This window comes from Cupressus sempervirens, chromosome 5 (assembly GCF_028749045.1).
Source record: "Cupressus sempervirens isolate cs-2001-9-10 chromosome 5, ASM2874904v1, whole genome shotgun sequence".
NCBI lineage: Eukaryota > Viridiplantae > Streptophyta > Pinopsida > Cupressales > Cupressaceae > Cupressus > Cupressus sempervirens.
Window position 1 is genome coordinate 868,812,845 of NC_143122.1, and position 72,089 is coordinate 868,884,933.

Sequence of the window (72,089 nt, forward strand, 5' to 3'; positions counted from 1 at the left end):
AGGATTCAACTTCACCCATTTAAAAAGGAAAGGGGAAAGCACTTATAGCAAATACAAGTTCTTCATCAAAATGGATTCTTGACTCAAGTGCCTCCTATCATTTGGGTTCTTCAAAGGGAGACTTTTCTTCATTGAAACAGTCACAGGTACCACACATCTTTGTGGGAGATGATGCTAAAATGGAAGTTGAAGGGAAAGGGCATGTGGAAATGGAAGATGGGGAGTTCAAAGATGTTTTCTATGTTCCTAACCTAAGCTCTAATCTCCTCTCAATTTACCAAATCACTCACCTTGGAGATGCAATAAGGTTGAGTTCCTTCCAGATTCAGTGATGGTGCAAAGTCTAAAAGATTATTCATTGGTTGCAGTGGGGAAAGTCAATCATGACAAGAGGCTTGTTTCCTTCTCCCACTTTTTTCCCAAGTCTCCTTCTCAAGCCTTGTTAACACAATCTAATTCAGAAATCAAACTATGGCATGAGCAATTTGGTGATCTTGCCTTTCGTTATCTTTAGCAACTTTTCTCCAAAAACATGGTCAAAGGTCTACCTAACATAAACTTTTCTAAGGGTGAGTTTTCATCATATTCCGTGGATATGCATCTCATGGAGAAGTATGATAAAGGGAAGTCTTCAAGAGCACTAGTTGTTCTTCAGTTGGTTCACATGGTTTTAGCAGGATTTTTTATAGTGACATCAGTAAGCCAGGGTCGCTACATCCTTATTTTTGTTGATGACTTTTCAAGCTTCACATGGATCTACTTTTTTCATCATAATAATGAAGTGGTTGATAAGCTTCAAGCCTTTAAGAGTCATGTTGAGCACAAATCTAGGAAAGCCATCAAGGTTCTTTGGATGGAGAATGAAAATAGACATGTGGATAGAAGAGTTAAAGACTTTTGCAAACTTGAGGGTATTAATCTTTAGAATCCACTAGCATTCAATCCACACAAGATAGATGTTGTATCATTGAGGATACAAACTCTTAAGTGCATAGCAAGTTGCATGATACAAGCCAAGTCTCTTGATCCAACACTTGAAGTCGAAGCTATTAGCAGTGCCACTCACATACTTAACAGGTCCCCTTATAATACCCTAGAGATGGGAAGACTCCTTTTGAGGCATGGTGTGGAAGAAAACTAATTGTGAGTCACTTCAAAGTCTTCGATTGTCCAGCATGGGTAAACCTATCTTCCAGGGGATGCAAGGCACCAACACCTAGACCTTGTACTTTCATCAGTTATGAAGACAGTATAAAGGCATATAGACTTATGGATCTAGAGACACTTGAGTTTTTTGTGGAGAAGGATGTTCACTTTGAGGAAATTTCACCCAGCTTATCCTCTAATATTCTCCACACTTCATACACAATGGAAACTAATGGTGACACTAGAAATAGTTCTTCAATAGATTCAGATACATGGGGTTCTATCGCAAGTTGCAGCGAGAGGTCACGACATCAGTATAGTCCACATGAATAAATTGCCACAATGATAGGTCCAACATAGTAGGGTACACATTTTCTTCCAGCTCTAGCAACAAGGGATGACTACATAGTAGACATTGTAGGTTTGTTTGTGGAGTAACACACCATAGATTTGGGAGACAACCTTGATAATTTATATCTTCTCTTTGATGAAGATGATCCTTCTATAGTTGTTATGAGGGCTCACTCTAACCCTCATGTCCATTCTCTACATGATCGATCTTCACAGGATGACGTGATGATGGATCTTTATGAACAGTAGTTGTCAGAGGTCTCTATATTAGTTTAGGAGGCTAACGGTTCATTGGGATAGGTTCAACAGACATCCTTGCCAAATCTGCATTTTTTCTTTTCAGGACTGTTGGAAGGGGCAAACATTAGCATTGACATAGGGACATTTGAGTAGGTTTTAGGGCCACCATACATCTTCAGGATTGTACCTTTTCCATTGTTTCTTCCAAAGGGGAGAAACATCATTTAGCATTCTTGGACTAGCTTCTTCCTTGAAGTAGCAATCACTGGTCGACATTCTTCATTTGGGGGGCCAGGGGGGGGGGGTGTCGACTGCCTTGTCTCTCTCCTTCCTCTTTCTTATGGGGGATATTTTTTGTGCTTATGAGGTCTTGTTCTTCTCATTCTTCAATATTGTATATACTTGATGTATGTCATAATGGGGGGGTCACGATTACTCCATCCATCCATGCATCTTGTCTTATTATCTCTCTTTTTGGGGGAGGGTTTTTCCCATGAGGTTTTCCCTCTCTCTCTACTTTATGAGATATTGCATTTCATTATGTACATGGGTACTTAACAGGGACTAGTAGCCGGGACCCATTATGCATTTCATCCTAGTTTTTGCAAGCTTAAGGGCATTCCCCTAAGTTGCACTTAAGGGGAGGTGTTGGCGTAAATATGTATTTACTATTTACACTTACTTAAGTTTACTTAGGTTAATGCATTATTTTATTATATTGAATTATTTTATTATTTATTTAGGTGAGATACTTAGGAGTTTGCATACTTTCATGAGTTGTTATGTTGACAACACTAGACAAAGCAACTCTAATTCAGCACATGGTGTCTACAACACTCAAGTTTGCATCATTCATAGAGTTGTCATGTACACAATATAGTTATTCACACTCCCTTTTTAGCACATGTTGTCTACAACATAAATTTGTGTGCTACACCATTGTAGGCTTATCCTCTCATCATCACACTTACTCCCATGCTTAATGAAGGATTAACCCATATCTGGTGAATATGTGCCTGGTTGTATGACTTATCATGGTGTTAATTCCTAGGCATTCTAGATGCATCTCAAAGGCCTTTATATATAGGCACTGCTAGTGTAATTTCATTCACATTGAATGAATATATCTATTAGAAATAATCAAGACTAACAAGGTTACTGAGAGGGGAGGGGTGAATCAGTAAGTCTAAAACTTCAAGTCAATAACATATTCACCATTCATCCATCTAATCTACTGTATGCATGAATAGATAAACATGAACACACTGATTTGATGGCCCAGAAACCTTCCAATTAGAAAGTAAAACTAGGGTGGGGATGATGCCCACAAAACTTCAATACTGCAGTATAAAGTTGGCCTGTTAAGGCTTACAATGATCACTTCTGGTGATCTGCCCTATTAGGAGCAAGTAGGATTGCTAGATCCACCTTGTTAGAGGATTTACAAACATACAATGAAGTATGCACTCTGTTAGGAGATTTACAAAAGACTGTTAAGTCTACCCTGTTAAAGGATTTACAAACTGATTCACCTGTTAGGATGAAGTAGTGGATCTAGTTACAACTGATTGCTGATAAGATCCTTTGTGCACTGATCACCTGATGTGATAGATATAACTTTTCTGCATCTATGTTGACCTTGCTATATTCCTCTGTTCTGCTGCTGATTCGCTTTTATTCTTCTCAAAATATTGCAATACAACACCATACAATGATACACAACATTTTATCCTCTTATTAAAAATGACATAATACATTACATATATACCATTCTAATATTTACACTGGCAAGGTCGGGCAAAAACAAGTGAACAAAACATTACTGAGTTAGCTAGATAGTAGAAAAATCGAGTTCCTCAAGCTAATTCGGTGACCTTCTGATACTCGACATCCACTACAATACACTGCATCATCATGCACTCAGTAAGAGTAGAGGCACAATACGTACTAATCACTCTAAGTAGTTTGGAACTTGGTAACCATTGGTGACTCGGTGAATATTGTGTTACTTGATAAAAACTAAATCCATTGATAACCTTCTTCACTTGGTAAAGACTGATTCCTTCGTTTACCTTGATCACTTGGTAAACACTAAGTCCTTCATTTACCTTGATCACTCGGTAAACACTAAGTCCTTCATTTACCTTGATCACTCGGTAAACACTAAGTCCTTCATTTACCTTGATCACTCGGTAAATGCTGATTTCAATTGATGACTCAATGAACACTGAGAACTTGGTAAACACTGCAAAGCTCGGTGACCACTAACTACTTGGAGAACATTGTTCTGCTTGGTAACCATTATGAACTTGGTAAACACTGTTGAACTGCCCATATGCTCAATTTCCAAAGGAATGCTTGGTATAAACTATAGACTGAGTGATGAGCTCGCTAAGCATTTAGAATCGAATAAGTGTTGTAACTAATGACAAATATATCATAATTCCAACAATCTCCCCCTTTGGCATTAGTGACAAAAACACTTATGAGCCAAAACTTATATACAACATCTGACATACTTACGTTTGATTCTGCTGAATATACATGGCTTCCTTACATATAACTCCCCCATAAAATATACACAAGGTGTTTACATGAGTTATATGAATTTTATTCATAGTATCTCTTTGTCCCTTTTGTACATTGATCTTGCCAATATCTCTTTCTGAGTATCTCTTTCTCCCCCTTTTTGACAATAATGCCAAAGAATAAAATAATGTATTTACATAGAGACACCAAAATGTGAGATAAACTCAGAATGTACCTTGAGAATGAGTTGTAGAATCTTATCCCAATTCTCTTGCAAGATTTTTTATGTGGATAGAGCTACTTGAACTTCTGCAGAAAGTTCAATCACATGGTCTGCAACAGAGAAATTGTTGTCATGGATCAATGTTTTGGAGTATGCAATATGTTTCTGCATTGTGTCCATAATAGGAAGAATCATGTTCTGGATATCTAACAGTGTAGACCGAATCCTTCCTTCTTCTCTAAGAAACTCTGCTTGCTTCTCTAACAAAATTTTTATTCTAAGGTGATGAGATGAGCTTGAACTGGGGTCAAGCTTCAGCTTTTGTGCACTTGCTTTCAGATCCTCATCTATCTTATTCAATTTCTCTCTTATCTCCTTAGTATACTTGGTAACATCACAAAGCTTAGCAAAAAGAGATGTTACATTATTAAAATAATTTTTAATGTTGGCCAAAACTGTGGTTAATTCAACCTATTTTATTGCTATATGCTGAGCAATGTGATCAAGCACCTTATTATCAAATTTCTTTTTTGCCTTCTCCATCAACTTTTCTTGACCAGAGATATCCTCATTGAATTTATTAACTGCCTCTTCTAATTGTAACAAAATGTGTTGAGAAGTATCAACATCAACACCTATAGCCTCAGTAATAATATTCTTTGCTCCTTCAATAATATTAAACTCTCTATCTCTCTCATTCCTTAGTTGTTTCTTCTTTGCCTTTAGTTCTATGCGTTGACTGAGAAGTCTTAGTTCATCAATTGAAGTAGTATCTGTATCTATCTTGGGAATGCCAATTTCTTTATCCAAGTCTACATCCTCATCCATTGTCTTGCCTGTAAGCAGAAATTTTAATGGAGCCTTTGGTTTTTCTATTGTGCTAACATCTTTTCCTTTGAAAATAGAGACAATGGTTAATGAGGCTAGACTGGCTGTCAAAATTGGAATAGGACCAACAAAAGGAAGATTGAGAGAAGTGCTAACTGTATCCAAAATTGATATACCTCCCAAAATTGATGTGCATACCAGAATGTTCACAATTCGAGAACTTACTGGTGCAAAAATTGGTGCTAATGTAGCTGATGTTGACATAATTGGAGAGAAAACTGGAAGACTTACTGTACATACTGCAAGAGGATTTGATATACCTTGTGTGCTTGCTACTGCAGTGGATGACTTGGTAACTGAAGAAGTTGCCTGCAGCTTGGTAGATGAAGTGCTTGGCACTTGCATTGGGAATACCTAGACCTGGGAGGAGACTGGTGAAGATTGAGCAATTGATGTGGCTGTAGTGGTCACAATCTCACTAGTGGAAGCTATCTCTATATTAACAGATTTTGGTGGAGTGTGAGGAAGAGATGCAATGACTGCTGCTGCAATTTTCACTGGGTCATCCTCCACCTCATCTGCTTCTTCCTCCTTTTCTTCTTCTTCCTTCTCCTTCAATAATTGTTGGAGATCTTCATCAGTTACATCCATGGAGATGGAATCATTACCTTGCTCATTATCCATATCATCACTATCATCATCCTTGATTTCAATAGGTTCATCACTTGGCTTATGCAGTTTATAAGTATCATTCCAAACATCAGTTGCATTCTTAACAACTGGTTCTACATTCTTTAACAATATGAGACATGTATTGAATCTAATATTCATTCTTCCTTCCTGATCCTTCATTGCCTTTTTGATTTCTACATCTATCAGGCTAGGTACCAATTCTCTCAATTTTTGTTCAAAAATGTCTCTAACAATTTGCTTGGTGATCTCCCATCTTACCTTTATTTTATCAAACAATATTGCAGGAATTTGGGAGACAAATTGGTCTGCGAAGAATTTCTAAGTTCCCAACTTCTCCATTACCAAATCTTCAATTTCCTTTTGCTCAGTAGGAGTCCTTGATTCATACTTTAAGGCTTTAAAGTTGCTGATTCTTGCACCAATCCTGAGTTGTTTTAGCCTATCTTCAAATGTGAGAGGAGACTTGTTAAACACAACTTCACTTTCCTTATTGCCTTTCCTTGTTCTCCTTGAAAATACTGCCTGAGGTTTGGTAATGATTACCCTACCTTTCTTCTTCACAGGCTCTGCCTCCTTTTCTAATTCCTCTCTTTCAGATTCTTCTTCTTCTACATCTTCATCTTTTCCTTCGGTAAGCATAAGAGGGCCAGTATCAGTTTTTAACTTAGCAATTTTCCTCTTTCCTTTGTTAATTGCCTGAGGCAGCTTGATTTCAAGTTCAATTCTTGCTTTTGCCTCATCATAGGTATCGAATGGTAGAATATTGGGAATAGCTGGCTCATTCTTTAGTGCCTCAATTATATCTCTTGCTTCATCAATACTCAGCTCATAAGGCAATGGTTTTACCCATGCCACTTGAGGTATGACTATCTGTATATACACTTTGTCACAGTCAACCATGAAGAATACATCATCTTTGTAGTCCTCAACAAGCTTAGGGGGAATTCTAAACCTGTTGTTCATTCTCTCTTTGAAATCTTCAAAATAGATATCCATTACTTTATCAAAAAATTTTCCCATTTCTACAATGAATTCATTAATCTGATACAAAATTGGAACATCCTTTCTCCATACTACTGTACCTTTAGAAGGGAAAAACTTTTGCACATAGAAAAATAAATAGGTTAATAAAGAACCAAATTTACAAGGGTTTCTCTTTGAAGTCCTTATGCTATCCATATTTTTGTTGAATTGTTTCAACAGTACATTTTCCAGGTCGAATTCCATATTTTTCTTCACAACCTTATATGCTAAGTCCACAGCTTCACAGGGCACACTATTCAATCTGCTAGAACTATACATCTTATATGCAATTAAATGAATTCCTAATCTTAGCTCTATATCTGATACATTGTTAAGTTTTAGTCCTCTACCGTCCCATTCAGCTAGGGTTAACTTCTGAAGTTCATCCCGACTTAGGGTTTTAGTGGTTTTGGATTTGCTTAACATAGGTAAACCTGTGATCTTATGAATCATCTTTTTCATTATCATGACGGGTTGCTCTAACCACAACTGACCATTATGCACACAGCTTAAAATGTATCTTATCCATTTCATTTGAAAGTTCCTTGGCAAGTGCGGGATATGGGTAAAACCTTTGGTTTTCAGATGCTTGTGCTCAAGTTTGAGAGTTCCATCCACACATAACTCGGCTAGGGCACTATCCATTTCTAATGTACCAATTTTTTGAATATTGCAATTAAAATAACTATGAATATCGTTAACAAGGAGTACCTTTGGTGGAATTCATGATTAAGCTCCATGCGAGTCGAGCGATTCAGCTATGGTGGGAATGATCTTCAAGCTAGGTGATTTCCATTCGACTCCGTTCACAAGCATTTTAGAGCCCCTCTTCGCCTTGCTGCTGTTGATGCTCATGGATGCCATTGCTGTTCGGTGAGTGAACGATTTCATAAAACAAATTCTTCACTAGAAAATCACTTCAAATTGCTTGAACTCACTTGCATACTCTTGGAAATCTCTTCGCTCTGTATATTCTAAATTTGCGATGAAAAAATGAGATCAAATTCTGCCCTTTTGATGAAAAATTTTCCATTAATGTTCAGGTACGAAGGTAGTTGAGATGACCTAGGGTTTATCAGATAGTCACCAATTTACTTGGTAAACCTTGAAACTTGGTGAACAAACAAAATCTTTCATATTCCCAACCTAGCTCGATTTAGTCTGAGACCAACCTCGCTAGGTAGATGTATCACAATGTACTATGTCTTGTATCTGAAATACTGATTTGTCATTTACACTCCTTCATTCTGGAACTGCTTAGGATATAGCTTGAAGATGCAGTCCCTGATCCTTCTTGATGGGTCTAATTAGAAATGGTGGAGTCACCCACTTCTTGAGTGACATTGCCATCATTTGAACTTTCTGGTTTGGTAGATTTAGGAATTCACTGTTGTCTCATCTATTTTCAAATGTTGTTAGCTTTGGCTTTCTTTTCATCTTCAACTCTTCCTATGTTCATGTAATTCTTGGATATATGACCAAGTTTGGTACATGTATAAAATCTTATGGTAGTATCTTTCTTCCTTAGGTGATGCCTTGTACAGTTTACTCCAATGTGTCCATATTCTCCACAATAGTGACATTTGCACCAAGTATTGTAGTCCCAACCAAATAATGCTTTGACAATTTTTTCTATTGGATTGAATGATTTAGATCTGTACTTAGATGCCTTGTGACCTTGTTTCTTGCATTTATGACATTTGCCTTCAAATTTTGGTTTCTCTTTGCATTCATTGGCTTTGTGACCATGCTAATTGCAATTGTAGCATTTACCATTGAATTTACCTTTACTATTGCTCCAACATCTGTTAGATGTATGACCTATCTTGCCACAGTGATTGCAAGTGGGTCTTTGATTCCTTTGGGCACCTTGTTTGGAAGATTCACCTTCTTCATTGTATCCAAGGCCTGCTTTACCTTTTTGTCTATGAAGATTCTGCTCATTTTGTTGATTCAATTTATCCACATCTGTTTGAGATTTTATCATCCTTTCATTGAATTTCTTTTCAATATTTAAGTCATTTTCCAAACTTTCATTGATTTGTCTTTAAGATCTTAGATCACTTTGTAAGCTTGCATTGATTTTTCTTTCCGTGATTAAATCATTTCTCAAAATTTCATTCTCAGATCTTAAATTCACAATTTCTTCATTTGCATTAGATAGTTGACCTATAAGGTTTTCATGCTGAAGGGATTGATTATTTCTTACCTCTAAGTCTTCATTTGCCTTGTTTCTCTGTTCTGGAACTTCACATAGCCTGATGGATTGGATTTCTTGTTCTCTTTTAAGCTTTCTTACTTCTTCATACAGAGAACCATTCTTTGCTAGGAGTTCCTTGATTGCTTTATTAGCTTCATTTGAGCTGCTTGATGGTAAAAGGTCTTCAATCTTTTCTTCAACATACTGATGATCATTCATTTGTCTTGCAAGTTCCTTTCTTCTTTTTAGATATTGAGAAAGATGCTCCTTTGCTTCTTTGAGTTGAGCCATGGCCATTTCCAAATCTAGCTTTTCATTCTCAATAGATTTGTCAAGTCTGAATATCTCCATTGTCCTTGATCTTTTCTCAAGTTGTCAAATTTTATCCTGAGAACCACAATGCTCTGATACCAATTGTTGGAAATAATCAAGACTAACAAGGTTACTGAGAGGGGAGGGGTGAATTAGTAACTCTAAAAATTCAAGTCGATAACGAATTCACCATTCATCCATCTAATCTACTATATGCATGAAAGATAAACACGAATACACTAATTTGATGACCCAGAAACCTTCCAATTAGAAAGTAAAATTGGGGTGGGGATGATGCCCAAAAAACTTCAATACTGCAATATAAAGTTGGCCTGTTAAGGCTTACAATGATCACTTCTAGTGATCTGCCCTGTTAGGAGCAAGTAGGATTGCTAGATCCACCTTGTTAGAGGATTTACAAAAATACAATGAAGTATGCACTTTGTTAGGAGATTTACAAAAGACTGTTAAGTCTACCCTGTTAAAGGATTTACAAACTGATTCACCTGTTAGGATGAAGCAGTGGATCTAGTTACAACTGATTGCTGATAAGATCATTTATGCATTGATCACCTTATATGATAGATATAACATTTCTGCATCTATGTTGACCTTGCTATATTCCTCTATTCTGCTGCTAATTCGCTTTTATTCTTCTCAAAATATTGCAGTACAACACCATACAACGATACACAACATTTTATCCTCTTTTAAAAATGACATAATACATTACATATATACCATTTTAATATTTACACTGGCAAGGTCGGCCAAACACAAGTGAACAAAACATTACTGAGTTAGCTAGATAGTAGAAAACTCAAGTTCCTCAAGCTGACTCGGTGACCTTTTGATACTTGGCATCCACTACAATACACTACATCGTCATGCACTCGGTAAGAGTAGAGACACGGTCCATACTAATCACTCTAAGTAGTTTGGAACTCGGTAACCATTGGTGACTTGGTGAATATTGTGTTACTTGGTAAAAACTGAATCCATTGATAACCTTCTTCACTTGGTAAACACTGATTCCTTTGTTTACCTTGATCACTTGGTAAACACTAAGTCCTTCATTTACCTTGATCACTCGGTAAACACGAAGTCCTTCGTTTACCTTGATCACTCAGTAAACACTGATTTCAATTGATGACTCGGTGAACACTGAGAACTTGGTAAACACTACGAAGCTCGGTGACCACTAACTACTTGGAGAACACTATTCTACTCTGTAACCATTATGAACTTGGTAAACACTGCTGAATTGCCCATATGCTTGATTTCCAAAGGAATGCTCGGTATAAACTGTAGACTAAGTGATGAGCTCGATAAGCATTTAGAATCGAATAAGCGTTGTAACTAATGATAAATATATCATAATTCCAACATAGATCATCATTCTGATCATACTCTCTCTAGTCTATAGTTGTGCTTGTGTTTGAGTTCTTAGTTTTCGGGTAAATTTTGCCCTAAGGAAAATCCTTACACTTATGATAACGATATGTTATTATACAATATATAAGTTTTTATTTTGTATATTTTCATATTATCTAATAGCATTATATTTATATTAATTTAGAATATTTTTAATATTAAAAAGACATGTACTTCTGAACTTTAGAACTTGTTTAATTAATTTTATATTTTTGTATATATTACTAGTTATAATGATTTAAATATATGAATTCATAAACATGTAAGTATATTTTTTTAGATCTTTGTATATGTGATAATTTATATTTTTATAATTATCACGTAATATTTAATAATAAATCATCAACTAAACGTGGAATCATATTTGAAATAAAATTCATGAACTTAGATTAATTTTTTGAATAATTTGGGATTTTTAAAAATATTTCAAATTTATGTTTAGATTTTAGCTTTAATTTCATTAAAATATCTAATATAAAATATTTATTAGATGTTCGTAAGATATTTCAATTTATTAAGACTATTTGCATAAAACTAAAGCTAAAATAAAATATTTTTCACCAAACATGAAATGAAAGATATTGAAATATTGAAACTTCCATAAAAACATTCATATGATAGGTAGGGGTGACCATCAAAGTATAGTCATGTTCAACACCATGATAGAATAATCCTTATAGATTGAACTTATAAATAATCTTGCAATCATCATCTAACTTGGTTTTTTCAACATTTTGAATTTCTTCTATCGAAATCCACATAAATACTAAGAAAATATATCTAATGTAGTATTTCAAACAACAATTCCATGACAAACCAAACCAATTATTCATCTAATAAGATTAACTATTAAATTTTATATCAGATTTTCTAATATCTTCTAGATAGAAGGTTGATATTAGGGACTAGGTAGAGAAGCATTAAATACTATATAATAGTGGATTAATCAATAATTTTTTTTTTGTTAATTTCTTATGATAAGGTAGTGAGGTGTCTCATATATATAGTTCATAGAAGAATGAAAGTTTTCAAATTAAACAATACCTACCATCTTTAATAAACCATGCATCTTTACCAATTAGTAGTGGCTAGGAGAAGATTGTTAGAAAACCTATAATTAAAAATATAAATTTTACATAAGTTTTATTTCTTATAGAATTTAAAGTCAACATCTTGTAACGAAAAATTGAAACGGTTATAAAGCAAAATATTATATATAACATGATACAAAAAATAGTTGAAATGGGAGGTTATACAGAAAATCTGTACAAGAAGATAGAAAGGGGAATTGTCTGGCTCTTAATGCTAGAATTTTTTTGGTGAATGTGCAAAATGCTACACCAAATGAAAAATAGGTAGTTGATGGTCTAGGAGGTTTGCATTGTTAATATAGGGATTCAATGGTTGGTGATATCCTCAATGTTCTAGGAGGTAATGCAAAGCAATATGACAAGCCTTGTGAGGGAGTTTTCTTACAAAGGGCCTCAAGTTTTGATTCTATTAATGTCATGCCCAAACTTATAGGGCAAAAACATAACTACAATTTTTTTTTTTTAAATTGTCAACATTTAAATTATACATTAGAGATTTTCCAATAATAATGATAATAAGTTAAGAAGTTCATTTTAGCATTAGGTTAAGGTTTTCTTATAAGTCTAATAGTTACGACTAAGAGTGCAAATGTCAAGTTTTGAAGTCTCATTGGCCATTGATTGACTGCCTTTCGAGATTCACAACCATCATATTTATATATATCAATCAAGATGGCAAGGAACTTGTCAATACATCATTGAATAATTTGATTCTTATATTGAATATGATCATGGCAATGGGGTAAGTCTCGTATGGTACCTTCAAATCTATTCCTAGAGAGGATAAGTTCATACATTGACAATCATTCTACTAACTTACTAATTTCACCAACTTCAGCTAGGTAACAGTCAGTTATCATCTCTTTTTTCATGCTTCACAAAATAAAGTTCTTAGCCCTAACTTGCTTAAGATCATACATTATAATTCTAGTTGTGGAACATTGTAGATGACTAAGGATCTCTGACTTAAGAAGGATTATATCTAGATACATATCTAAATCCTTAATCGAGTATCTTATCAACGTAATTTCTAAGTGAACATGTGCGAACATGACCCCCTAGACATATGCACAATTACCTTAGATGGTATCCAACACTATGCTTATACATAGCAATCTTCTTACATTTGTATATCAATACAAGGAATTTAAGTAAGATTTTTGGATAGTAACGACTAGGGTTCACTAAAGTATAGACTTTATGCACATATCGTAATCATCTTTAATTTATCTATTTTTCATTGTTTATTTAATTATTAATATTTCTTATCTAATTATCTTCCTTGGCAATCCTAAAATTTAACACCCTAAGATAAGTCAACACTAGATACCCATTGAAGCTAATTAATAACTAATTTAATTACAACATTCCTAATTAAGTAATTAATTAATTAGCTAAATAATCTATTAATTAATGTTGCATGCTAATTAAAATAATTTAAAAATTAATTTTTATTCTAATTATTAACTATTTACGTGCTACTCACACAAGTATTACTAACTATCCTAGATTATCTAACTTAACATTACTTATCCAACCCATAAACAACTTCTCACTAAACACATTTCCTAACTTTAGTTACTAACTTATAGCAAAAAAAAGTTCAATACTTCTAACACCAAACCATATCTAAAATTATTAGTATTAACTAAACCAACTTTAACTAATATACCCAAACCCATTTCTATATCCTATTAACCAACACGTATTAAATTGACATTATACTATGCACATGAATTTTCTACTAACCAAATCTACCCTATACTACTCCCATCCCATCCTACATTCCTCTCTAACCCCAAGGCGCCCAAGTTATTAATGGCTTTTATTTAACTTTTTACGAAGTATGGGGTGTTTGTTGTAAAATTTGAAACTTTCATGGCCATAAACTAGGCGTTATTGCTTCTCTGAATGCATCTAAGCCAAATTGTAGTCTACACTTAAAGGAGAGGCTTAACTCATGTTTTAGTTTAACCCTTAATCATGTAAATTCAAATGCTGCTCAATTTTTGAAATTTCAGAGCATGGGGTCATGTGCCTACATAATTCTCCATCCATAACATTTTAATCAGATTATCTTTCTCCCTATTTAAGCCTTGAGGACAATGTCTAACTTTTAATATCCCAAGGGATGGGCTTTCTTTCCAAACAAACCATCCTTTCCTTCATCCATCACGTGGCTCCCTTTTCCTACACATGGGAAAATAAAGGAGGCCAGTAAAAAGTGCATTTTACAAGCTACCAAGCTTATGCACCCAAAAGGATGTCTATGTCAACTTAAATAAAGTTGTTGTCCAGCAAATCTACAAGTGTTAGTCAAGTACACCATGATGAGGAATTAAATCATAGCTCATCACAATTTTAATATGAAGAATTGTGGCACTGGCTAAACAATAGAATATTTGCACCTGTAAATAGATAGTACCGTAACCTTTTTGTTAGTTTATTTTTTCAACGCCAAGTACTAATTAGCCTATGACTTGACGTGCTATGCTACAATCTTGGAGCAACAGCTACCTAGGTAGGAGGATCGACTGCCCGAATGCCCAAGTTTGGCCAATCCCATATTCCTGCGATGCGCCTTGTCAGATGTTCCTACCTTGTCAAATAGTACCTATCAAATACTCGATTTGTCCACAATCAGGCGGACACTAGCAACTGTGCTTTTTAAAAACATTAAAATAAACGTCCAAACAAATATCTATTACTTGATTCATTTGCTATCCTTGTATGTTGGAATATTTATCTTGTATATTAATTTTTAAAAATATTAATATCTTAATTTAAAAAGATATTAATGTTGTGTAAAAGATGTTAATGTAGGCTATTAATGTTTGAATATTTATCTTGTAAATATTTTCTATCACACAAACTCATTATATTTATCCTATATGTTGCGTGTTAGCCTCTTCATATTGTTTTGGTTGATGCGATATTATTTTATGAAAAATAATTCAGATTATATGTAATTTATTCCCCTAGTTTGAAGGATTGAAGAAAAGACTAAAGATATTTGTATCTTTCGTTTGAGAGTTAAAACTGTGATTATGAAAATAAAAGTTAGATATGGTATTATATTAGCGGTTAGACTGCTGCATGAATTTATTTTAATCATTTAAATATATTGTTTATATTAATTTTTTCTTTCAAGTACATTTATCTTTCTAGATAAATTAGATGATATAGATTTGATTCTTAATTAAAAATATTTTGTCTTTCAAACAAAATAAAATAAATTATATAAATATTGTATCTTTATTATTTATAAAAGAAAAGAATGTATATCTAAATATGAAATTTAAATGAAATATCTACTTCTTTTAAAAATAATTAAATTATGAATAGTCTCTTTCTATTAATATAATAATATATTAGACTGGGAGATACAAGATACACTTGTACTATTCAAATGGTAAGTGTAAGTGTAAGTGTCTTTATTTAATTTTAATTTTAATTTTGTAAGTGCTCTTTTTTACTTTAATTTTAATTTTATATATACATTCATAAAACGGTTTCTAAGTACTAATATTTTTATGTTTTTAACATTTAAAATATAAATATATTTTATTAAGAAGTAAACAAAATATCATTTTAAAAGTAAATTGATGATTTTGATATACATTGAAAATGTTGCCTTTTAATTTACTTCTTAACTTGAAATTGATGTAATGGAGAAAAAATGTTAATTTTTTAATAAAATTTTGACATAATTTTAAATGTTAATTATTTTGGGTAATATAAGAGTTATTTTTTATATTTTATATTATAAATATTTACAAGATTATTTTTTGAAAATATTTAAAATAAATTATGTTGAGATATGAAGATAAAAAACAAAGCTATAATTATAATGTAATATAGATAATTAATAAAATAATTCCCTAAGAACTAATAATTTTTTCTTTTAAATATTTAAAATACAAAATATCATTCTTAAGTAAATAATTGATTTTTTATACTAAATTGAAATGAAAATGTTGTCTTTAAATTTGTTTCTTAACTTGAAATTGATTTAATGAAGAAAAAATGTCTTTCAATGTTTGTCTTTTAATATCAACTTAAAAATTATAATTTTATAATATGCTTTCAATGTTAGTGGATAAAATTTTGACATAATTGATAATGTGGTAATATAGTAGTTATATTTTATATTTTATATTATAAATATTTACAAGATTTTTTTATGAAAATCTATTGAATTATTATTTTTGTTCATTTCTTGTTATATGTCCTTTCCTTACTCAACTCTTAATTGATAAGTACATCTTTTATAAAATCATTCAACTAAATACTTAATATTTAAAATAAGTTATATTTGGTTAATAAATATTAAAGAATTGTAATGTCTTTTTTAAAGAAAATGGGTGTTTTTAATATATATTTTTAAATTAATATTCAAATTTAGCATAATTATAATGAAACATTTTCAAAATTATTAATTTATTATTTTCATTTTTTAATTCTTACAGAAAAAAATATGTTTTTTTAGTTAAATAAATTTATTAATTGTCTATATTACATTATAATTATAGCTTTGTTTTCTTCTATTTTTATCTTCATATCTAAATATAATTTATTTTAAATATTTTCATAAAATAATTGTTAGAAATGGAAAAAAAAATATGTAAATAAGCAAAATCAGGAAAGAATCTAAGCGAGTTAATGCATGAAAAGATATTACCATAAGATAGGAGAGAGAAAGCTTCAAGATCCGACACCATGAGACAAGATATTTGGAAAGGGTAAAGCAAAGAAAACCCCTTGTGACATTATGAATGAGGCATGAAAAAACCTAAGAAGAGAGAGAGAGAGAGAGAGAGAGAGAGAGAGAGAGAGAGGAGTTAGAATGTAACTCCCATGTCTATGAATGCCACCATTCATAAGTGTGTGAGGCCAAGTGTGAGATTCCTCTTAAGGAGGAATAATCTAAATTACAAATTACAATAAATATTTATCCTCGCATATTCCACTAGAGGACAAAATAAGATGTAGTGGAAAAAGGACAAAAAAGAAATATATTAGGATACCTTGGCTTATATTCTAATATATTATAACAATAAAGAAAGGAGGTCTAACCCTAGTTTATAAACACACCAAGGAAAGATTACAACTTCTAACACCCCCCTTTAATCTTTACTTGGGTAATTATATGAAGGGTATTAAACCCATATTTTTACAATGAAATTCTAAATAGCAGCAACTTGATCTTTGAGAATGTCTTCAATTATGCAAAAGGTCTCTGTGAGTGTAGGTAGATCTTCGTAGATCCAAGAGAGAAGTGGATAGGTCATGAAATGTACACCAAATAATATTTTCTTGTATGTGCCTGGATGGATTACCTGAAAAACATAGAGACAAGAAACGAGACAACTATCCACAAGAAGTATTTCATCTTATATTCAAATTAGAAATCCTTTTGAATAAGGATAATAAAACTCTCATAGAGAAACAATGAGAAAATAAAAATATGTTACCACAAAACAATGGAGATAACCTAATATCAAGATGAAGTATATGCTCAAGATATTATCAAAAAGTTTGATCAGTATTCTCATGAAAGGTATATTATACTAATGTACTAATGACCACAGACAAGGCCAACTAATGATACTTGCATCAACATTGCATCAATCAGATGGATATAGACAGTCCACTTGATGAATCATCCCACTGCAAGTTAATGGGGGCGTCCCTCCATAACGTGCATGACTCATGATCTAAGCAATAAAGTATGCAAATCATTATCACATTAATATGTGAAAATAAAGTAAAAAGAGAGACATGTTGATCAAATTAGTATTATCATGATTTTTCTTAGGATACTCAAAGAAATGGATTATGAGGATTTAACAACATATTTCCTTCAAATTGGATCAAATCATCTGAATTTGGAGGGAAACTCCAATAATAAAATCCTCTTCATTGAGGAACGAGATGGAACAACATGGAGGGAAACTTCATAAAAAATGCCAATCTTTCAAAATAGAACAAATAGAATCAAATGGAGGGAAATTCCATATAAATATCAATCTTTTAAAATGGAACCAATAGAACCAAATGGAGGGAAACTCCATAAAGATATTATCCTATCAAAGTGGAATAGATACGATCAAATGGAGGGAAAATCCATATAAAATGAGTGCACACCAATATAGGATAGAGGGATACTCCATGGGCCAGATAAGGAAACTATGTATCAGTTATACTGAGGGGACCTACATAGTTAACCTTGGAAAAAATGGCTCCCTATGTAACTCAAGTAAATCATGTAGATCAATGGTATAAAACCATAAAGTGCCAACATGGGCATAGAAAAATGCTATAAAATCATGCAACCATGTGTATGTTAAAATATCACAATGAAGGGAAATGTGTAAGATAACTCATAATCCATATAAGGTATCCAAGGAAGATCAATGGAAAAAATAAACAAAGTATGGATATCAGGTATAAAACTCCATTGAGGGTAAACATGAGTATTGAATTCATTTTTTGAAAGTATATATCAATAGTTATAAAAAATTATATATTTCTTTGGGTATATATGTGTGCACCTATATATACTTAAATAAATATGTCTAAAATATACCATTAAACCAAAAATATCATGCTAACAAATCACACAATTAAAATCATAGAAAATAGGATCATATGAAAGCCAAATAGATCACATACTTTTCCTTGTTAGGAGATCAAGAACTTGGATGAAAGTCTTATATATTTAAGGAACAGGGGATGTTTGACAAGGAAAAAATATTTAACGAGAAAATAAAGCTTTAAAAAATAAGACATGAAATTTTTGTGAAATAATAAAGTTTTGAAGAACTTAAACTAATGTGTGTGTGTGTGTGTGTGTGTGTGTGTGTGTGTGTGTGTGTGTGTGTGTGTGTGTGATAATTATAAATTATGTAGCAAACATGTTAGATAGCACAAGAGAATATTGAATGTCAAGTGTAATATTTCATTTTTAGAGGGGATTATAAGATTAATCAATACTTACCTCTGAAAGATTAATACACTATTTGATGTAATAAAACTCAATAGTCCTAGTAAAAAGCCTCATATAAATTATAAATAAAAATTTAATATATAAAAAATTAAATTTATTTTCCAAAAAAAATTTAAAAACTTGTTTGAGAAAATTATAAATCTTGTAGAAATCTCATTGTCAAAAAAAAATCATATAAGGAATATTTTTTAAAAGAATGGTTTAGGCACAAAAGACAATACTATAAGAAAAAAACTAAATGAAATTTAATATTGAAACTTTTACTTAAAATATCATATTCTTTAAAAAAAATTGAAAAGGTGAATTAAAAAAGTGTTTTAAAACATTTTGTTAAAACTTTTACTAAAAAACTAAAGTTACTAAACTAAACCATGTGCTTCCAAAATTTGAAAGGATCCTCACGATATTTAAATGTCATAGTTTGGAAAGATATTGCAGTAGAGTCTTTTGCTTTTAAAAAATAAAGAGAACCATGATAGAGAAATATGAGATCTCAAAAAGAGGGCAGCAATAGAACCGAATATGATAATAAAATATGTTTGATGATTAAATGTTTAGAAAGATGAAACTGAGAGACCTTAGACAATGATAGTGCCTGCATAAAAGAAGAGAATAAAAATGGTTTAAAAGAAGATGTTTTAAATGTAAATACTGTAGAAATAGCACAGAATAAAATACTAATGATGAACACACACAGAGAGAATAAAATCTATTCTAAATTAAGGATTGAGGTCTAAACTCAGGCAAATTGGGGGAAATAAGCCTGGCTGCAAAATGGTGTTCTTCTCTCGACTCTTCCTACGATCTTTCCAATCTTCTTTGCAAGAACATTGCAAAAAGGGTTTTCTCATGCGAAGAGTACCCTGACATGGTAGACGAGTGGCATCATGCATACAGAGTCTACAACAGGCTGAGGAAACAAGTGCTAGTTCCGCTGCGAAAGGAATTACAGTTGCCCAAGTTGAAAGTGAGTGCTAATTTGTGGAGCCAACTGCCATATAGCAGAGTGGCCTCTGTGGCAATGAAGAACTACAAAAAGATCTTCCTGAAGCAAGATGAGGAAAGATTTAACCAAAAGATGGGAATTAGCAGGTTGACTCCTAATTAGTATAAATCAGTAAGTATGAGAACGTTGGATATTATATATTATTAGGATTCCAACAACAATAATAACTCTGTTGACAATAATATCATGCAAGACACCTACCAATCTATTTTTATGTATCAAGATTCTAAAAAGAATCTGGAGGAGGAGGATAACGGGCACCCTTTAAGCTCATGAGAGATGTAGATCACTGGACAATTCTCTCAAACAATGCAGTATGGGTGGTCGTTGATTAAATAGAAGTTAGTCTGTCATGAGAAAGGTGAGAAAAAGATGAACGATTACAGGTTCAATGAACAGGGGCAGAAGGAAGTGTGCACCACCACAACGCACATCCGCAAGGTGGCCAAAACACGCCTCAACAAGCGTGCTCTTGAGCAGTGGGAGTGGCACAAATTTAGGGAAGCCACCAGTGAGGATGCCTCCAATCGGCTCACGATAGAGGCACAATGAAAAGATGAAGAGATAAAAGAAACAAAGCAATGAGAAGCAGTGAGGCAGCAACAGTATGATAAGGGGCATGCAAAAGCCGAGCTTGCTCTTCTCTACTACCTTCATCAATGCACCACCAGCCCAAAAGCATGGATCCATGATGCAGAATGCCAAAACAATCAGGGAACATTGCAAACATTCTAAAAGCCAATGCTGTATTGTTCCCACTGTGTAGCAAAAGTACAATTATTTTCTACAAAGCTTGACAGAGAAAATAGGATAGCCACACCTTGGACAAGGAAAAGTGAAATGAAGATTACATGGACAGGAATATGCCGAGCAGTCTTGGGTGTACCCTCTAAACGCATGCAGAGAAGTATCTGAAAAAAAATGACCACAGAAATTTTCATAATATGTCCAGATAAGGATTTCCATTTCCATTTCTTTATGTTAGAAATGGAAAAAGAAATATGTCCTCCAATGTTCTGCAACCACAAATGCCATCCTCATAGTAAAATATATACAAAAAAAAAATTAGAGAAATAATAAATTTTAAGTTTTAAAAAAAATTGCACACTATATAATAAAAAATACTATTAAAATAAGAATTATAAATGCTACTTGTTAAAAGAAGAACAAATTATTGTTTTTTTATCAACAATATATCAAAATCTGCACAAATTAGAGCAAACAGAAGTTAATCGGGTTTGACGGTAAACCAACCAAACCCAAAAAGAAAAAAAATCAATTCCTTCCAACTTAAGAATATTAAAAAAGAAATTAGTGAAATCTCTCTCAAAAGTATCCTTCGAATCGAACCTTCATGAAAACACTCAAAACAAAGATTAAACTACTTTGATACCATGTTAGAAATGGAAAAACAAATATGTAAATAAGCAAAATCAGGAAAGAATCTAAGCCAGTTAATGCATGAAAAGATATTACCATAAGATAGGAGAGAGAAAGCTTCAAGATCCAACACCATGAGACAAGATATTTGGAAAGGGCAAAGCAAAGAAAACCCCTTGTGACATTATGAATGAGGCATGAAAAAACCTAAGAAGAGAGAGAGAGAGAGAGAGAGAGAGAGAGAGAGAGAGAGAGAGCAATTGCTCATATAATAATTGAGAAGAGGAAGAAACCTCATTAGAAATGAGAGAGGAGGGTCATCTCTTAAATAGAGATGAGAGAGGGGAGTTAGAATGTAACTCCCATGTCTATGAATGCCACCATTCATAAGTGTGTGAGGCCAAGTGTGAGATTCCTCTTAAGGAGGAATAATCTAAATTACAAATTACAATAAATATTTGTCCTCACATATTCCACTAGAGGACAAAATAAGATGTAGTGGAAAAAGGACAAAAAAGAAATATATTAGGATACCTTGGCTTATAACTTAATATATTATAACAATAAAGAAAGGAGGTCTAACTCTGGTTTATAAACACACCAAGGAAAGATTACAACTTCTTACAATAATCTTGTATATATTTATAATATAAAATATAAAAAACAACTCTTATATTACCCAAAAAAATTAACATTTAAAATTATGTAAAAATTTTATAAAAAAATTAACATTAAAAATTAACATTTTTTCTCCATTACATCAATTTCAAGTTAAGAAGCAAATTAAAAGGCAACATTTTCAATGTATATAAAAATCATCAATTTACTTTTTAAATGATATTTTATTTACTTCTTAATAAAATATATTTATATTTTAAATGTTAAAAACTTAAAAATATTAGTACTTAGAAACTGTTTTATGAATGTATATATAAAATTAAAATAAAAATAAAATAAAAACACTTACACTTACACTTACAAGATAAAAAATTGATTAAAAACACTTACACTTACCACTTGAATAGGACAAGTGTATCTTGTATCTCCTATTCTAACATATTATTATATTAATAGAAAGAAACTATTCATCAATTTAATTATTTTTAAAAGAAGTAGATATTTGATCTAAATGTCATATTTAGATATAGATTCTTTTCTTTAATAAATAATAAAGATACAATATTTATATAATTTATTTTATGTTGTTTAAAAGACAAAATATTTTTAATTAAGAATCAAATCTATATCATTTAATTTATCTAGAAAGATAAATGTACTTGAAAGAAAAATTTAATATAAACAATATATTTAAATGATTAAAATAAATTCATGCAGCAGTCTAACCACTAATATAATACCATATCTAACTTCGATTTTCATAATCACAGTTTTAACTCTCAAACCAAAGATACAAATATCTTTATAGCCTTTTTTTCAATCCTTCAAACTAGGGGAATAAATTACATATAATCTGAATTATTTTTCATAAAATAATATCGCATCAACCAAGACAATATGAAGAGGCTAACATGCAACATATAGGATAAATATAATGAGTTTGTGTGATAGAAAATATTTACAAGATAAATATTCAAACATTAATAGCCTACATTAATATCTTTTTAAATTAAGATATTAATATTTTTAAAAATTAATATACAAGATAAATATTCTAACATATAAGGATAGCAAACGAATCAAGTAAAAGATATTTTTTTGGACGTTTGTTTTAATGTTTTTAAAAAGCGTAGTGGCTGGTGTCTAGTCCACCTGATTGTGGAGAAATCGAGTATTTGATAGGTACTATCTGACAAGGCAGGATCATCTGACAAGGTGCACAGTAGGAATACGGGACTGGGCAAACTTAGGCATCTGGGCAGTCGATCCTCCTTCCTAGATAGTTGTTGCCCAATGTTGGTCGTTTTTAATTTTATCCTACTGTATTTGATTTGACAAGTTAAATGGTGCAAATATTAGTGGGCAAAATAAAATAATAATTTTTTATTCTTGCAATTGAAAACATAATCAAAATTATTATAATCTTTATTGAAAAAAATATAACTCATAGACAACTTATGTTTATAAATGTTAAAATTATATTAATTAAACATAATAGTTTAAAATATAATATTTTTTTAAAATTTTGAAATGATATAATATAAGTAATTCAAATTTAAAGATTTAAAGATTTTCATTTTTTTTCATTAATTAGTCTTAAATTGTAATTAACTAAACTAAATATATCAAATTAAAAAAATTATTTGGAAGGAAAAGTTGAATATCTTAAAATTTTATATATTTTTAAAACTTTAGAAAGATATTTATTTAAGTTATTTTAAAAACTCGTAACTATTATTCCACAATCATTTAAATTGATAACTAATTAATTTTTAAACTGATAAAATATTTAAATGTTGAAATCTCTTCAAATAATTTCACTTCTCATACACATAAAAACCATCTCCCCTATTTTAAGAGGAAAGTCAATAATTTTTAACTCAATTTAACATTTTGTTGATGAATAAACCATTTTCATTAATTGAAAAAATGAACACATTTTAAAATTAATTTTAACATTCAATAATTAATTGAATACTAAATTACTTAATTTTTATAACTCAACTTTAACATTCAATTATTATGAATTGTAAAATAAATTATTAATTAATTAAATACTAAATTACTTAATTTTTAAATAAACATAATTTTAATATACTTTTTAAAATATATATATTTTTTAATAAAATGATAAATTTACTTAACTACTTAATATTATAATATATTTTTAAAATTATATAAATATAATTTCAAAAGAGTAATTAATTATTTTTTCAATTATATATATACTAACAATTATATTTTTTAAATAAATTATATATATATATATATATATATATATATATATATATATATATATATATATATATATATATATATATATATATATATATATATATATATATATATATATATAAAATATAATATAATATAATATTTTCCAATACATTTTCTATTACTTATCAAAAGAGAAAGGATAAAATGAAATGTTAAATCAAAAGAGAGGATAAAAATAAAAATAAAAATTGTAATGTGAGTAACTTCATGCAGCTGGTCAAATCACATCTAAGTACACAGACTGTCAAAAGTACTTGGGTTTTGATTGAAACAGTGAACTAACGAATGGAGGTAATGACACTGGCTAATGGTCGGTGCAAATATTCGGCCATTTAGCTAGTGCCAAGAATTGTAGCATAAAATATCGCCTAGGTTGGGCATGGAAACCGATGCTTGCATGAGTAGCTTTTTTTGGGTACTAATCTAGCCTAGTCACAGTGTTAGCTTATAGATGTAGGTATAGTTATATTTATATATATCTTTTGTTTATTTTTAGATATAGGTTATATTATTATTAATATTTAAGGTACTTGGTTACGGGGTACATTCTATTGAATATTTTAATGCTCTGTAATTGTTGGGTATTATTTCCACTTTGTCCATACAATTTCCAAAAAGTAAAATAAGCACCTACAACAAGTTTTTTATCCTAAACCTTATATGTTCTATGTCTTTTTTTTCTTTTTCACTTCTATAATCCTAGGTATTCTTAATATGTTATTGCTATGATCTTGGAAATTATTAAACACATTATGTATAGTCTAAATAAATTCATTGAACATATGAACATGCACTCAACACAAATATATTTACATACATTTTAATACAGAACACGTATGAAACTATCTGATTAATCTTACTCATGGATGATGAAATTTGGAAACAATTCATTAAGAACTGATATTGTATTCTCTTGCAAGATTCAGTTCAACATGCATATACATTTATTATACATTAGAACATAAGTGATAATAACTTTCCATGAACCTAATCTTCCAGCATAACAATTCTTTGATGATAATTGAATCCATTCATGCAATCTACATAGAAATGAAGGAGCACAATAACCTTAAGAACCAAAATAGCTTATCCTCTTGCACATCACACACACTTCCTCCAATAATTCCGAAGATACACAAAAGGTGGTGACATCTTCACAATATGATTTAAATGCAAGGGACATGCTTTTCACTAAACATAGATATATCACAAAATCTCCTTGCCAATGATAAGCTATGACACTACTCTTGCAATACATCTAAATGCACACAACAAGAAGGAGTTTTCTCATTGTCTCAACTCAAATACAAAAATGTCTTCTTTTCCTATGCACATAGAAGGACAAAAAAAATTCCAAATTTCCAAGATCATCCATTGAGAACTTGCAAATGAGAAATGAAAATGGAGAATTATGGAGGCTCACCTCCGAACCTAGGCCTCAAGGAGACCACCCCCATGCTAGGGGAAACAAGGCTCAACCAGGATACATTCAAACAACGTCACAATAACAAGAACCAACATGAATACAATAGTTTAACAACACATTTTAAATCCCCAACCAAGGCTTGTGAAATGATTCACAAATGGAATCATGAACATTGGGTGAAGGTGGGCTCTTCAAGGAGGAGAATTCCATATCCTTGTGAAATAAAAACTCTTGCAATTGTAATATTTCAATAATGCTTTCAAGAAACATGCCACAACAAGGCTATCAATAACACATGCCTCAACAAGGCTATCATCACTTACTCCTCTTCATATATCCTCACTTATACCTCCCATAGAATAATACAAAGGTATATGGCTTCAATGGAGCCCATACTCCATGAAAATTGTCCCCTCTCCAAAAGGAGGATTTCTCAACTTCAATGTTGAGCCCAACTAACCCCTTCACCCCAAGGATTCTCTTCCCTCCCAATGGTGAGTGAAGCCTTCACACCCAACACAACATTCAATCCACAACAACAATCTAAGAAAACAAAACCAAATGCAATATAGATTCAACATGCTCACTCACATACACAACATTTACATGCACCATATCAAGCACATAGATCCTACAAGAAGCACTCTTACAATTTTTTTCTTCAACTTTCATGAGATGAAGAAAACGTGGCATGAAGCACTAACCTCCTTCCAAGCTATGGTTATCAAATGGTGATCAAGATCATTCCTTCCTTGGCTTCCAAGCTTCCTCTCCCAAAACCCTATCGATCTCTACCATTAGAGAGTGGGTGACCAACCTCTAAGTTTGGCACAAGCTCCCTAAAAGGACCTCCACTTCCATCCCCACCTACCCCTCTTATACCCTTGTACCTTTCTACCAATAGGAACTTACCCAAGTGAAGGGATGAGGATGAAAGTCATCAGACACTCTGATTTTCAAATTGGCTTGAAAATGACTAGTTTAGAGGGTTTCCTAAGTCCCCTAGGCCAACTTATGGTTATATTTAGACCCCCAACCTATACTACTACCATGTGGGTAACTTATTTTCACCAAAATGACACCTAGGAACCACTTTTAGGCCCTCTAAAGTTCCTATCAAATTTAATTTGAATTCCATCATGAAGGTGACTCCTCCTAACAATCTTCAAGGTGGGTTAACTTAATTTCATAATGGGATTAAGTCTAGGTCAAGTGACTTTATGCCCAAAATCCTACCTGACATGCCATTTACACATAAACAACACAAGTGTCAAATGACACACACACATTAAATACTTACACATCATGATGACATGTCGCTGGGTGAGCCCACAATAGTGGGTTACACTTTTTTGCCTAAACTGACACTGAACTTTGAATTTTCAAAAAAACTTTCACTTTCAAATGCAAATTCCCGTTTAACAATTAGGAATTTGACGATGAAGTAAACTAGAGTCTTTTAAGATTTTGTGTTTAGATTCTAAATATATTTATTTAAATTTTTTTAAAATTGAATTTATTGAATTATTTTTTCTCCTACGAAAATTGGTATGATATTAAAAACTTGATTTTTAAAGAGTGACACTGTTTTTGACACACATAACTTTTTTTCTACAATAGATATCAACGTGATTCTTTCAAATTTAGTTTTTTAACATCCATACCTAAACCGTAGAGTTGGTCTTATATCTTTATCATTAGTATTTCATATTTTATTGTAGTTTAAAGTTGGCATAACACTAATTTAGACATACGTGGCTTTTGACACATGTAACTTATTATATATTTACGCAATTTCAAAAAAACATCGACTGAAAGGTGACTGAAATATGGAGACCGTACTTATTTTTCAAAATTTTTATTTTTTTATTTACTATTTTTCCAAGAGCGTCAAATATCTCAGTTTATTTTTTATAATAAACCTATATTCAATTCATGTTAAAAAAATATATAGCTAAAAAATTTGAAAAGCACCAAATTCATAGTCATTAGAAAGCTAGTTCAGAGTACTTCAGTCATGCAAAATTTCAAGTCTTCAGTGCTCCATTTGAACCTGGTAATTCAGCTTTGAAGAAAGGAAATCAATGAAAAAAATTCAAACTATTCATGTAGCTGTCAATCTAGCTAGTTTTGATCAAACTACTGTGGTAGTTAACAAACTACTTTCTAGTTTCGATCAAAAGTACTATGGTAGTTTTGATCAAAACTAGAAAGTAGTTTCGATTGAAACTATGGAAACATGGTGTGGCATCTTGCCTACTCTGCCCCTAGGGGTGTTTCTCTAGTCGACCCCTAGGGGTTTTTCCCTAGTCGGCTAATAAGGAGGTTTTTTTAAAGAAACTTTTTTAAAATATGAGTTTCATTTTTTTCAATTTACATTGATGTGAAATCAAGTTATTGGCTTTTGAATTGGGAAAAAAGAAATATTTGACAAACTTCAACCTATTTTTGAATTTTGGAGGAGGAATTTAGGACATGGGCAATAAAGATAAAAGAGCAAGTAAATATGCACAAAGAAGAACTAAAGAACAAGAAGATGAAAATCGTCGAAAAATGCTAGCAAGATACTATCTTACATCAAGTACACTTGCACAATCTTTTTTCCAATGTATTTAATTAGTTTATTTCATTAGGATTAGGGTTTAAATCCAATTAGGAATATGATATTTATCTTAAATTAGCATTACTATTAACTTAATATTAAGATTTCATTTGAAATTATATTCATATTTAGGCCATTAGGGTTTATTCAATTACGCCCATATTTAGTCCTTAGGGTAAATATTACATTATGAATAAATTTAAATTATGAATTTATTTAGCACATGAATTACCTTGTTTATTCAATTATGTTAATAATTTATAGTCCATTAAGGTTTATTAGATTATGATTAAATTTAAATAAATAAATTTATTTAGGACGTACTCAACTAGGACAACCTACCGACATTAGAGAAGGTTCATCCCAAGTTCAAACAGGTACATGTGCATCTCTTGCAAGTATATAATATAGATCTCTCTAGATTTCTAGGTCTCTATCAAACTTTATATCTTTAATTTTTAAATTTAGTGAGCGATATTTCCCCTTATAAACTTACTTGATTTTATTTTTTATATTGTGCATGTGTAACTCTAGTAGATGATGAAAATGTTGGACATGAGGAAATTGAAGATGAAGCAATGGATATTGAAGAAGGACCATCTGAAGGTTAGATAATTTAATCAAGTACATAATATTTCACTCAAGTTAAACATGTATATATGTATACATATATGACCCCTAAAGAGATTGTATCTTAAGACTTTGTTTCATTTTTTCTTATGCAGCCTAAGATCACACAACAAATTAGAATGTTAATCTAGCTCAAAGATTGAAGAGAAAAATTAATCATAGAAACATAGATCATTTAATTGAAATGGATGTGGAAAAATTGAGAGAATATGCTAATCAGCCTACACATACTACAAAGAGGAAATTGAATAAAAAGTCTAAAGACATAATTGCACAATTTCAGAATCTATCAATAGTGGAGATAACTCAACTATTATCAATTTCACTTCTTAAAGATGAATTAAAAGAGCCACTGAGAATATTGGGTATAGATACAAGTATAAAAAAGAGGAGGACTTATGAACTAGAAAAAGATATTGTTGAAATTGTTAAGGAATGGTTACATTCCATTGGGAAAAAAACTAGATTTGCAAATAAATCCATTGCACGAAGAGTGATACTGACATCTATTTTAAATAAGAAAACATCCCAAAATAGATAGATCTCTTCATTATCATCTCATTTTGGGTATAGTCAAAAGACAGTATTACATTATTTGAAAAGGATAAACAATTTGAATGGTAGTACATTAGAAGGAAATTGGGCACTAATATGTAGAGCTCCTCGATTTGACAGGATTGGGGAAACAGTTAAGAACTTAGTTATTCAATTTTGGATTGATAATACACGTCGTTCACCAAATAGAAGAGATATCATAAAGCAGAGGATTGGGCCTAAGGAATATATTTAACACACAAAACATTGGTTGGATGTCACTCAACATGAATTTTATCTCTCATTTTGTAATTTAAATCCTAACATAAAGATTGGACAAACAATGTTTGAAAGATTGAAGCCCTATTTTGTGAAGATAAATAAATCTTTTGAAACATGTTGTTGTCGATATCATGTTGAATTTGATATGTACTATGAAGGGTTTCGAAATATGATAGAAGAAAGTGGTGGAACTTCTCAAAATACTTTTCCTAAATGACCGAGTCAATTCATAACATCAATCTTATGTGACAAACCAAATGATTGTGCAATAGATGAAATAGATTGCATAAGAGGAACTTGTGAAACATGTGGTAACTTGAATAAATTTCCTTTGAGAGAAGAAGATACTAATACACCAAGGATGGTCAAATGTAAGAGATATAAGAACATAAAGTTAGAAACAAAAGCTGGAAAAGAATCAACAAGGTTAGAATATGTAGAGGATGAGATATCAGCTGGAGAATTTATGTCAAATTTTCATAAATTGATTCAACCATATATACGCCATGCATTTTTTGCTAAGTGGCAAGTAGAACAATTTCAAACACTAAGAGAAACTCTCCCACTCAAAACAATTCTATATGTTATTGAATTTGTAGAGAATTACTCTTTTGTATCTCAAAAATAACTTCAAGCAGAATACTACTATACAGAGTAGGTTACTATTATGGTTCAAGTGTTTTATCGACATGCACAAATTGATATGGATGGTGTGGAAAGTACAGATCAAGCACGAGTCATTAAAAAAGAGTATCACTTTTACATTAGTGATGACAAAGAACATGACACACATTTTGTGGAACGCTATTTTAAGACATTTTTAGAATATTTGAAAAACAAAAACATTAAAATAGAAAAAAAATTTGTATGGTAAGATGGATGTGCAACACAATTTAAATCAGCTAGACCATTTTATGCATTATGTAGATATCATCGATACCTTAATATACCACACATGTGGAGTTTTTTTGAGAGTAGACATGGAAAGGGTGAGCATGATGGAGCAGGAGCTTATATCAAGCGTGCTTTAAGAAAGTATCAAATGGACTATAAAGGATATCACATTAATAATGCTCATGATGTCGTTGAGTGGTGCAACACACATTTTTCGGTGCCAACAAATATAGATAACACATCATCACAAGCAGATCAAGTCATACCATTTAGAGTGTTTTGGGAGGTATTAGGTATATATAAATTAATTTGTTCATATTTTTAAATTGAATCTTAAATTTATATTTAATATGTCACCTTAGGTGATCTCTAACTAAACTATGGACCTTGTGTACATTCAGGTGTTGATAGAAGATCAATGCATGCATGCAAGAGGGTAGAGAAGACATGATCTTTGCATTCAGTTATGAGTACAAATAATAATGTGTGGTCATTGTACACAAGAGAATACTCATGTTTTTGTCCTGATTGTATTGATGAAGACTATGATGGTTGCATTAATCAAGAAGGTGGATATGTGGGTGACTGGACTTTGGTGCCACTAGATGTTATTAATATGAATGAGTTTGAGGACAAAAACTATGATGATATTCCATTGATTTCTAGTGATTATAACCATATTTTAGGATTGATCAGAGTTGGTATGTATGAACTATATATATACTTGGATCACGTACATGTATAAATTTTTCATAATTTTGGTTAATTTTTATTATATATATGTACTTATGTACATGACATGTATCCAAAATTTTGACATATATAAGTTTGTGTAGGAAATGTTTTTGCAGTCATGGTAGAATCAAAAAATGTAGAAGGTGTTATCTATTATTTATTACGTTGCACCATGGAAAGAGAGAAGCTAACAAAGACTGAAATAAGTGATAAAATTATTTTTCCCACAAGTTAGTATATAGTTGAATTATGTACATGTATGTCAAGTATCTATGTTTTTTATGAATTCAAATTCTATGACTTAAATTCAAGATTGATGTATTTTTTAAATGTGTACATGTGTAGGTTCTGTTGTTGTATAGGGAACATATTTGAAGCAAAGAAAAGTACTTTAAAATGGGATTCATTTCACCGATTATCAACTTAACAATAAGGTATATCAATATAGTAACCATGTTATTGCCACTGGTCTAACTCTTCATCCAGTCAAAGGACCTAGAATATGTAAGTAGAGGCTCCATATTGATGATCTTGAGAAAATATTAAATGTTATCCAAGAACGAGCTGATCCGCTTGATATGAGATAGAAACAACTCCTAATTTGAAATGTAATTCAAGAAAAATTTGAAATTTGGTTCAAACTATTTGAAATTTGGTTGAACAATCATTTGATCAATTTGAAATTTGGTGGAATAACTAATTTTCTAAATTGAACTTTTACTCTTTCATTTTTAACTCAATGTCTTGAATTCAAATTGTCATAAAGTAACTAATTATAGAAATTATGAACTTATATGTATGTGTGTACACTAATTACCTGACATGTGCACCTTGAGGGAAATAAATTTGAACACCACTTGCCTTAAGGGGATGAAATTAGGAGTCTATAAAATTAATTATATTGAACTTTCTATTTCACTTAACTTGTCAATTTTAGGACACGTGTATGCTTTCAATTTAACTAATTAGGGCATGTGCTTTCAATTTTAGGACATGTGAGCTTTCAAGTTCAAATTGTGATTTGTTAACTAAATTTTGAACATGTACATGTTTTAAGTTGGACTTGAATTAGAACATTGGGCTTAAGGGGCTAAAATTCTAGGATATGTGTACAAATTAAAATTTCACTATGATTAAAATCTAAAATGTAACTCAAGAACAATTTGAAATTTGGTTCAAACTATTTGAAATTTGGTTGAACAATCATTTGATCAATTTGAAACTTGGTGGAATAACTAATTTTTTAAATTGAACTTTTACTCTTTCATTTTTAACTCAATGCCTTGAATTCATTTAACTTTCTATTAAATTGAACTTTCTATTTCATTTAACTTGTCAATTTTAGAACACATTTACGCATTCAATTTAACTAATTAGGACATGTGCTTTCAATTTTAGGACATGTGAGCTTTCGATTTAACTAATTACTTCACATGTGAGCTTTCAAGTTCAAATTGCGATTTGTTTAACTAAATTTTGAACATGTATAGGTTTTAAGTTAGACTTGAATTAGAACATTGGGCTTAAGGTGATAAAATTATAGGATATGTGTACAAATAAAAGGGATGAGTTCTATAGATTTACTCAAGTTAGGAATTATGTACAACTAATTACTTGATACTTGAACATTTAATACATGATATATTACTAGACATTTAAATTACATGAACTATATATATATATATATATATATATATGTATGTATGTATAATCAATATATTACATGTGTACATATCTAAATAAATTACTTACATATCTTTGATAGAAAAAATTTATAATATACTAGATCTAGATCTATAATGTATTAGATTCCACAACATAATGTAACGTGTATCAATCATCTCGAGAACAAATAACAAAAACATGTATCTATCTATAGATCTGTCATAAGATAATATCAAATATAAATAGCATGCACACATGTAGACATGAAGATCCAAGTACATCTAAATCAAATCAAATATAAATATAACATGCATCATGTGTGTATATAAAGTGTCTATCTAATATATGAATGTCTCTCTAGGTGAAAGTCTAGAAAAAATCATCTAGATAAAAAAAAACTATATATCATCAAGTGTAGGACTATCATCACCACGCCTCCTCACAACATGGTTTGAAGACTGACTATCAAGGTGCTCACTAGGATGTGCTGACCCCTATATATAAATTCAAGAGAAAGTGATATCAATACATACATACATTTAATCAAGAGAAAGTGATATTGAAATACATGTACACATAATCAAAACATAAATAAACATTACCTGTCCACTACTGACATCATCCAATGAGTCTCGATGATGTACACGATATGGCATCAAAGCTAGAGTAAAAAGAGGCATGTCCCCCTACATTGTACATGTGCACGTGCAACACATCAAATTAAAATTTCTCTATGATTACATATCTATGTGCATGATATACATACATGTGCACACATGCACATGTGTAACTTAAATTAGTTTCAAATGATTGAAATTTTAACATGAACAAAAAAAAAATTACCTATGTAGATGGTGGCATTTGATAATACTCAAACTGCCTAGCATCGATCATGTCCACTAATGCATCCAGATTTCATTGTGTTGCATCAAGGTCCATATCTACATCTACGTGAGCCCCATGACTAGTGATTGGCACATGTCCTAATAATGATGAACCAAGTGGACTATATAGATGAGGTGGCATCGAAGTAGAATCATCACGTGTCAACAAGTCCATCCATCCTGTGGTTGACAAGCTCAAATCAACATCATTAAGGCCCACATCTAAACTCTGAGCCTACTGTGTAACATTGGCTGAAGGGTTTGTGGTATGTATATGTCTCTCTGGAGCAACAGAGTGGTCAGTAGGTGGATCATCATTTGCACTACCACCATGACCACTACCTAATCAATGAGAGGAATATGGCTAAGGATGTGTCCTAGTACTACCATGGACACGATCTCAAACATCTAATATGGATATGCCAAGATGCTTTGATACAAATCTATATTTATCTAATAGATCCTCAGCCAGACCAATCATAGTATCTCATGCCAACACTCCAGTGAGACCCTCTAAGCTAGCCACTGAAGGGATGCTTGCTGCATTGTACAAGTCTCATGAAGATGAAGCATAGGATGATGATCTAGAACGTCGATGAGACATCAAATATTGACCAACCTCATCACTCAAAATAGATCTAACAACTTCTGCAATCTCTCCAACTCCCTGAATGACCCCACGTAACTGAGTGCTACGCATGGCCTCATCAGCCGATGGACCTAACATAGGGGAAATAGTATGAGCCCTCTCTCTGAAAATTGATCTATGTGCCAGTGGGGGAGGAACTGGCTACCTATCAGTTAGTGTACCATGCCCCTGTCCTAAATGTCCTGGTAAATCTGTGTAGTTCACTGCCCTGCGTAAGCGAACCTCTGCATAAAGCTGCTGGGAAAAATAGAGTGGAATTTGGTCTTTATTTGGATAACGACCATGGGTAGCAAGGAAGCATGGGTATATCAATGCAGCCATCTGTGGATCTGTACACTTAAGGGGAGAATACCCCTTCACATACTTTTGTGAAAGATAATGAGGGAAATATTCCCTCTTCAAGACATCTTTGGGCACCAAGCCCTGCACCTCTTGGAGTGAAAGACTAGAGGAGACCTCTCATCTCTTACTATCAAGGATAGTCTATATAGTCTGTGCAGAATATCGGGTAGCGCCATGAATCTCATCTCAAATAAATGTCAGGGTACGTAAGATACTCTAGCATGTACCACTATAGACACTAGAGCATGTGCCACTAGTCAGGGATTCCTAAAGTCTATGAATCTCCTGGTTAGTGCGATCATAGAGCTCCTAAAGTGGGATAGGTTGCTGATCATGGGGGACATGATGCTGCTAAGGGGGTATAGGCTATTGCTCAAGGCCCGGGATAGGCTGCTCGGGCTTGGGTATAGGATGCTCGAGGGGGACAGGCTACTCGGGGGGGATAGAAGGCTATTGAATAGCCATGTATCAATGTATGTAGTGCGTGTATAATGTGTAAACCTAAAAATTTAAATTAAAATGTATGACATTTAATAATCTTGAAATTTATATTAACATATGTATGTACAATTTGACAAAATTAAAAAACTTGTATCCAAATTGTTTTAATAAAATTAAACATGTGTACATAAGTACATATATATAGAAGCTCTAAAACATAAATGAACATGTACCTTAAAAAAACTAAAATTTAAAACACACATGTTGTTATATATAATGTTTGTAACTCAAGGACCTTTTAAGAACTATGTGTCCAAGTTATATTTCTATCTAAGTTAGATTGATTGTTCAAAGTTTTTAGACATACGTGTGCACATAAACTTGTCAAGTGTAATTTAGGTCCACGAAGTAAATATGCATACATATGTATATATAGATATATGCATATACACATGATATGTATATTTTCACATATAGATCATGTGTGTGTATATATATGTGCATATGCACACATATATATAGACACATGCATGATATGTGCAAATATACATATCATGTGTATATGCATATATACATATATATATATATATACATATATATATACACACACACACATATATATATATGTATATATATGTATATATATGTATATGTATATATATATATATATATAGATATATATGTATATATATATGTGTGTGTGTGTATGTATGTATGTATGTATGTATATATATATACATACATACATACACATATGCATAGTAGGATAAAGTTTAGGTTTAGGGTTTTGCATTGAGGTTATGGTGTGGTTGTTTAAATCATGGTTAGCAAATTAGAGTTAAAAGTTGGAATAAAAATATAGTTAGGTTTGGGGTTTGGGGATGGCTAGTGTAAGTGTTACTACTAATATTAAGCTTTAGGGTCAAGGTTAGGTTTAATATCATGACTAAGGTTTGGGTTAGGTTAAATTTTATTAGTGATATAGTTAGGTTTGGAATTATTCTTAGGTTAGAGAAATAATTTTCTTAGGATTATTGTTAGCATAACTTTGGTTATGATTAAGATTGTAGTTAAGGTCAAGGTTTATGGTTAAGGCTATAATAAAGGCCAATGTTAGGATTCATATAATGCACCATGTGGGATTAGAGTTATGATTTTGATTAGGGATAGGGTTACAATTAGCATTTATATTATCTCTTAGTTAGGGAGAGGATTAGAATTTGGTTGGGTTGAGGTTTAGATATAGTTTGAAAATATTATTTGAGGTTAAGGTTAGGGTTTACATCATGGTTGGTCATGAATAGGGTTTGGGTTAAAATGACATATCTAGGTTTTATGTTTGGGTTATGGCTAGGGTCAATGGTAGGCTTTATGGTTGAGGTTTTACACCACATGGTAAGGGTTGGATTAGTGATATATAGTTAATTTTAGCATCATCTTAGGTTAATGAAATAAATAGATTGGGGTTTTTAAAAATTAGGGTTAGCATTTCACTTATGATTAAAATTGGAGTAAAGCTTATAGTTGAAGTTAGAATTAGTGTTAGAGAATTTTTTAAAGGTCATGGTTATGGCTAGTTTTAGAGTTTAGATCAGGTAAAATAGTTAGAGTGTACTTAAATAAACTTTATTAAAAGATAATATTATATATTTAGATAATATTGATGAAAAAATATCTTTAAAATCTAAATAGATCTAAGGATTTAGAACAATATGAAGAGACAAAAGGTTAATACTACAACAAGAATACTAGTTGAAGGAGGAGGGAGTCATGTTGCCCAACTTTCCTGATATTTATCAACAAGATAAAAAATAACATCAAGATAAAGTGAGAATAATAATGAGAGGAGATTATCATATCACTCACTTACTTCATACACCATGGAGTCTAGAGTGACTTTATAGGCCTAAGAAATAACTATAATTGGAGGAGGTGGTTGTATCATCTACTTGCTTTGTGCATTAAGAGATCCACAATGACATTAGAGGCCTAAGAAAGAACATTAATTGAAGGAGGAGAGTTTGGTCATCTACTTTCTCTATACATCATGGGATCCAAAGTGATATAGTAGGCCTTGGAAAGAACAATAATAGAAAGAAGAGGGGATCCTAGATCATCTACTTACTCCATGCATCATTGGACTCATAGTGAGATCAAAGGTCTAAGCAAGAACTATAAGAAGAGAAAAGTGATAGGTAGTCATCCACCTATCTCACATACGAGTAGAGTGACATAAAAGACTTGAGCAAGGATGGTACTAGAAGGCAAGACCCAATCATTTACTTGTCCCACTATAAGATCTAACATGACACAAGATTTAAAATTTCAACACAAACACAAGTTGCATACAAAGTTGCAAGTCAACAGTAAATAAGCACAATTAAGTAAAATCAATAATAGACTACATATTCAAATAAGATATGATACATCAATAATCAACAAAAAAATCAACCGACCTATTGAATACAATAGTTAAAAATTTGTTAGAAGATTTTGACTATCTTATTGAATACATCAATTTTTACAAGTGAAAAATAGACCAAACAAGAGATAAATTGAATCACATTCTACATAAAGAATACTACAAGAGTCTTCAACTAGGCTAACATAAGTATGAATATATACATATTTATAATAGATCAATGGGTTGAATACATTGAAATCAAAATTTATCAAAGAAGACCATCTAGATAGGACCTCTAGACACTTGTTTCACTCAAAATAATAAGAATTAGAATATTGCCAGACTACATTTCCACCCTACCACAAAGAAACTTTATGCTTGAACCCAAAATCTTTCATGATGGAAGAGATCATCCAATCTAGTGTGAGTAAGACTAACAAGATAATACATGACAAGAGGAATGAAATTGGTGTAAAGTGGTATATATACTCTCAAACATTAATGTAATGATATCATTTCATAAATTTGAATTTTAGTACTAATATATTAATAAGTAATATTAATATATTATCTATTATTTCATAGAATTTTATTTCATATCAAATATATTAAAAATATAGTGGTGATGACTGAATCAAGAGGACATCTTAATGTAATCAAATTTATTAATGAAGCCAAGATTCATAGTACATGCAATGTTTATCATGAAAATTCCTATATCTATCTATAAATATTTGATAAGTTAAGAAAAGATCAAACATCATGGTAATAAGCTCAAAACTCTCAATCTAACACATCTAAAATTCACAATGTATATGAGTTTATTTATGGTTAAGGTTAGCCTAAGGGTTAGGATAAATATTATAGTAAGGGTCTAGAGTTGAGGTTAGGATTTGTTTCATACTTAATTTTAACATTAGATTTTTGGTTGAAGCTATAGTTATATATAGGGTCATCTTTAGGTTAGAGATATAGTTATAGTTACTTAGGTTAGGTTTAGGTTTTAGGATATGGTTAAAATTAATATTACGAATAAGAAAATGATTTAGTGTTATGGTTGAAATTATGGTGAGTGATAGCATTAGAATATATACATATATATGCATATATATATATATATATATATATACATATATATATATATATATATATATATACATATATATATACATACATACATATATATATACATACATACATACATATATATATATATATATATATATATATATATATACATACATATATATATATATATATATATGTATATATATATATATATGTATGTATATATATATGTATGTATATATATATGTATGTATATATATATGTATATATATATATATGTATATATGCATTTATATACACATGATACATGTGTACACACACACACACACACACACACACACATAAAGTGCATACATAAGAAACAATAAAATATACAAAGAAACATATATTTAAATACTAAAAACACATAAATTTTAACTGAAACAACATAAGAAGGGAAAAACAAGTATTTCATACCTTTTCCAGATGATTGATGGGGCAAATGCCAGTCACTCTCTTTGTTTTGATTGAAATAATGAGTAGACGACAGTCTATGCCCCCTTTTATCTTGTGCATCTTAGGGTTTCAATCAAAACTTTATTTCAGTTTCATTCAAAAAAGGAAACTCACGTGTGGTTCCTTAACCACCCACACATTTTTTAGTTTTGATCGAAACTAGTAAATTAAGTTATTTTTGATCGAAACTAAGGTTCGATAGAAACTAAAACATTTCGATAGAAACTTTTAATTTTTGTTTCTATCGAAACTCTTCTAACAATTTTTTCCATCTGTGCTTTTTTGGAGGGATTTCTTCCTCCAAAAAAGTATAACCCACTATTGTGGGTTCACCCCATAGGAGGTCATTAAGTTATGCTAAACATTTTTGTTACTAACAATTATTTATGAGATCTTATTAGAGACTAATGTAGATTTTGATTATTATAAGGTTGATACCCTATCCAATAACATTAGGTCGATAAGATAGGATCACATGAAAAAGAAACTCAACATGTTCAAGTTGAGAACCTAGTCATGATATTCAAGGTATGATTTACTAAACAATTAGGGGAGATGAATTAACACTCACTCTCATAAGAAATAACAATGAGTATAGATCAAATGATAGCAAAACATAATGGTTTCACTCAAAGATTTGGTTTTAAAATATGATGACATAAATTAGAAACATTCAATGGCATGAGAAATTAACCCTAGGGGCGCACACACACACCTTCTAACGAGATAAAAGGACATTGTTAGAAATATTACTTTGGATAGTTGATTTGAAAGGGTACTAGTAACAAGTCTACACAATAGTGATTTTCACTTATATACTAAGGTCCATTTTACATGTTTTAATGATTTAATAAATATGACTTTGGTGTTTCATTGTTATGATAGACAAGGATTGTGATGGTATTTAGAATGATAACTTTTTTATGATTAGAGAGATTAATGTTATACATATCTTGGTATTTTAATGTTTTGAATATTTTATGGAAACGATTAGATGGAAGATAACTAAAATATGTTAATACAATTAAGTGATATTGGATTATTCTCAACTTATCTACCTGTATTTCTATATTATTTCATTGGACTACTAACATTAAGTTGAGTGTGCAGGAAAGTTGAACCATGGAGATTATTAGGGGAAACAAGGTTGAACCTATGTGAACACAGTAAAGCTAAGGTGAATCTTTGGAAAATTCAAAATCTTGTTGTAATGTGTATATTTCATAATGCAATTGTGCATGGGTGTTATAAGTTTAAAGATTATGGTTAATTAAATTCATATTTATTTCATGAAGACCTATAATAGGGTACAAGTGTGGGCCTTACATCCTCCCCCTAGCTATCGACTTCCTCCTGGAATTCTCTATAACTAGGGACACAACCTCCATATAAAAGGGCTTACCTTGATTCGACTTAATTGTTCTACTTAGGCCTTGCCTTAAGATTAGTTCATATTCCTAGAAATTTTACATATAATCATAATATAGACTTATAAAATATTGTCCTGTAGCTTATAGAGGAATAATTCTTCTTAAAATTGATTAACTCACCATTGGTTTGTTCAAGTATCATCCCAAGTTAGGGTTCCTACCAATACCTAGTATAAATATATTTGTGCTATCCTCTTCCTAGATAGGTAGGGTGGTTGTCATTTATATCTAGAATATTCAAGCTCATTGCAAAATTCCTAGTCCCTTGGTAGTTAATAATTATTTATCATGAATAGTGTATTCAATAGCTATTTCTATAGTTATACTTCTTTGGTTGATAGGTTAGTTCTTTTCGTGGCATAGTCTCATTACCTTTGTCAACTTGTTTAATCAGTGCCTTTTCAATTTATAGGTCAGTGTTACTTGTCTACCTATCTCCTTCTATGTTTTAGCTTAGTTGGCATACTTACTTGATTTCCACCCTCTGATTTGGTTATTCTAATCTTAGGGTTTGCTTCTGTGCTGATAGCTTGTGATCTTATATACTATGTCTTATTTGAGGCAACTATTCATTTACCAATGTTATCATATCCTTCATTAGTTCTTATTGCCTATCTTGCTCCTTATTAGTTTTTGAGTCACTCACTCAACTTAGCACTAACAAGGTCTATGATGATTGTCAAAGATCAACTTATCGGTGAAGGGTTGATATCTTTCGTAAAACTTCAAGAATTCATTGATTTTAGTCTAACATAAAGATCAACTTACAAGTTCTCAATTGTAGACACTCGATGGTTATGGTGTTCTTTTGGTTATATCTTACTTGAGAAATTTGGTCATTACACTATTGGTTTGATATACTTATTAGATATTAGGTCAAAATAGCATTGTGTATCCTCCAGCCTTCAGCCCTAATAGTCTTATCACTTTTAGTACCTTTACCTAAGGTAGTTAGGATGATGTGAAATTGGGGTATATTCATTCGAGAGTCAAAGAATTTTGCATTTATAAGGTTGAATGAGATCATATCTCATGATGAATGAAAGGGTGATATTCTAATTTTCTCATGATGGTTGTCAAGAGTAATCCCCGATATTACTGACTTATAAGTATAATACAACACTCTCATAGAAAAACTCTCAAAAATAATTTAAATCAAAATAAAATCACCAATTAAGCATAAGTGTGGCCACAATGGTAAATCTTCCATTAAAACAATTCATGTCCTAAGGAAAGGGGACCATACCAAGAAATCATCATAAATGGATGTTCCACAAAATTACCAAAATTCTAAAAAGGAGAAGAAGAAAATAACAACAATTCATAACAATTCAAATTCTCAAAAGCATTGTAGTCCTACTAGGGTCTTCCTGATGGAAAGAAGAGGAAGGGTTGTCCTATAGTTACATTGTAAATCAATGATATGCAAAAATGATTCCCTTGAATTTACAGTCCTTTCCAAGAATAGGTCACAGGAGAGCATTCCACACCCTATTGCTTATGGTTTACCGAGTCTTAGAAATTCATTCTTCAATTGCCTATGTTCCTTACCTACCTACCCATTACTGTAAAGAATTGTTAGATGTAGTCTAAGGAAAGGGTTTCCACCCAAATTACACTAGTGAACCTTAAGATAAGTATAAGATTATGATTCTTGTCACTTAACTTTAAATATAAAAAGTCACTATTAGGAAAATCATGAGGGGTATCGCTTGTACTCTTATAATGCCTTCTTTCAAGCATTATTTGGGTGTACCGATAACTTTTAAGAAGGATTCCACCATCTGATCTCATGATAGATTGGAATTTCTTAAGGTATCAATTGATATAGTGAGAACTATTCAGTCTTTGATGAGCTTCCATTACTTCTAGCTAAAGTGAAAATCGAGCAAGAAGTTGATTCTCATGCTATAGTTCATCACTAAATTGCAAAGTGTTGTTGAGTAACAACAATGTTTGAGCGAGATTTGGCTTGTAAGTTCTGTTGATCGATATTAAAAAACCTTAATGTTTTCATGGATTACCCTAGCTAGTAAGTGTATATGGTCATGTTTCCCATCCAATTATATTAGTGTTGTAGGGGTGAAGGGTCCTCTTTGGCTGTGGAAGTATATTCTATAATGAAATTGATGTACCATGTTATACCTACCGCTATCTATCCTGATGCGTGTTGTTTTTTTTTTATTTGCATATTGTTCCTTATTGTCCCCTTGTGAGTTCAGTAGGAGACTTATCTTTATCAGGAATCACTTCCAATGGGGGTCTTCACATGTGGTTTCTATCGCTTAAACTATAGATAATCAAGGTGTATGATATTACCTTATTGTATAACATGTTAATCCTTTTACCGTTATACTACATTGTGGGGGTTTCCTATCACAATTCTATAAGTTGCCATCCTTATCATGCTTATTTACCTTAATAAAGAGCATTTTCTCAAGGGGCCCAAGTCCACATTTTACAAGGGTTTTCAAGTTCTTACCAATACCTAAACATCGTCAAGATGAGCTACCATCCATTTAGTCCTAAATGTTGGTATGGTTTAAGAAGAAATATTTCCATGTGTGCCGAGATCTAGAATCATTAAGTGTCACAACCATTGAGAGGGGGGGGTTACATAAGATCCTTTTAAATTTGAACTTCCACCAGGTCAAGATGATATCCCATCACATCTTAATCCTTAGTAGTTTTAAATTGTTACCATGACTAATTAGTGTTATCCATTTAGGGTGTTCAATATTGTTTCCAAATAAGTAATAATATTTATTACGAGTCGATATCCTTGCAATATGGTATTATGATATTATGAAAACTTACAATTGTACATTCATTTGTGGGCTCATTAACACCTAGTGTTGTATAACCTAGGGCTCTGATACCAGAATGTCATGCCCAAAATTACAAGGAAAAAATACAACTACAATTTTTTTTTTTGTCAACATTTTAATTATACATAAGATATTTTCAAATAACAATCATAATCAATTAAGAAGTTCATTTTAGCATTAGGTTAAGGTTTTCTTATAAGTCTGATGGTTATAACTAAGAGTGCAAATATTGAGTTTTGAAGTCTCACTGGCCATTGATTGACCACCTTCCGAGATTCACAATCATCATATATGTAGATCAATCAAGATGGCAAGGAACTTGTCAATACATCACTGAATAATTTGATTCTTATATTGAATATGATCATCGTAATGGGGTAAGTCTCATATGGTACCTTCAAATCTATTCCTAGAGAGGATAAGTTCATACATTGACAACCATTCTACTAACTAATTTCACAAACTTCAGCTAAGTAATGGTCAGCTATCATCTATTTTTTAATGCTTCACAAAATAAAGTTCTTAGCCCTAACTTGCTTAAGATCATACATTATAATCCTAGTTGTGGAACATTGTAGATGACTAAGGATCTCTGACTTAAGAAGGATTATATCGTATCTAAATCCTTAATCGAGTATCTTATCAACGTAACTCCTAATTGAACATGTGTGAACATGACCCCCTAGACATATGCACAATTACCTTAGATGGTATCCAACACTATGTTTATATATAGCAATCTTCTTACATTCATATATCAATACGAGGATTTTAAGTAAGATTTTCGGATAGTAATGACTAGGGTTCACTAAAGTATAGACTTGATGCACATATCATAATCAAATTTAATTTTTCTATTTTTCGTTATTTATTTAATTATTAATATTTCTTATCTAATTATCTTCCTTCGCAATTCTTAAATTTAATACCCTAATATAAGTTAACACTAGATACCCATTGAACCTAATTACTAACTAATTTAATTACAACATTCCTAATTAAGTAATTAATTAATTAGCTAAATAATCTATTAATTAATGTTACATGCTAATTACAATAATTAAATAAATATGTTTGTTCTAATTATCAACTATTTACGTGCTACTCACACAAGTATTACTAACAATCCTAGATTATCTAACTTAACATTACTTATCCGAACCATAAACAACTTCTCACTACAACACATTTCCTAACTCTACTTACTAACTTACATTAAAAAAAAGTTCAATACTTCTAACACCAAACCATATCTAAAATTATTAATATTAACTAAACCAAATTTTATTAATATACACAAACCCATTCCTATAACCTATTAACTAATACATATTAAATTAACATTATACTATGCACATGGATTTTCTACTAACCAAATCTACCCTATACTACTCCCATCCCATCCAACATTCCTCTCTAACCCCAAGGTGCCCAAGTTATTAATGGCTTTTAGTTGACTTTTTACTAAGTATGGGGTGTTTGTTGTAAAATTCGAAACTTTCATGGCCATAAGCTAGGCTTTGTTGCTTCTCCCAATGCATCTAAGCCAAATTGTAGTCTACACTTAAAGGAGAGGCTTAAATCACATTTTTTTTTAACACTTAATCATGTAAATTCAAGTGCTGCTCAATTTTTGAAATTTTAGAGCATGGGGTCATGTGCCTACATTATTCTCCATCCATAACATTTTAATCAGATTATCTTTCTCGCTATTTGAGCCTTGAGGACAATGTCTAACTTTTAATATCCCAAGGGATGGGCTTTCTTTCCAAACAAACCATCCTTTCCTTCATCCATCACATGGGTCCCTTTTCCTACACATGGGAAAATAAAGGAGGCCAGTAAAAAGTGTGTTTTACAAGCTACCAAGCTTATGCACCCAAAAGGATGTCTATGTCAACTTAAATAATGTTGTCCTCCAACAAAACTACAAGTGTCAGTCAAGTACACCATGATGAGGAATTAAATAATAGCCCATCACAATTTTAATATGAAGAATTGCAGCATAAACTATCGCCTAGGTTGGGCATGGAAACCGATGCTTGCATGAGTAGCTTTTTTTGGGTACTAGTCTAGCCTAGTCATAGTGTTAGCTTATAGATGTAGGTATAGTGATATTTATATATATCTTTTTTTTATTTGTAGATATAGGTTATATTATTATTAATATTTAAGGTACTTGGTTATGGGGTGCATTCTATTGAATATTTTAATGCTCTGTAATTGTTGGGTATTATTTCCACTTTCTCCATACAATTTCCAAAAAGTAAAATGAGCACCTACAACAAGTTTTTTTATCCTAAACCTTATATGTTCTATGTCTTTTTTTCCTTTTTCAATTCTATAATCTAAGGTATTCTGAATATGTTGTCGCTATGATCTTGGAAATTATTAAACACATTATGTATAGTCTAAATAAATTCATTTAAAATATGAACATGTACTCAACACAAATATAGTTACATACATTTTCCTACAGAACATGTATGAAACTATCTGATTAATCTTACTCATGGATGATTAAATTTGGAAACAATTCATTGAGAACTAATATTGTATTCTCTTGCAAGATTTAGTTCAACATGGATATACATTTATTATACCTTAGAACATGGATCTACATAGAAATGGAGCACAATAACCTAAAAAACCAAAATAGCTTATCCTCTTGCACACCACACACACTTCCTCCAATAATTCCTAAGATACACAAAAGGTGGTGACATATTCACACTATGATAATACAAGGGACATGTTTTTCACTAAACATAGATGTATCGCAAAATCTCCTTGCCAATGATAAGCTATGACAATACTCTTGCAATACATCTAAATGCACACAACAAGATGGAGTTTTCTCATTGTCTCAACTCAAATACAAAAATGTCTTCATCTCCTATGTACATAGAAGGACACAAGAACTCCAAGTTTCCAAGATCATCCATTGAGAACCTACAAATGAGAAATGAAAATGGAGAACCATGGAGGCTCACCTTCCAACCTAGGCCTCAAGGAGACCACCCCCACGCTAGGGGAAACAAGGCTCAACCAGGATACATTCAAGTAACATAACAATAACAAGAACCAACATGAATACCACAGTTTAACAACACATTTGAAATCCACAACCAAGGCTTGCACATTCATTCACAAATGGAATCATGAACATTGGGTGAAGGTGGGATCTTCAAGGAGGAGAATGTCATATCCTTGTGAAATAACAACTCTTGCAATTGCAATATTTCAATAATGCTTTCAAGAAACATGCCACGACAAGGCTATAAATAACACATGCCTCAACAAGGCTATCATCAATTACACTAGATCAAACACATAGATCCTACAAGAAGCACTCTTACAATTTCCATCTTCAACTTTCATGCGATGAAGAAAAAATGGCATGAAGAAGTAACCTCCTTCCAAGTTTGGTTTATCAAATGGTGATCAAGATCATTCCTTCCTTGGTTTCCAAGCTTCCTCTTCCAAAACCCTATCTGTCTCTACCATTAGAGAGTGGGTGACCAACCTCTAAGTTTGTCACAAGCTCCCTAAAAGGACCTCCACTTCCATCCCAACCTACCCCTCTTACACCCTTGTACCTTTCTTCCAATAGAAACTGACCCAAGTGAAGGGATGAGGAAAATGGTCACGTGACACTCTGATTTTCGAATTGGGTTGAAAATGACTTGTTTAGAGGTTCTCCTAAGTCCCCTAGGCCAACTTATGGTTATATTTAGACCCACAACCTATACTAATACCATGTGGGTAACTTATTTTCATCAAAATGACACCTAGGAACCACTTTTAGGCCCTCTAAAGTTCATATCAAATTTAATTTGAATTCCATCATGAAGGTGACTCATCCTAACAATCTCCAAGGTAGCTTAACTTAAATTCATAATGGGATTAAGTTTGAGTTAAGTGACATCATGCCCAAAATCCTACATGACATGTCATTTACACATAAACAACACGTGTCAAATCACACACACAGATTAAATACTTACACATCATGATGACATGTCACTAATTAACCATAATCTTTAAACTTATAACCCACATGCACAATCACATTACGAAATATACACATTACAATGAGGTTTTGAATCTTCCAAAGATTCACCTTGGCTTTTACATGTTCACATAGGTTGAACCTTGTTTCCCCTAATAATCTCCATGGTTCAACTTTTCTGCACACTCAACTTAATGTCACTAGTCCAATGAAATAATATAGAAATACAGGCAGATAAGTGCAGAATAATCCAATATGACTTAATTGCATTAACATATTTCAGTTATACTCCATCTAATCATTTCCATAAAATATTCAAAACATTGAAATACCAAGACATGTATAACATTAATCTTTATAATCATAACAAAGTTATCATTCTAAATACCATCACAATCCTTGTCTATAATAACAATGAAACACTGAGTCATATTTATTAAATCATTAAAACATGTAAAATGGACCTTAGTATATAAGTGAAAATCACTATTGTGTAGACTTATTACTAGTACCCTTTCAAATCAACTATCCAAAGTAATATTTTTGAAAATGTCCTTTTATCTCATTACAAGGTGTGTGTGTGCCCCTAGGGTTAATTTCTCATGCCATTGAATGTTTCCAATTTATGTCATCATATTTTAAAACCACATCTTCAAGTGCAACCATTATGTTTTGCTATCATTTGACCTATACTCATTGTTATTTCTTACGAGAGTGAATGTTAATTCATCTCTCCTAATTGTTTAGTAAATCATACCTTGAATCTCATGACTAGGTTCTCAGCTTGAACATGTTGAGTTTCTCTTTCATGTGATCCTATCTTATCGACCTAATGTTATTGGATAGGTTATCAACCTTATAATAATCAAAATCAACATTAGTCACTAATAGGATCTCATAAATAATTTTTAGTAACAAAAATGTTTAGCATAACTTAATTAACTCCTATTCATATTTATTTCATGAAGACCTATAATAGGGTACAAGTGTGGGCCTTACATTAAGAACTGAAAAATGTATGTAATCTACCTCTTCAATGTTTTAGATTAAGGTAAAAATAGGCTTTGAGGGGACTCAAAACCCCTTTACATCATAGACCCAAAAAATATTTAAAGAAATCCCAAGCATCCCAAAGGGATCCAAACTAGAAGCATGCTGCAACAGAAAAAAATTATATGTCTAGCAACAACAAAAAAACTAGAAAAGAAACCAATAGGAACTTCTTAACCAGCTAAGGGGACTAAGAATTCCATTTCACTCCCTTATTGTGAGATTGTAAATTCATATCAAATTGAGAAAGGGCCTTTTTAGATCCTTTCCTAGTCACAGGTGTCCACCCCTCCTCAACCATCACAGCCTTAGACTGCCAATTTTAAGAATCCAAAATAGAGGGAAACTCATCCAAATTTTGACAAGGACCATCTATCATCACTTCTTCCATTAGAGTGGAACTAGTACCAATAGTTTGATTACCAATTCCAGTAGCATCAATAGAGAGAAACTCATCCTTTTAACAAGGACTATCTATCATCACTTCTTCCATCAGATTGGATCTAATACTAGTAGTCTGAAACTCATCCTTTTGACAAGGACTATCTATCATCACTTCTTCCATCAGATTGGAACTAATACCAATAGTTTGATTATCAATTCCATTAGCAACAAGAGTAGAACAAAAAGAAATATTACCAAAGCTAGCAGATATACAATGACCAGCTCCAATAGTTGTAACACAATACAACTTACTTTGTCCAAAATTAGTGGGCTCAACACCAAAACCACTAGAAATATCTTGACTAGAATCTACACCAAGAACACTAGATTTAATACCTTGACGAGAAATAGTCTCAACCTCCTTTTGAAAGGTTCTAAGACTACCAAAAGACAAAGGACCAACCTTATAAGAAACTTGGGCATCCATCTTGGAATTAGAAGCATTCACCATCTCAGAAGGAATAATTTCCAATATAGAGGATGGATCCCTCTACTCTATAGATCTAGAAACCTCATCCACTAGAACAGATGATTTGACTACTGAATAATGTTGCTCCAATACACCCTTCCACTAGGAGGAGGGTCATTTATTTCTAGTTTTCTAGTCTCACACATAGTAGCCATATGTCCAGTATTGAAATATTTTTTACACTTAAAAGGGATGCCCTCATAATCAAGTGACTAAGTCCAAGAGCCCTTTGAATAACTTAAAATAATCTTAGCTAGGAGATCCTTTGAAACATCAATATCCACTATAATCCTAGCATAAGTAGAATGGAAATACTCAAAAGATTGGGAATCAACCATATGGAAATCCCCTAAAGCCTTGCCAATTTTCATAAAAATAGAATTCACCCAAAAATGAAGAGGAAGATTATGAAGCGTTACCCAAGTTGGGATTTTGAAAGACTATGTTTGAGGGTTAAATTTTGGATGCCATGGTCTAACCATTAAGGGAAAGCGGTTCTCCTAATAAAATACCTAATCATAGAGAATAACTTTCCTATCCTTAGAATTGATAAAAGTATCAATGAAGAAACCTTTGACCAAAGGGAAAATCTCAATAGTAGCCATAATATATGGATCCCAATGCTTCAAAATCCAAGCATTTAGCTTCAAGAGAGTGGGCTAAATACCTTTAAAGTGACAAATAATAGAATCCTTGGACAAATCCCTAGAATGTTCTTTAATTTCTAAATGTGACTCATTCCCTAGATTAAGTGAAATTGGCTTATAGGTGGGGGTCGAAGGAGATACAAAAGGTCTAGTAGCCTTTTCCAAACCACTGCCCTTGCATAGGGAATCACCATATGAAAAAACTTTCTTAACATCTATTGCACTTGCAACCACCTCATCATTCCCAAACCCCTTAGCATCAACACCAACACCCTTGCTAGATTCAGAAGCCACAAAACCAAAACTAGCTCCCAACACACCCTTACCAGAAACCATGGCACCAACACCAACATAACTACCATAACCAACAACTGTCACACCAATTCTAGAACCAACACAAGTATATTTGCTAGATTTTGAACCATAATTGACAACCACCACACTAGAATTAGTGTCAGAAGTCACCTTTCCAATACCAAAAACCCTGGTACTAGTAGAACCAATGACAACCACACCATTGGTAGATCCAACAACCACCACACTATTGCTAGAAGCCCTAGCACCATTTTTATTTCTTCTGCAACTAGCACCCTTACTAGATTCAAAAGCCACCACACCACTAGAACTAGTAATGACCATACCATTGGTAGATCTAGCAACCACTGCACCATTGCCAAAAGCCCTAGCACCATTTTTCTCACTTCTATAGCTAGTGCCCTTTCTAGATTCAGAAGCCATCACACCACCATAACCAGTTACAACCATACCATTGCCAGATCTAGCAACCACTGGACCATTGGTAGAAGCCCTAGCACCATTTTTATAGTGTCTATAGGCACCACCCTTGCTAGATTCATAAGAAATCACACAACCATTACCAGATCCAGTAACCATTTTTTGATACTATAAAATTACTATTACAACACATTAACACTTAATGATTACAAAATGATACACACATTTAATTTATGATAGAAAAGAAATATGAAACAATAGGGTGTGCATCTTTCATTAGACTCAACCTTGGTTTTCAAAACTATACATAGGGTCGAGTTATTAAAATTTATTAACCCTTAGTTGTAAGCACTATAGGCAAGAAGCCCCACTATTTCCATCTACCTCTTCAAACTTAAACCTAGTTGTCTAGAAGTTGGTGTTTCACTAACTTAACAAAAAATTTCACTATGCTTTAGGATGGTCTGAAATATATGTACCTAATTGGGTGATTGGCTATAATATATTCCTTATGGATCATTTACTAGTGGCCTTAAAGTTAATGCATTTTGGACCCATCATTGATGTTACTAGAAATTGTACAAGGAATAAGTGGTGTTTGAAGGAGAAAGTTAAGTTTTAATCTTTTCCAAAAGTACAATTTTTTTTTTGTTCTCATGTGAAGAAGATCTATTTGATGCATTATGTGGTGGACTATGGGTGATAGGAACATCAATTATGACTCTTAAAAAAATATCCTTAAATCTTTATATGACTAAGTATGTTTTTTAATCAGCTTCTTTGTGGGTTAGACTCCTTGGCTTACCACAATAGTACTTGTACTGATATATAGTTAGAGGAATAGCAAGTAGTTTTTGCAAGATTTCATCCATTATGGATTTTATGATAGCTACAAGAAAGAGAATATATTTTGATAGAAGATTTGTGTTAGTTCTCCTTGATATAAAAATCTTCATAGCTCTATACATATTATTTACAAGAAGAAGAAATGGGTCTAACCCATCAAATTCATATTTTTTCCATTTGTGTATTCTCTATGTAATAAATCTTGGCATTAAGGAAAATAAGTGTTTGTAGTATGGAATAGGCAAGACCCTACAACACAATTAAAAAAATTTGAGCCTATTATCTAGGAGATCTTGAGCTCAAATCTACCCAAGCTTCATAGTTAATAAAAATAATCAATTGTAATAAATTATAATAATTAATCTTGGTTTCACTCTCTTACCAATAAAATAAAAAAATGTTTGGAACCATGAAATAAGCCAACAACCAATTAAGTGGTAGTGATAAGAAGAAGTCTTTAGGAGAGAATTAAGTAGATCCACTTAAGTTAGTACAGAGTGAATAGAGGAATAGGATAAGGAAATATGTGGGGATTCCATGATAGAGTTAAATATAAAACTTTAGGAAACTTAAAACCCTATTGAAACTCATCAAAATGACTTAAAATTAGAAACAATAGGTTGTTTGATATGCTTTCTCAACATCCCCTAGGTGTGGGTCAAGAAACTTAACCTAGTGCAAGATATTCGAATACAAATTAGTTCTATGGACATAATCTGACACTTCAACAAAAATGCAGATTTTTCAAATGCTCAAAATGGCATCTCACAAAATGATTTAAAATTTGCAAATAAGAACCTAAGATGAATGCATTCTTAGAATTTTTAGAATAACTGAGAGGGAGGTGTGAATCAATTACTCAAAGTCCATAAGTACTTTTTGAACAATCAAACATTAAAAAATATATATTCTTCTTATCTCACTGTAACACAGTCTCTACTATATACTAATAATAAAAATTACTACTAGTTCACTGTCCTAATATATTAGACTTGCTGAATGTAAACATATCAATATAAATCACCATAAAATATTCAACACAATTTTGACACTAGGATTTAATGTGTAAACTTAACTTGGGAAAAACTACCAGCAAGATGTCATCACTTTTTCACTCTTTTGAAGTGATATTTGTTAGGAGCCAACCCTTTTAAAGGTTACAATAGACACTATTCAATGTGACTTTATTAGAAGATTTAATGACCCTGTTAGGAGTAGGCTTATTAGAGGACTTTGATAATTCCATTAGAATGTCAACTTGCTAAAGGATTATCATAGACTGTTAAGTCCTTCAGTGACTATTAGCTCAACCTTTGATTAAGAATATTTCAATACAAACTATTTACAATGACCAGAAAGAAAATAGAAGGGTTTGATCTATATGATTACAACTCGCTTTTGTAGTTTTAGATCTCTGTTTGGTTCATGTGTTTATTCTCTGATAAGCCTTTTCTATCACCTCTATCCTTGGCCTTCTTGGCAACCCTTCATGAATTCACCTTCTCATCACAATACCTTTAAACCTTTTCCTTAGATTCTCTTATTAACCTTAAAAAAATTGTTCCCTCTTACTGGAAACACACAAAGATTCCCTGCTCTATCTCTTTGTATCTCACACTTCACACTTATATCACCTTACAACCTTTGTCATTTTCAATGATCATTGTAGATCTTAGAGTTTGTGCTTTGGTTTAGAAGGTTCATTGTATCTATCCATATTTCTTATTTTCTAGAAATTTTCATTGAATTCATTTATTAGATATTATAACTAATCCTCTCCTTGAATTAAATGATCTAATTCATCAATCTTATCTTCAACACAGTTTCCATATCCCAAGAAATCAACTAAGTCAACTAGAAATTATGATTTCACATATGCATTCAAAATATTGTTACTCGGCCATTATTAAGATCTGACACTTGGGCATCACTAAATTTCTTGATCACTGTAGAACTTCTAGCTTGCCATCTAGTTGTTTTCTAAGTTGATACTAATGCTTGCTCAATACTTAATTTCTTAGCACTTACTTTGGCTCGGTTGACACTAGAATCACTTGACATAATCTTCAAAATTTCTTATTTTTTTACTCCATTTTCTCAGTCAAGCATTACATAAGTGATATATCTTAACTTGTACTATAAATACTTGAACATAAAAATGATATAAACAATCACTTTATCTTGTCAAAATCTAACTAACCAAATATCCATTGTAGCTTTGTTTTCATTAAAAAACCTTTCCTCTAGGTGCTTTTTTTATAATCAACCTCTCAAATACTCTTCATCAATCAAATAGATATGACATTTACATTATATTACAACTTGTAGCATTAGTAGATTTTATATCAACGACAATTCAACAATTGTTTCAATTGTAGTTTCCAACAATCACCCTCTTTGACATTGATGGAAACATTCACTCTGATTCCCATTTCTACAATGTCAGAAATTTCCTCTAAGATTCAAAGTTAAGACATGATTCATATTCAAATTTCTTCCTCTTTCATTATTCATCTCTTCCTCTATAGTATATGTCTCTCTCTTTCAGTATATCTTTCCCTCTTTGACAACAATGTCAAAGATACTAGCCTTCTTGGTTTCACTTACTAGTTCATAGATCTAGATTATGTAGATATTTGCATGTCTAACTAAATTTTGTCTTCTATCTATGATTGATCTATTATTTTGTTCTCCTTCTATAGTAAACTTGACTATCATAGGCATCTCCTAAAGTAGAACTATTTGCATCAATGTATATGGTATTCTTAGCACATTTGATGGAATGCACCACTTCTCCTTAAGTTTCTTTTCTTAGGGTGATCACCCCTATTTTTTCTCTAATATATTCATGAGAATTTTTAGGTAAAGTGTTAGTGAATATATCTACAATTTCTGCTTTGGTATGCACATATTCTAATTTCACTTATTTGTCTTGAACTAGTTCTCTCAAGTAGTGATACTTGATAGAAATGTTCTTTATTTTAGTGTGTATTAATGGATTCTTTGATTAGTTGATAGCACTTGTGTTATCACAATAGATATCCACTAGATTTGTAATTTCTTCTTACATTCCTTTTAGAAATTGCTTGATCAACAAAATGTTTGAATAGTTCACCATAGCTGCAACATACTCTTCCTCAACTATTGATTGAGAAACATAATTTTCTTTCTTGCTTGTCCATGACACCAATCTCTTTCCTAGAAAGAATACAACTCCACTAGTTCTTTTTCTATGTATAGTATTTCTTGCCCAATTAGAGTCACTAAATATCTTCAGTTCAAATCTATCACTTGTAACACAATCCATAGTAGTTTTTCACTTTCAGATACCTCAATTTCCATTTCACTACAATCATATGATTCTCCTTAGGATTTTCTAAAAATCTAGCAACTATCCTAAGAGCTAATGTAATACCAGGTCTTGCCATGGGAGCAAAATTTTGTCAATAGTCAATCCCTTCTTCTTGAGCATATCCTTTGAATAATAATCTTGCCTTGTCCTTGTGACTTCACCATTTTCATTCAACTTGTTCTTGAAAACCTATTTTATTCCAATTACATTTTTTTGCTTTTGTTCTTGATACTAGGGTCCAAGTGTCATTCTTCTTAATTTTTTCAATTTCTTCATTCATTTCTTGGATCCAATCTTCATTGTCTAGAGAATCATTCATTCATTTAGCTTGAAATTACCAAATTCTGTATCTCTAAGTTTCTTTCTTGTCATAATACCAAATTCTACATCTCTAATGATTAGATCAGGTTTATGATGTCTTCTGTTGGTAAATAGATTGTTCTTTTGAATTAACTCTTTAAATGCCAAAATTTGTAAACAATATTTGGTTAGAATAGTTGGAAAGTTACTTCTAAGAAGACTAACCTTCCTCTGAATTCTAAGGTACAACTCCCTATTACAGTATGATGTGCAATGAATTATGTTTATTTCTAAATCTAAAACTAGGTGTGTTCTTAACCTAAGAATAGGAGAGGTAAATCAAGCTAGGCCTAGATAGGAACTAACTCAGGCAAGAAATGGTATTTAAGATTTATTAAGTTTATGAATTCATACATCTTATGAACCAATGAGACTCAATGGTTTGATAATGCATACTAACTACTACTAAGCTGATCTAGTAGGAAACTAAGTACAGAAAAAGAGAGACTAATTTAGATGAAACATAAAAGGGATTTCTCTTGAACATGTAATGACAATACTATCACATTTAGTTTGCTACCTCAGAATAGGGGAATGAAGCTCTTTTTGTTCCTTTTTTTAATAGAATGGAACATAAAATAATTGATAGAAAACGCCATTCAATTAACTCTACAACATCCAATATTTCACACCAAAAATTAGCTAACTTTTTATTAATCTTTCATTTTAGTACATATAGGATTCTGAGATGACCATTACAAAGGAAATTAAATTAGTTTATCTCCTCAAAAATGACAAATGGCAAGGAGCTAGTTTGTCCTTTACAATGATTACATCAAAATATGAAAGAGGTGGAATATGAATCACTTTGTCTTCTTTCCCTTTTCTACTTTCTATAGGCCTTAGCAATAGCAATGATTGGAATTAATTCTCCATACCTATGAACATGTACATTAGTATCTCTTAAGAGCCATTTAGAATGCTCTCTGGCCAAATCTTTGATAGTAGTCAAACAGTCTGGTATTTCCTCTATGGCCATGTGTACATATCTACCAAGTTTATGGAGTTCAAAAACTATATTGTGGTGACTAGAAGATATCCCCGTCAGACTATCTATGAAGTTGGAGAAAATTGTCTGCATGACAGTTACTGTAATGATTCCCTTTCCATGCCCACTAGTCTACAAATTTGTATGCAAACATCTCAAGAGTTCATAATCTCTATCTTGATCCTTATTCACTTTAGCTTCAGTATCCTTAAGCCCTTTCTCTGCCACCATGATCATTTTAGACTTGAACTACATGCTTTGAAGCCACTCAAATAAAGGCTCATCTCCTTTAGGCAAGATATTCACTTTGAAAGCCTCCTTTTCCTTTATGTGGATCGTCATCTTCAAAAAAGAGACATAATATTAACTCTCACTTTTCTCTATAGCCAAGGTGGCTCTATTTTCTAAAATGTTGTCCTTCTTTGTTTCCAGCCTCAATATAGCATTGCCAATTTTAATTAATGGCAAGTCCCTCCAACTTGAGCTTCCCACTCCACTCTCTATCAATTTGCCCAAAATTTTTATCTTCTTGGAGTTGAGAGATGAATGCTTGAACATTTGCATCAGTAGGATCACTAGTAATAAGCATTCTAGAGATGCTTGCCAATAGGGTGACCAATTGCCCGATGAAGCCATTCAATTCTTATATTTCTGCCTTCATCCTGATCTTTGACAATTTAAGGATTTCTAGTTTTCCTTCAATCAACTTATTTGTTGACTTCCATAAGCCAACCTTGGTGTCATGTTTGGCCTCCCTAAGATCTACAAAGTGTAAGGTAAAGTCATTTGTAGACAAATCTTTGATTCATCCTTCTTTGGTAGGCTTCGCAATCTCCATTGTTAGATGCCCTATTTTAGGGTCTTTTATGAGGATGGGAAAGCTCTTCTACATCTTAACCTTGCTCAATGTTGATCTAGAGGGGACAATAAGAGATAAGGTATCCTTGTTGGGGGCTCCTTTATTTTTCCTCTTTCTCTTCATGTCTAGAGTATCCTCCAACCTTGAATCTATGCCTATCACCTTGGAGTCCATCCTAAGGGAGTCTATGCTAAACATCTTCCTCTTAACTAGAGTGATTGATTTTGTGATCAAAGGGAAGGGATTCTTTGGGGCTGATAAAATTAGCTTTGAGGAATCTTAGCCTTTATCTACCTTTGAGGTCTTCTTTGTTGCCTAGTTTGATTTAGTAAACTCATTATCATTGCTTCCTCCATCTCCTAAATTCACTACTGCACTTGAGGGATACTTGATAGGAGAAGTGCAACACTTAAAAATGGAACTGGACTGCTATGAGGTCAGAGAGCCAGAGTGACCAAACCATCTTTTGGTTCCTCTATCTTCTTCTCAGCTTCTGATGGGGTTCCAATCACTGGGAGGGTGCCATATTGAAAAGTCTTGGCTATGGAAATAGTATTTTTAGGAGATTGATCACCTCCATCTGATGGTTGAGTGGACCCTTGGGTAATGGCCAAGGATTCCCCTAATGTACCACCTTGGGAGGAGGAAGCCACTGTAATTGTTGGAGAAGCGTGAGTGGTTGTTCTTTTGCTTTGACTCCTTCTAGCTATGGTCCATTCAATCCATTTCTTGGCCCTTTTGATAATCTAGGCCATCATGATATCTAGCTTTTCTCCTGCATCTTCATAAAGTTCTAAGCTTATTAGAGTTCCTCTTAGCTTGGTTAGATAGGTGTTACTATACATTTTCTGACCCATCATATTCTACTCCTTCAACATCAATATTAACTTTATACATCTTCACTTGATCGATTGTCATCCTAGAAGGAGCACGATCATGGATCTTGAACTCATCCTTGCAATCCGCTTAGTAGTATTGAATGGTGGTGATTTATTTGATTAAACTTCTAATCTTCAACACCTCCCTTGCACATCCATTCAGACCAAACATAGGCCTTAAGACTTCATACATCTCCAACTTATACTTCATTTCAAACACATTTAGCATGTTCTTTGCATCAGAAAATTTCTCACAACTGAAAGCTCCCACCTTCATGGGAAACTTGTACCCTTTCTTCTTCAAACTCTCGCTCAGTATGTTCACATGGATTGCTTTCCACACGATCATGATCAACACGATCATATCACTAGGATACCTTGGCAGCTTTAAGGGTAAACCATCAAAAGTTGCAAGATGCAAATATGAAAAGGATGAGAATTGAATGAAGTAACTTCCAAATTGGCTAATGGATGCCATGGGTTTAGGGCTGAATCTCCTCTCTGGACATCCACGTAGCTCCTCGCAAATTCTCATAGTGAATACATCATTAATTCTTATCTCTTCTGCATAACTATTTTCCAATTGTAAACATGGGTAAAACTCATAAGACTTACATCAGTTGGAAAAATTTCCACCCTTGAGAGGCCTAGCCATAACTGTAAAGATGCTAACATGTAAATGAGGAAAGAGGGCATATATAATGCATTGTAGATTTTTTTTGGCATGAAGAGCATTGGACAGAATCTTGCTTTCCTCTTGAGGCCAATCAATATATTGGGTGTCAGAGAAGATGACTTGCACCAAAAAGAAATACTTCTCAAAAAAATTGAAAGCTTCTACCTCACCTTTCAATTTGTGCAAGAAGACCAAGATATTGACAATCTAAGGTTTGAGATTAGTCCTAAATAGAGTCTTAGGAACCTTACTCTTGGTGCTCCATCATTTTTGAAACCTATTTGCATGATTTCCTTCCTCCAAATAATCTATGTGGCAGAGAACATGGAAATGGCTCCTTCGAATGTTAAATATGATAATTCCTCTCTTTCCAAAACTCAAAGGAAATTCACCATATTTTTCCTGCCGATGGAAATCAATATTGTGTCATCTGGTAGCACAATTTGTCTTGTGTCTAGGTTGTAATGATTTATACATTCATAACTTAACTTCAAGGCTTGGACTATAACTAGCTACCTCAACCAACCTACATCTTTGCAGCTTCTTAGTAATGGGATGGATCAGCTCTGACTTCACTCTCCTTGGAAAATCCTTCATGTCATAAAAATGGAGAGATGTATCTGTGAAATTCTACAATGAAGACTTGATTCTATTCAACCCGTTGAAACTTGCAAATCTAGTTGTCATTCTTTTGAAAATTTATTTTCAAATAAGAAACTGAGAAGAATAGTAATGCAATAGATACTAGCTTTTTGAAAAAGTTATGCACATTAACAGAATAACTGTTCAAGAAAAAGAGCTATAGTTTGTTCAACTATTTATGTTTCAATATATATGGGAGCTTCAATCCATTTAATGATCTTTTGAATTCATGGCACAAATGTATTGAAGGAGATATCCATTAAAATAGTAATGTGTGGTTTTAATAGATATCTCAAGGTCTTTTTACTTTTCCATTGGCCCAATGGTAACTTTCTATCTCTCTATACTTACTTTCCTATTTTCCTTTATGTTTTGGGAAGTTACCAATAGAGTACCCCATGGGAAAATATTCATTGAGTTGAATTCTAGTGCATTAACTCTTTCTTGTAATGGTTAGATTCTTTCTATTATCATCTTGAGACATCTTGCACACAAATTGTGGGTCCAATCTACTTACTAGCTTGATTTTCTTTAAAATTTGGGAAGTTGTCTTCATGGGTTGAAAACCTACTGAGGAAAATACAATTTGTGTTTCTCTACCAACGCTTCTCATTTACTTGAACTTTATACTATTTTCTTCTTTGGGGTTTGGAAACATCTAAGTAACTTGTGTGAAAAATATATAGGGGCCCACTAATTGTTTCTTTTCCTTCAGGATTGCCTTTTGTGGAAAACCAATTTCATGGGTTGAAAGCCCACTGAGGAGAAGTTGATTTTGAGTTTTCTACTTGGAATGATTATGTGAGTTTTGAAAAATCCCAAACATTTTCTATGACAAAATAATCATAAAGGGAACATGAATTCTCCATAGAGTACCTCATTGTTTTCTTACTTTGACCCGTATGCATTATTGGGTGCCCTTTGCGGGAAATTATCTTCATTGGTTGAAAATTTTTTGAGGAGAAGATGAAGTTTGAATTTCCAAAAGCTTCTATTTTTATTGAGAAAGTGATAGAATACAAGTAGATATAACTTTGTAAATGACCATTGTAATAGAAAAATCAATCTCCATTGAACCAAGCACTAAACTACTCGTAAGATCATTTTGACACAAAGGAAATCCACCCAGCTATGAAATGTGGAGAAGGGGAAAATGAGAAATCTGATGGAGACTCAATCCACCTAAGAGGGCTGAGGCCTAGACTCTGACACAACTAGGAACTCACTATAACCTAAGTTTTCACTTTTACTAATTGGTTAGAGGATGAAAAGTGGGACAACATCTTCTTACATATGTTTCTAGTACAAGTGGTATACTTCTCTATTCTTCAACATGTCCATCTTGAAAAATAATCTCAAGCTTATTATTTCTTTCTTATTCAAGTTTTGGTTCTAGTTCTACATGCTTGACAACTTCTTGTTGTACTTCATCATTTTGTGTTTGCTAGGAAACTACAACTTTATTTTCTTTTTCAATAGAAGTTTTGGGAGTACCATCATCCACATAAATGAATGCACTATAGTCTTTAGGTTCTTCCTTACATTCAATATCATTTCTTTTTTTAAATTCATCAACTTTCACATTTTCACTTTCAACAAGGTTTTTAGTAATATAGTTTAAACACTTGTAAGCTTTACTTTTGGTGGAATATCCTAGGAATATATCTTCATCACTTTTTCTTAAACCTTTCCATTCCTATTATCTTTGAATATATAGAATTTTCTTCCAAATATTTTGAAATATTTTAGATTAGAATCATATCCATACCATAGTTTAAAAGGTGTAGCATTTGTACCTTTATTGACTTGTACTTTGTTTAAGGTATAGATAGTATACTGTCAACTTCTCTCCAATACTTCTATGATAGATTCTTTTGCATTATCAATATTCTTGCAAAATCCATTATTCATGTGTTTCTCCTTTTAGCTATCCCATTTTGAGGGGGGGTCTTTGTTACTAACATATGTCTCTTAATTTTGTTGTCATTGTAGATTGTATTGAACTCATTAGAATGAATTCACCACCTCTGTCAGATCTCAAATATTTTAGACTCTACCCTACCTCTTTTTCAACTCTTACTAAATACCACTTAAATAAATGAAAATCATCAAATTTAGCTTTAAGAAACATCATAGTCATCATCCTATAATAGTCATCAAAAAATAGAATGAAATACTTATCTCAACAATAGATTTGACCATCAATAGGTCCACATAGATCAATATGAACCAATTCCAAAATATCATTAGAGGTGTATGTTTTCCTATTGAAACTAGACTTTGTCACTTTTCCCAATTGACACTATTTACATATAGCATTGGTAGGCTTCTTTATTTTCAGCAACCCTCATACTTTCTTTATTTTGCTAATATTCACCAGATTGCCAAAATTTACATGACATAATCTTTTGTGCCATAACCAAATATCTTGTTGTTCTGCAAAAAGAATTCCTCATTAGATAAATCTAGATAGAATAAGTTACCTATTGTTTGATCAACACTTCTAATGAGCTTATCATCAGTATCATATATCTAGGCTTTTCTATGATGGAATTAAACTATGTATCCTAATTTGTTCATATGTTAAACACTCAACAAATTAAAGTCCTTCCACATAGAAAACATTGTAAAATTTGATTTTGTCTGTTAATTTAATTGTACCATTACTTTTACGTAAACATAGAATATCATTAACAAATTTAACATAACCACCTTTGTATGTTCCAACTTCCTCAAATTTATTTTTATCACCAGTCATATGATTAGAGAATCCATTTTGCTTTATCTATCTACCACTTTTATTCACATATAAAATTAATGCAATTTTCTCATCTTCATCAGAATGTTCTTTTATAGAAACATAAACAAAATCCTCATCATTAGTTTCAGATTTAGTGTCAGATTCTTCTTTAACAATATAACAAGATTTGTTACCTTTGTCATCGGTGTTTGTCTTTTAGTCTTGGTCATCTCTCCTTCATTTGTACTTACTTTCCTTTCTCTCATCCTTGTCTTTTCTAACTAGACATCTTCCATCTATATGAGAAACCTTGTTCCATGAAAAATAAATTATAGGTGATTCAAGTTCATCAAACTCATCATTAGAGATGTGACTGTCACTCTTCACATGTTTTCCTTTTCTTTTGCTAATAACCAATTGTGAATTAAAAGAAGATTCAATAGTAGAAGCTTTGTAGTTATCAAAATTAGACATCTCAAAAGTAGTAAGTCTAACAACTACACCTTCGAAAGTCAAAGTGTTACCTAGAGTATATCACAACTCTTGTATTGTAGAAGCCCTAATGGCATATATGGAAAGTAGAGTTCTCAATACCTTTCTTATCACTATTTCATCTCTATTCTTTACATTTGCACTTGACAACTTCCTTAATTCTTGTATAATACTATAGTATGTTCACACCTTTCATCATTCTCATTTCACCAAATTTACCTCTCAAGCTCTCATAGTTGGCTCTTAAACCATTGTCATCTCCTCTATATTGTTGGAAATATAAGGTAGGCAAGGATACTAAGAGGGGAGGGGTAAATTAGGAACCAACAAAACCTTATATTTCTTCACCATTTAATCCTTTATTTAATATTCTAGTATAATTGCATACACAAAAGAATGAAAGAAAGTAACCATTCATAATTCTTTGACACAAGATATGGTGACCCAGAAAACTTCCAATTAGAAAGTAAAATTGGGGTGGGGATGATACCCACAAGCTTTAGTACTATAGTATAAAGTTAACTTGTTAAGGCTTACAATCGACCACTTCTAGTGATCTTCCCTGTTAGGAGCAATGAGGACTGTGAGGTCCACCTTGTCAAAGGATTTAAATACAAACATACATTGAAGTATGCACTCAATTATGAGATTTGGCAAAGACTCTTAAGTCTACCCTATTAAGGAAGTTGACTGATGCACTTGTTAGGATGGACCCTACTCTAATTTTTTGGTTGAGATTCCTTGAATTACAATGATCACCTGACTGTGATAGATAATGCTTTGTTGTCCCTTATACTACTTCTACCCTTCTTTAATTCACACTTCTTCTCATAATATTCTCTTTGCATGATATTTGGATATCATACAATTTATCACATATATACAAATCCAAATTACAACTTACCAGAATCAACTACAATACCAATTTCATCATAATTCACAAAGTAGGCCCAACTATTGTAACTCAGGTTCTAATGAAAAACTTAGTGATGTTTTGATACATGGAAAAAACTATCAATGGTTGACAATCTTTGGCACTCAATTGAACTTGAATCTCAGTCCAAACTAATCACTTCCAAGTATCTTGAACTCGATCAACACTATGTGACTCAGTGAACTTAGAGAAACTCAGTAGCAACTGGATCACTTAGTTGACACTACATGAGTCAATCAATACTATATCCACTTTATTAACCCTATGAGCTTGGTAGACACTGTTGGACTTGTTTAACACTACATAGCTCAGTTAACACTATGATCTTGATCACTTCTACTAACTAGATTGGTAGCCCCTACTAAACTCAGTTTGCACTGAATTATGTCTCTAAAGCTCAATAAACAATATGTAGCTCAGGAAACATTGCAAAATGACTCATATGGTCAATAGACACTATATTCTAACTACTAACCTCAGGAACAACTAAATCACTTGGTTAACACTAAAAACTGAATGATAAACTCAGTAGAAATTTTAGATCTTGGTAGAAATGTAACCAATTGACTAAGTGTTGAGTCATTGATAGACAAATTGACCTTTATTTCAATAATCTCCCCCTCTGGCATTAGTGTCAAAAACACTTATGAAAACAAAAATAAATATGATCATTCAAAATTGTAAGTCAAAACTTCCTTTGCCATCATTTTGTTACTTGAACTTAGTTTTGACTTCCATCTATTGTGCCTCAGTCACATACTCTATTTTTTTAATTTTTCAAAATCACTTTTGTAAAGGTATTCCTTATTTATTCATAGTACACTATAGTGCTCCCCCATACATATATCTCCTTATATACATACACAATATAGTATACTTCTCCTCCTTTACATATTATATACACTACTCCCCCTTTTTGACATAAATGCCAAAGATGTATAATAACTATATGTTAATACCAAAATGTGACAAGAATTTAGAATGTACCTTCATAATAAGTACCATTGTCTTGTCCCAATTTCCTATAGTACCTTGCTTGCATGCAATGTAATCTAAACTTCTACTGATAATTCCATCATGTGAACAGCTATGGAGAAGTTATTATCATGGGTGAGTTTCTTTTCATGTGTAATATGTTACTGTGCAATGCATCCATATTTGGAAGAATGATGCCTTGGATTTTTGCAAGTGTGGCCTTGATCCTAGATTCTTCCTCCAATAGTTTTTCCTGTAGATTGGTTAGATATGTGATCTATGTATAATGTGCAAAACTATGGCTTGGGTCAAGTGACAACTGGTGTGCACTTGCCTTCATGTCTTCATCTATGTTGGATAATTTCTCCTTGATATCATTGGTAAATATAGATGTGTCATTTAATTTGAGAAATAGTGATTCAATATTACTTACAGAGGTTTCTAATGAACTAAGAATAGTAGCTAACTCTACTTGATCTATTGTAATTCTTTGTGCAACTTGTTCTAACACTCTATTTTCACATTTCCTTTCTACTCTTTGAAGTAACTTCTCTTATCCATTCAAGTCTTCATTGGATTTGTGGACAATATATGCTAATTGATCCAAAATAGGTTGATTTCCATCAACCTCAATACTTAAGTCATCAAAAAATATGCTCTTTATGTCTTCAAAAACTTTGTTTTCTTTCTTCTTCTCTTCTCTAAGCTTTTGTTGCTTAGCTCTCTTCTTTAGTAATTCATGCGTGATGTTCATTTGATTAGGAGTGAGAGTAGAGATATCCCAATTTGGAATAACTATATCCTCATCAAGATCAATAGTTTATTTTTATTTTCCCTTTTCTTTCAAAATGGTGGAAACATTTTTTTTCCCCTTGTTTAGGAATTCAATACTCGGTCGAGATTCTTTCTCAATTGTCATTGTAGTTTCTATACCTACATTTGGAATAGAAGTAATAGTTGAAAATGATGGACTAGCAATAAAAGTTGAAATGACACTAACAAAATGAATACCTTGTTGCTTCTCTGTCAAGCTTGATGATGGAGGACCTTGTTGTTGGAAATGATTGAAAAGATCATGAGAAAAATTGTTGGAATAATCATATGAAATTGGTAAAGAATGTTCTCAATCATTGTTTTGTCATTGATTTCAAGCTTGCTACTTGCAGGAATGACAATTGCTTTAGTGATCCAAATGCTATCAAGGGGTTGATTGACAAGGAGGAGGCAATCAATAAGATGTAATTAGAACACCTAGAGAAAGGTTGAAGTTATGATGTTGGAATGAAGTAGATGGATTAGCTAAGCCATTGATGAAAAAGTGTATTGATGACATACTCTAAGACATAGAGAATGGCCACACTAAAACATACCAAAGATGTAAGGTTTTAGCTAAGACATCTATAAAGCCTAACTAAAGTTCATTAGAGAGAGGGAGTCGAGCAAGCTAGTAGGTGCCAAACAGATTCCTAGTGGAAGTTGAGCAAGTTCAACTTCAGATGCCGAGTGAACTTCAGATGCTAAGTGAACTTCAGATCCCAAGTGAACTTTAAATGCTGAGTGAACTTTAAACACCAAGTAAACTTCAGATGCCGAGTGAACTTCAGATGATAAGTAAAATCAAGTGCCGAGCAGATACAAGTGCCAAGAAGAAATAGATGCCGAGCAATAGAAAACCAATAGTGCCAAGTAACATAGAGATGCTAAACATCAGTAAATCAATAATGCCGAGTTGATGCATTAATTTGAAAATTGAAGATTCGCTAGATCTAAGTTGACAAGGTTGTTATCTAGAAATCTTTGAATTAAATGGAAGATAAGAATGATGAGCTGGTGGCATAGAACACCATGTAGAATGTTTTTGGAGATTACAACTGGAGTCTAGATGAAGTTTCTAGATAAGAGCAAGATATAGGGTAGATACATTGTATCCTACCTAATCCATTTGAAACCCTAAAGTTGGAAAGGGAGAATTGAGTGGCAAAGGAAAACCAGATTTCTATTTAAGGAGTCATAAGGTCATGAAGCAATGAGAGTAGAAGGTGGTCGAGCATAAAAGCATGAAGTGTTGAAGAAGGTGCTAAGGAGAAGAAAGCACAAAAACTCTATTTGGATAGATGACCAAAAGGATGATTGCATTGGGATGATGAGTAAGAAGACTCAAGGAGACGAAGCTTGATATGACAAGCTGTCAGAGCTAAAGTGATTAAAGCCAAGAAAAAGGATAGAACTGAAGTGAGATCTAAAATCTGCAAAGTATGTTGTAAGTTGTATCAGATCAACAATCCATTATTGTTACTCTCTAGCAATTGTAATAGATAGTTTAAATCCTATGGACTTAGGTTTGTTTAATAGCCATGTTGTAAATCCTTTAATAGGGTGACATTCCAAGTGAATGTTCTAAAGTCCTTTGATCAGGCCCATTCCTTATAGTTTGGTGAAGTCCTCTAACAAGGTCACATTTAACAATGTGTTGTAAGCCTTTAACAGGGAAGGCTTTTAACAGGGCATCACTTTAGAAGAGTGAAAATCAAGTAGCATGTTACTGGTGGTTTTTCCCAAATTGGGTTTCCATGTAAATCATTGTGTCATGTATTAATCTTGCATGTTTTATTGCTACATGTTGATTTATTGTAACTTGCTAAGATGGTTGATTTAAGTTTGGATGGATGAAAAGTGTATGGATTCATTATAAGTTGTGAAAAAGTATTATTAGGGTATTTGGACCTTGAATAAATGATTCACCCCCCCCCCCCCCCCCCCCCCCCCCTCTCAGTTATTCTAAACAATTCTAACAATTGTTTCTTAAAAGATGAAGTGTTGGGCACTTTTGTCATTGTAAAATTTAGTTGAATAGATTCAAAGATTGGTTGGGTGCTTGGTGTAGCAGTGTTATGCACAACCAATTTGGTAGAATATATCTCTCAGCTAGATTGCACTAAGCTTGTACTTGAAGTGTGAGGAAATGAGGCCATGACTGCTGCTGCAATTTTCTCTACATCAGTCTCCTCAATACCTTGTATCTCTAGAAGACTTCCTCCATTAGCTTCCTATTCTTCCTCCTCATCATCTAGATTTACTTCATCAAGCTCATAATCTTTTATTTCTATGTCCTCTTCCTCATCATCATCCTTGTCATCAACATGTACAATAAAGTCACTAGGTTGATGCAACTTATAAATGTTTTCCCATGTAATTGTGGCTTCCTTCACTACATATTCAATGTCTTTCATCAATTTCATACATGTGTTGAATTTAAGAGTGAACTTCTCTTCACTTTTCTTCACTAGCAATAAAACTTGAAATGACACTAACAAACTGAATACCTTGTTGCTTCTCTGTCAAGCTTGATGATGGAGGACCTTGTTGCTCAAAAGATGAAGTGTTGGGCACTTCTGTCATTGTAACATTTAGTTGAATAGATTAAGAGATTGGTTGGGTACTTGGTGTAGCAATGTTATGCACAACCAATTTGGTAGAATCTATCTCTGAGCTAGATTGCACTAAGCTTGTACTTGAAGTGTGAGAAAATGAGGCCATGAATGCTACTACAATTTTCTCTATATCAATCTCCTCAATACCTTGTATCTCTAGAGGACTTCCTCCATTAGCTTCCTGTTCTTCCTCCTCATCATCTAGATTGACTTCATCAAGTTTATCATCTTTTATTTCTACGTCCTCTTCCTCATCATCATCCTTGTCATCAACATGTACAATAAAGTCACTAGGTTGATGCAACTTATAAATGTTTTTCCATGTAATTGTGGTTTCCTTCACTACATATTCAATGTCTTTCATCAATATCATACATGTGTTGAATTTAAGAGTGAACTTCTCTTCACTTTTCTTCACAATTCCATCAACTGCTTGTTACTAAGACTTGGCACCAATTGCCTCAAGCTATGTTCATAGATATCCTTGATAGTATTCAATGCATTTTACCATCTTGGTTTTATTACCTACATAAGCTCATTAGGAATTTTTCATGCAAGCTGATCCGACAAGTATTTCCATTTTCCCAAATTTGACATAAGCATGTCCTTAATTTTCTTTATCTCATCTACATTCTTGGTCTCATACTTAAGAGATTTGAAATTTTTCATTCCAACTCCTTCCATTTTCTTTAATCTTCCCTGAAGTTTAGGTGGATATCTCTTGAAGATTATTTGGTTGTCTTCATCTTCACCTAACTTTAACTTCTTCCTTGACTTGGCTACCCTTCTAGCAAATACTATTGGGGATGACTTGGTAGGTCTAGTTATGATAACATTTCCTTTCTTCCTTAGAGGTTCTTCTTCCACATACTTTTCTTCTTCTTCTTCATCCTCTACATCATCTTCTTCAATATCATCACCTTTTACCTCTGTAAGCATTAGAAGGGAACCTTCTTTCTTAGTTCCTTTTAGTAGCTCTTCTACTCTATTTCTTCCTATATTGATTGCTTGAGGTAAATTAATCTCAAGCTCTATTCTTTCCTTAGCTTCATCGTATGTGCTGAAGTATGTAGCTTTGGGATCCATAAGCTCATTCAATAGAGCCTCTATGATATCCTTGGTGTCATGGATGTTAACCTCATACTCTAGAGGCTTAACCCATGCCATTGTAGGTCTAATTTCTTGAATATATAGTTTGTCACAGTCCACGATAAAACATATATCATCTTTGTAATCTTCAACAAGTTTCCTAGGGATCCTATATCATCTTCTTCTTGAATGTTTCAAAGTAGTTATCCATGATAATTTCAAAATTTCTATCCATCTTTGCTATATACTCATTAATCTAATACAAAACAAGAACATATTTCCTCCATACTATTGTACCATTGGGAGGGAAAAAGTTCTAAATGAAGAAGAATAAACATGCTAGAAGAGATCCAAACTTACAAGGATTATTATTTGATCTTTTGATACTCTCTGTATTCTTGTTGAACTAATTAAAAAATGACTCAATAAGGTCGAAGGATAGGTTATTCTTGACCACCTTGTAAGCAAGATCGATAGCTTCACATGATACACTATTTAGTCTGTTCAAACTGTAAATCTTATGTGCAATGATATGAATGCCAAATTTCAGTTCCATGTTAGTTACACTACTAATCTTCATTCCTCTTCAATCCCACAAAACAAGAGTTCACTTTTCTAGTTCTATCCGACCTATGGTTTTAGTTGTCTTTTCTTTATTAACCATTGGGAGTCCAGTGATTCTATGAATTATTTTCTTGGTTATCTGAATAGGTTGCTCCAACCATAACTGCCCATTGTGTACATCACTCAGAATACATCTCATCCATTTGACCTAGAAGTCTCTTGGCATATGATAGATATAAGTCAAGCCCTTGGTTTCCAAATGTTGATGTTCAGAATCAATGCACCATCCACACATAATTTCCTAAATGCTTCATTCATTTCTAGGTTTCTAAGTTCATGGATTGAGTAGTGATAAAAAGAATAGATGTCATGAACATGTAATACTTTAAGTAAAATTTGAGATTGTACACCAGTTTGGTCAAGCACCTCTACAATTGCTGGACTCAACTTGAATTTTGGTGCCTTGCGATCACCTCCATGTACTATAAGTTTAGAACCTTTCTTCTTTTTACTTTTGGAAGATGACATTTCTCGGTAGGGTTTTTGAGAACTTCAAAAATATTCAACAATAAAAACTTAAATCGTTTGGAGGCTCTGGATTCACTCTTCAAATATAGCTTTGGAAATTTGGAGTGAAAGAATGCCTTCAATTTCTTCATTTTAATAAATTTTCATCTTTCAATTGCCATTACTGCTTTGTACTTCATACTCGATTGGTGATAGGCTGTCCTCCAATTAGTTTAGTCTTTAATGCTCAAAAGACATCTACAACTCGGTAGAGTCACTATCACTCGATTGGAACTACAAACTTGAGTTTGCACCAATATGTAACCTAACCTTACTCGATAAGGTCTTCTACTATCCATTATGCTTAGTGATCCCTGTACATCTCAAATTTTGATAAAATCATTCTTTTTGTTGGTAGGAATTGATGTTACACTACTTATTTTGAATCATAGTTCTACTAATCTTCATAGGAACTAAGTTGAAATTATTGAACCACTCAACTCATTGACTTGGGTGTCATTCACTTCATGATCTTGGTTTGCATTCTCTAGACATTTTGGTACCCATTGCTGCCTCATTTATTTTTTGATATTGTCAACTTTGGCTTTCTTTTTATCTTCAATTTTGCCTATGTTCAACAAATCTTGGCAAGATTTCCAAGTTCTATACAAATAAAAAATCTCTTAGTAGTGTCTATTTTTCTCATATGATTTTTCACACAGTTTGCTCCAATGTACCCAAATTCACCATAGTAGTCACATCTACACCATGTATTGTAATCCCATCCAAATATTACTTTCACAATTTGTTCTGCTGGGTTCCATGGCTTAGTTTTGCATTCTAAAGATTTGTGTCCTTGTTTCTTATAATTATGAAATTTACCTTCAAACTTAAGTTTCTATTTACATTCACCTACTCTATGACCATGCTTATTACAACTGTAACATTTTCCATTGAATTTTTCTTTTCTATTTCTCCAACATTTATTTGATGTATGACCTATCTTACCACAATGATTGCAAGTAGGTCTTTGATTCTTTTGAGCTCTTTGTTAAGATGATTCACCTTCTTCTATGTATCTTATTGCAACTTTTCCTTTGTGTCTATACTGACTTTTTACATTCAATTGATTCATGCTTTCTTGAGATTTCATCATTCTTTCATAGGATTTCCTTTCATTTTTGAGATCATTCTGCAATCTTTTATTCTTTGATCTTAGATTCATAAGTTCTTCATTTCAATTGGTGAGTTTATCAATGATGTTTTCTTACTGAATGGATAAATATTGAATTTCATTATTCTTCTCTTCTATATCATCTTTGGCTTTGGATTTTTCTTCCATGACTTCACATAATCTAACTGATTGGATTTCTTGTTCTCTTTTCACCTTTTTGACTTCTTCTTGGAGATAGGAATTCTTTTTTAATAGATCTTTGATTTCTTCATCAACTTCATCTTCATTTCTTTCAGGATATATATCTTCAAGTCTTTCTTTAGTGTAGAGATTATCATTCATTTCTACAAGATATTTCCTTCTTTTCAATGATTGAGAGAGTTTCTCTTTTTCTTTCATTCGTTTCCCAATGGCCAATTCAAGATCCAACTTTTCATTTTCAATAGGCTTATCTAGCCTGAATACCTCCATTGCCTCTGATCTTCTCTCAAGTTGTAAAACTGCCGATGTGAGAACTTGATTAGCTCTAATACCAATTGTTGGAAATATGAGGTAG